Source organism: Heterodontus francisci, chromosome 23 (assembly GCF_036365525.1).
Source record: "Heterodontus francisci isolate sHetFra1 chromosome 23, sHetFra1.hap1, whole genome shotgun sequence".
NCBI lineage: Eukaryota > Metazoa > Chordata > Chondrichthyes > Heterodontiformes > Heterodontidae > Heterodontus > Heterodontus francisci.
This window is the reverse complement of record NC_090393.1, coordinates 82,761,490-82,833,578: the sequence shown is the minus strand read 5'-3', so window position 1 is coordinate 82,833,578 and position 72,089 is coordinate 82,761,490.

The following is a 72,089-nucleotide window of genomic DNA, read 5'->3' as shown; positions in this document are numbered from 1 at the left end:
GAAAATTTCTATCACTCTCTATCACTGTCTGACACTCTCTGACACTCTCTATCACTCTCTATCACTCTCTGACACTCTCTGACACTCTCTGACACTCTCTGACACTCTCTGACAATCTCTATCACTCTCGATCACTCTCTGACACTGTCTGACACTCTCTGACACTCTCTATCACTCTCTATCACTCTCTGACACTCTCAGACACTCTCTGACACTCTCTGACACACTCTGAAACTCTCTGACAGTCTCTGACACTCTCTGACACTCTCTCACACTCTCAGACACTCTCTGACACTCTCTGACACTGTCTGACACTCTCTGACACTCTCTGACACTCTCTATCACTCTCTACCACTCTCTGACACTCTCAGACATAATCTGACACTCACTGAAACTCTCTATCACTCTCAGACACTCTCTGACACTCTCAGACACTCTCTGCCACTCTCTGACACTCTCAGACACTCTCAGACACTCTCTGACATTCTCTATCACTCTCTGACACTCTCTATCACTCTCTGACATTCTCAGACACACTCTGACACTCTCTGACACACTCTGACAATCTCTGTCACACTCTATCACTCTCAGACACTCTCTGACACTCACTATCACTCTCAGACACTCACTATCACTCTCTGACACTCTCTGACACTCTCTGACAATCTCTATCACTCTCTATCACTCTCTGACACTGTCTGACACTCTCTGACACTCTCTATCACTCTCTGACACTCTCTGACACTCTCTGACACTCTCTGACAATCTCTATCACTCTCGATCACTCTCTGACACTGTCTGACACTCTCTGACACTCTCTATCACTCTCTATCACTCTCTATCACTCTCTGACACTCTCAGACACTCTCTGACACTCTCTGACAATTTCTATCACTCTCTATCACTCTCTGACACTGTCTGACACTCTCTGACACTCTCTATCACTCTCTATCACTCTCTGACACTCTCTGACACTCTCTGACACTCTCTGACAATCTCTATCACTCTCGATCACTCTCTGACACTGTCTGACACTCTCTGACACTCTTTATCACTCTCTATCACTCTCTGACACTCTCAGACACTCTCTGACACTCTCTGACACACTCTGAAACTCTTTGACAGTCTCTGACACTCTCTGACACTCTCTGACACTCTCAGACACTCTCTGACACTCTCTGACACTGTCTGACACTCTCTGACACTCTCTGACACTCTCTATCACTCTCTATCACTCTCTGACACTCTCAGACATAATCTGACACTCACTGAAACTCTCTATCACTCTCAGACACTCTCTGACACTCTCAGACACTCTCTGCCACTCTCTGACACTCTCAGACACTCTCAGACACTCTCTGACACTCTCTGACACTCTCTGACACTGTCTGACACTCTCTGACACTCTCTATCACTCTCTGACACTCTCTGACACTCTCTGACACTCTCTATCACTCTCTATCACTCTCTGACACTCTCTGACACTCTCAGACACTCACTATCACTCTCTGACACTGTCTGACACTCTCTGACACTCGCTATCACTCTCTGACACTCTGTGACACTCTATCACTCTCTATCACTCTCTGACACTCTCAGACACTCACTGACACTCTCAGACACTTTTTGACACTCTCTATCACTCTCTGACACTCTCTATCACTCTCTATCACTCTCCATCACTCTCTGACACTCTCAGACACTCTCTGACACTCTCTGACAATCTCTATCACTCTCTATCACTCTCTGACACTGTCTGACACTCTCTGACAATCTCTATCACTCTCTATCACTCTCTGACACTCTCAGACACTCTCAGACACTCTCTGACACTCTCTGACACTGTCTGACACTCTCTGACACTCTCTGACACTCTCTGACACTCACTGACACACTCTGACAATCTCTGTCACTCTCTATCACTCTCAGACACTCTCTGACACTCACAATCACTCTCTGACACTCACTATCACTCTCTGACACTCACTATCACTCTCTGACACTCTCTGACACTCTCTGACACTCTCTAGCACTCTCTGACACTCTCAGACACTCCCTGACACTCTCTGAAACTCTCTATCACTCTCTGACACTCTCTGACATTCTCTATCACTCTCTGACACTCTCTATCACTCTCTGACACTCTCAGACACACTCTGACACTCTCTGACACACTCTGACAATCTCTGTCACTCTCTATCACTCTCAGACACTCTCTGACACTCACTATCACTCTCAGACACTCACTATCACTCTCTGACACTCTCTGACACTCTCTGACAATCTCTATCACTCTCTATCACTCTCTGACACTGTCTGACACTCTCTGACACTCTCTATCACTCTCTATCACTCTCTGACACTCTCTGACACTCTCTGACAATCTCTATCACTCTCGATCACTCTCTGACACTGTCTGACACTCTCTGACACTCTCTATCACTCTCTATCACTCTCTGACACTCTCAGACTCTCTCTGACACTCTCTGACACACTCTGAAACTCTCTGACAGTCTTTGACACTCTCTGACACTCTCTGACACTCTCAGACACTCTCTGACACTCTCTGACACTGTCTGACACTCTCTGACACTCTCTGACAATCTCTATCACTCTCGATCACTCTCTGACACTGTCTGACACTCTCTGACACTCTTTATCACTCTCTATCACTCTCTGACACTCTCAGACACTCTCTGACACTCTCTGACACACTCTGAAACTCTCTGACAGTCTCTGACACTCTCTGACACTCTCTGACACTCTCAGACACTCTCTGACACTCTCTGACACTGTCTGACACTCTCTGACACTCTCTGACACTCTCTATCACTCTCTATCTCTCTCTGACACTCTCAGACATAATCTGACACTCACTGAAACTCTCTATCACTCTCAGACACTCTCTGACACTCTCAGACACTCTCTGCCACTCTCTGACACTCTCAGACACTCTCAGACACTCTCTGACACTCTCTGACACTCTCTGACACTGTCTGACACTCTCTGACACTCTCTATCACTCTCTGACACTCTCTGACACTCTCTGACACTCTCTAACACTCTCTATCACTCTCTGACACTCTCTGACACTCTCAGACACTCACTATCACTCTCTGACACTGTCTGACACTCTCTGACACTCGCTATCACTCTCTGACACTCTGTGACACTCTATCACTCTCTATCACTCTCTGACACTCTCAGACACTCACTGACACTCTCAGACACTTTCTGACACTCTCTATCACTCTCTGACACTCTCTATCACTCTCCATCACTCTCTGACACTCTCAGACACTCTCTGACACTCTCTGACAATCTCTATCACTCTCTATCACTCTCTGACACTGTCTGACACTCTCTGACACTCTCTATCACTCTCTATCACTCTCTGACACTGTCTGACACTCTCTGACACTCGCTATCACTCTCTGACACTCTGTGACACTCTATCACTCTCTATCACTCTCTGACACTCTCAGACACTCACTGACACTCTCAGACACTTTCTGACACTCTCTATCACTCTCTGACACTCTCTATCACTCTCCATCACTCTCTGACACTCTCAGACACTCTCTGACACTCTCTGACAATCTCTATCACTCTCTATCACTCTCTGACACTGTCTGACACTCTCTGACACTCTCTATCACTCTCTATCACTCTCTGACACTCTCAGACACTCTCTGACACTCTCTGACAATCTCTATCACTCTCTATCACTCTCTGACACTGTCTGACACTCTCTGACACTCTCTATCACTCTCTATCACTCTCTGACACTCTCAGACACTCTCAGACACTCTCTGACACTCTCTGACACTGTCTGACACTCTCTGACACTCTCTGACACTCTCTGACACTCTCTGACACTCACTGACACACTCTGACAATCTCTGTCACTCTCTATCACTCTCAGACACTCTCTGACACTCACAATCACTCTCTGACACTCACTATCACTCTCTGACACTCACTATCACTCTCTGACACTCTCTGACACTCTCTGACACTCTCTAGCACTCTCTGACACTCTCAGACACTCCCTGACACTCTCTGAAACTCTCTATCACTCTCTGACACTCTCTGACATTCTCTATCACTCTCTGACACTCTCTATCACTCTCTGACACTCTCAGACACACTCTGACACTCTCTGACACACTCTGACAATCTCTGTCACTCTCTATCACTCTCAGACACTCTCTGACACTCACTATCACTCTCAGACACTCACTATCACTCTCTGACACTCTCTGACACTCTCTGACAATCTCTATCACTCTCTATCACTCTCTGACACTGTCTGACACTCTCTGACACTCTCTATCACTCTCTATCACTCTCTGACACTCTCTGACACTCTCTGACACTCTCTGACAATCTCTATCACTCTCGATCACTCTCTGACACTGTCTGACACTCTCTGACACTCTCTATCACTCTCTATCACTCTCTATCACTCTCTGACACTCTCAGACACTCTCTGACACTCTCTGACAATCTCTATCACACTCTATCACTCTCTGACACTGTCTGACACTCTCTGACACTCTCTATCACTCTCTATCACTCTCTGACACTCTCTGACACTCTCTGACAATCTCTATCACTCTCGATCACTCTCTGACACTGTCTGACACTCTCTGACACTCTCTATCACTCTCTATCACTCTCTGACACTCTCAGACACTCTCTGACACTCTCTGACACACTCTGAAACTCTCTGACAGTCTTTGACACTCTCTGACACTCTCTGACACTCTCAGACACTCTCTGACACTCTCTGACACTGTCTGACACTCTCTGACACTCTCTGACACTCTCTATCACTCTCTATCACTCTCTGACACTCTCAGACATAATCTGACAATCACTGAAACTCTCTATCACTCTCAGACACTCTCTGACACTCTCAGACACTCTCTGACACTCTCTGACACTCTCTGACACTCTCAGACACTCTCAGACACTCTCTGACACTGTCTGACACTCTCTGACACTCTCTGACACTCTCTGACACTGTCTGACACTCTCTGACACTCTCTGACACTCTCTAGCACTCTCTGACACTCTCAGACACTCCCTGACACTCTCTGAAACTCTCTATCACTCTCTATCACTCTCTGACACTCTCTGACACTATCTATCACTCTCTGACACTCTCGATCACTCTCTGACACTCTCAGACACTCTCTGACACTCTCTGACACTCTCAGACACTCACTATCACTATCTGACACTCTCTGACACTCTGACACTCTCTGACACTCTCTGACACTCTCTATCACTCTCTATCACTCTCTGACACTCTCAGATACACTCTGACACTCTCTGACACACTCTGACAATCTCTGTCACTCTCTATCACTCTCTGACACTCTCTATCACTCTATAACTCTCTATCACTCTCTGACACTCTCTGACACTCTATCACTCTCTATCACTCTCTGACACTCTCTGACACTCTCAGACACTCTGTGACACTCTCAGACACTCTCTGACACTCTCTGAAACTCTCTATCACTCTCTATCACTCTCTGACACTCTCTGACACTCACAATCACTCTCAGACACTCACTATCACTCTCTGACACTCACTATCACTCTCTGACACTCTCTGACACTCTCTAGCACTCTCTGACACTCTCAGACACTCCCTGACACTCTCTGAAACTCTCTATCACTCTCTATCACTCTCTGACACTCTCTGACATTCTCTATCACTCTCTGACACTCTCTATCACTCTCTTACACTCTCAGACACACTCTGACACTCGCTGACACACTCTGACAATCTCTGTCACTCTCTATCACTCTCAGACACTCTCTGACACTCACTATCACTCTCAGACACTCACTATCACTCTCTGACACTGTCTGACACTCTCTGACAATCTCTATCACTCTCTATCACTCTCTGACACTGTCTGACACTGTCTGACACTCTCTATCACTCTCTATCACTCTCTGACACTCTCTGACACTCTCTGACACTCTCTGACAATCTCTATCACTCTCGATCACTCTCTGACACTGTCTGACACTCTCTGACACTCTCTATCACTCTCTATCACTCTCTATCACTCTCTGACACTCTCAGACACTCTCTGACAGTCTCTGACAATCTCTATCACTCTCTATCACTCTCTGACACTGTCTGACACTCTCTATCACTCTCTATCACTCTCTGACACTCTCTGACACTCTCTGACACTCTCTGACAATCTCTATCACTCTCGATCACTCTCTGACACTGTCTGACACTCTCTGACACTCTCTATCACTCTCTATCACTCTCTGACACTCTCAGACACTCTCTGACACTCTCTGACACACTCTGAAACTCTCTGACAGTCTTTGACACTCTCTGACACTCTCTGACACTCTCAGACACTCTCTGACACTCTCTGACACTGTCTGACACTCTCTGACACTCTCTGACACTCTCTATCACTCTCTATCACTCTCTGACACTCTCAGACATAATCTGACACTCACTGAAACTCTCTATCACTCTCAGACACTCTCTGACACTCTCAGACACTCTCTGACACTCTCTGACAATCTCTGACACTCTCAGACACTCTCTGACACTCTCTGACACTGTCTGACACTCTCTGACACTCTCTGACACTCTCTGACACTGTCTGACACTCTCTGACACTCTCTGACACTCTCTAGCACTCTCTGACACTCTCAGACACTCCCTGACACTCTCTGAAACTCTCTATCACTCTCTATCACTCTCTGACACTCTCTGACACTCTCTATCACTCTCTGACACTCTCGATCACTCTCTGACACTCTCAGACACTCTCTGACACTCTCAGACACTCACTATCACTATCTGACACTCTCTGACACTCACTATCACTATCTGACACTCTCTGACACTCTGACACTCTCTGACACTCTCTATCACTCTCTATCACTCTCTGACACTCTCAGATACACTCTGACACTCTCTGACACACTCTGACAATCTCTGTCACTCTCTATCACTCTCTGACACTCTCTATCACTCTATAACTCTCTATCACTCTCTGACACTCTCTGACACTCTATCACCCTCTATCACTCTGACACTCTCTGACACTCTCAGACACTCTGTGACACTCTCAGACACTCTCTGACACTCTCTGAAACTCTCTATCACTCTCTATCACTCTCTGACACTCTCTGACACTCTCTATCACTCTCAGACACTCACTATCACTCTCTGACACTGTCTGACATTCTCTGACACTCTCTAGCACTCTCTGACACTCTCAGACACTCCCTGACACTCTCTGAAACTCTCTATCACTCTCTATCACTCTCTGACACTCTCTGACACTCTCTATCACTCTCTGACACTCTCTATCACTCTCTGACACTCTCTGACACTCTCTGACACTCTCTATCACTCTCTGACACTCTCTGACACTCTCAGACACACTCTGACACTCTCTGACACACTCTGACAATCTCTGTCACTCTCTATCTCTCTCAGACACTCTCTGACACTCACAATCACTCTCAGACACTCTCTATCACTCTCAGACACTCACTATCACTCTCTGACACTCACTATCACTCTCTGACACTCTCTGACACTCTCAGACACACCCTGACACTCTCTGAAACTCTCTATCACTCTCTATCACTCTCTGACACTCTCTGACATTCTCTATCACTCTCTGACACTCTCTATCACTCTCTGACATTCTCAGACACACTCTGACACTCTCTGACACACTCTGACAATCAATGTCACTCTCTATCACTCTCAGACTCTCTCTGACACTCACTATCACTCTCTGACACTCTCTGACAATCTCTATCACTCTCTATCACTCTCTGACACTGTCTGACACTCTCTGACACTCTCTATCACTCTCTATCACTCTCTGACACTCTCTGACACTCTCTGACAATCTCTATCACTCTCGATCACTCTCTGACACTGTCTGACACTCTCTGACACTCTCTATCACTCTCTATCACTCTCTATCACTCTCTGACACTCTCAGACACTCTCTGACACTCTCTGACAATTTCTATCACTCTCTATCACTGTCTGACACTCTCTGACACTCTCTATCACTCTCTATCACTCTCTGACACTCTCTGACACTCTCTGACAATCTCTATCACTCTCGATCACTCTCTGACACTGTCTGACACTCTCTGACACTCTCTATCACTCTCTATCACTCTCTGACACTCTCAGACACTCTCTGACACTCTCTGACACACTCTGAAACTCTCTGACAGTCTCTGACACTCTCTGACACTCTCTCACACTCTCAGACACTCTCTGACACTCTCTGACACTGTCTGACACTCTCTGACACTCTCTGACACTCTCTATCACTCTCTATCACTCTCTGACACTCTCAGACATAATCTGACACTCACTGAAACTCTCTATCACTCTCAGACACTCTCTGACACTCTCAGACACTCTCTGCCACTCTCTGACACTCTCAGACACTCTCAGACACTCTCTGACATTCTCTATCACTCTCTGACACTCTCTATCACTCTCTGACATTCTCAGACACACTCTAACACTCTCTGACACACTCTGACAATCTCTGTCACTCTCTATCACTCTCAGACACTCTCTGACACTCACTATCACTCTCAGACACTCACTATCACTCTCTGACACTCTCTGACAATCTCTATCACTCTCTATCACTCTCTGACACTGTCTGACACTCTCTGACACTCTCTATCACTCTCTATCACTCTCTGACACTCTCTGACACTCTCTGACACTCTCTGACAATCTCTATCACTCTCGATCACTCTCTGACACTGTCTGACACACTCTGACACTCTCTATCACTCTCTATCACTCTCTATCACTCTCTGACACTCTCAGACACTCTCTGACACTCTCTGACAATTTCTATCACTCTCTATCACTCTCTGACACTGTCTGACTCTCTCTGACACTCTCTATCACTCTCTATCACTCTCTGACACTCTCTGACACTCTCTGACACTCTCTGACAATCTCTATCACTCTCAATCACTCTCTGACACTGTCCGACACTCTCTGACACTCTTTATCACTCTCTATCACTCTCTGACACTCTCAGACACTCTCTGACACTCTCTGACACACTCTGAAACTCTCTGACAGTCTCTGACACTCTCTGACACTCTCTGACACTCTCAGACACTCTCTGACACTCTCTGACACTGTCTGACACTCTCTGACACTCTCTGACACTCTCTATCACTCTCTATCACTCTCTGACACTCTCAGACATAATCTGACACTCACTGAAACTCTCTATCACTCTCAGACACTCTCTGACACTCTCAGACACTCTCTGCCACTCTCTGACACTCTCAGACACTCTCAGACACTCTCTGACACTCTCTGACACTCTCTGACACTGTCTGACACTCTCTGACACTCTCTATCACTCTCTGACACTCTCTGACACTCTCTGACACTCTCTATCACTCTCTATCACTCTCTGACACTCTCTGACACTCTCAGACACTCACTATCACTCTCTGACACTGTCTGACACTCTCTGACACTCGCTATCACTCTCTGACACTCTGTGACACTCTATCACTCTCTATCACTCTCTGACACTCTCAGACACTCACTGACACTCTCAGACACTTTCTGACACTCTCTATCACTCTCTGACACTCTCTATCACTCTCTATCACTCTCCATCACTCTCTGACACTCTCAGACACTCTCTGACACTCTCTGACAATCTCTATCACTCTCTATCACTCTCTGACACTGTCTGACACTCTCTGACACTCTCTATCACTCTCTATCACTCTCTGACACTCTCAGACACTCTCAGACACTCTCTGACACTCTCTGACACTGTCTGACACTCTCTGACACTCTCTGACACTCTCTGACACTCTCTGACACTCACTGACACACTCTGACAATCTCTGTCACTCTCTATCACTCTCAGACACTCTCTGACACTCACAATCACTCTCTGACACTCACTATCACTCTCTGACACTCACTATCACACTCTGACACTCTCTGACACTCTCTGACACTCTCTAGCACTCTCTGACACTCTCAGACACTCCCTGACACTCTCTGAAACTCTCTATCACTCTCTGACACTCTCTGACATTCTCTATCACTCTCTGACACTCTCTATCACTCTCTGACACTCTCAGACACACTCTGACACTCTCTGACACACTCTGACAATCTCTGTCACTCTCTATCACTCTCAGACACTCTCTGACACTCACTATCACTCTCAGACACTCACTATCACTCTCTGACACTCTCTGACACTCTCTGACAATCTCTATCACTCTCTATCACTCTCTGACACTGTCTGACACTCTCTGACACTCTCTATCACTCTCTATCACTCTCTGACACTCTCTGACACTCTCTGACACTCTCTGACAATCTCTATCACTCTCGATCACTCTCTGACACTGTCTGACACTCTCTGACACTCTCTATCACTCTCTATCACTCTCTGACACTCTCAGACACTCTCTGACACTCTCTGACAATCTCTATCACACTCTATCACTCTCTGACACTGTCTGACACTCTCTGACACTCTCTATCACTCTCTATCACTCTCTGACACTCTCTGACACTCTCTGACAATCTCTATCACTCTCGATCACTCTCTGACACTGTCTGACACTCTCTGACACTCTCTATCACTCTCTATCACTCTCTGACACTCTCAGACACTCTCTGACACTCTCTGACACACTCTGAAACTCTCTGACAGTCTTTGACACTCTCTGACACTCTCTGACACTCTCAGACACTCTCGGACACTCTCTGACACTGTCTGACACTCTCTGACACTCTCTGACACTCTCTATCACTCTCTATCACTCTCTGACACTCTCTGACACTCTCTGACAATCTCTATCACTCTCGATCACTCTCTGACACTGTCTGAAACTCTCTGACACTCTTTATCACTCTCTATCACTCTCTGACACTCTCAGACACTCTCTGACTCTCTCTGACACACTCTGAAACTCTCTGACACTCTCTGACACTCTCTGACACTCTCTATCACTCTCTATCACTCTCTGACACTCTCTGACACTCTCTGAAACTCTCTATCACTCTCTATCACTCTCTGACGCTATCTGACACTCTCAGACACTCTCTGACACTCTCTGACACTCTCTGACACTCTCTGACACTCTCTGACACTCTATCACTCTCTATCACTCTCTGACACTCTCAGACACTCTCTGACACTCTCTATCACTCTCTGACACTCTCTATCACTCTCTATCACTCTCTGACACTCTCTGACACTCGCTATCACTCTCTATCACTCTCTGACACTCTCTGACACTCTCTGAGACTCTCTATCACTCTCTATCACTCTCTGACACTCTCTGACACTCTCTGAAACTCTCTATCACTCTCTATCACTCTCTGACGCTATCTGACACTCTCAGACACTCACTGTCACTCTCTGACACTGTCTGACACTCTCTGACACTCTCTATCACTCTCTGACACTGTCTGACACTCTCTGACACTCTCTATCACTCTCTATCTCTCTCTATCACTCTCTGACACACTCAGACACTCTCTGACACTCTCAGACACTCTCTGACACTCTCTATCACTCTCTGACACTCTCTGACACTCTCAGAAACTCTGTGACACTCTCTATCACTCTCTATCTCTCTCTGACACTCTCTGACACTCTCTGAAACTCTCTATCGCTCTCTATCACTCTCTGACACTATCTGACACTCTCAGACACTCACTATCACTCTCTGACACTGTGTGACACTCTCTGACACGCTCTATCACTCTCTGACACTCTCTGACACTCTTTGACACTCTCTATCACTCTCTATCACTCTCTGACACTCTCAGACACTCTCTGACACTCTCTGACACTCTCTATCACTCTCTGACACTGTCTGACACTCTCTGACACTCTCTATCACTCTCTATCACTCTCTGACATTCTCAGACACTCTCAGACACTCTCTGACACTCTCAGACACTCAATATCACTCTCTGACACTGTGTGACACTCTCTGACACGCTCTATCACTCTCTGACACTCTCTGACACTCTTTGACACTCTCTATCACTCTCTATTACTCTCTATCACTCTCTGACACTCTCAGACACTCTCTGACACTCACTGACACTCTCTATCACTCTCTGACACTGTCTGACACTCTCTGACACTCTCTGCAGGAGAAGGTAGCGACTCTTCGGTGGGTGAGTGAAGGCATCAGGAGCTGTGTTTTAAAAGTAAGTACTTACTGTTTTACTTACTGTTTTCCTTGTCTTTGGCGCCGGAGGAACCGGAAGCTGGTCGGCAGCGAGGATTCCTGGGTAGGTATTTTCCTTAAAGGTGCGGAGCTCCGTGGACTCGGCCTCATTTCCCGGCGGAGCAGCAGGAGAAGGTAGCGACTTTTCGGTGGGTGAGTGAAGGCATCAGGAGCTGTGTTTTAAAAGTAAGTACTTACTGTTTTACTTACTGTTTTCCTTGTCTTTGGCGCCGGAGGAACCGGAAGCTGGTCGGCAGCGAGGATTCCTGGGTAGGTATTTTCCTTAAAGGTGCGGAGCTCCGTGGACTCGGCCTCATTTCCCGGCGGAGCAGCAGGAGAAGGTAGCGACTTTTCGGTGGGTGAGTGAAGGCATCAGGAGCTGTGTTTTAAAAGTAAGTACTTACTGTTTTACTTACTGTTTTCCTTGTCTTTGGCGCCGGAGGAACCGGAAGCTGGTCGGCAGCGAGGATTCCTGGGTAGGTATTTTCCTTAAAGGTGCGGAGCTGAGTAAACCCGAGCCACTACACATGTAGTGTCTCCCACCCATCCTCCTCCTCTAACCTAATAATAAGACCCTTTTTACCCTCCTCCTCTAACCAAAAAGGACTGAGCAGGTAAGCTATTTACTGTTTTTGTTAATATCTAGAGTTGTACTTAACTAAGGGGTAATTGAATAAAAGAAATGGCAGCCAGTGTAGTGTATTGCTCCTCCTGCAGAATGTTCGAGGTGGGGGAAACCTCCGGTGGCCCTGCCGACTTCACCTGCTGGAAGTGCATCCGTCTCCAGCTCCTATCAGACCGTGTTAGGGAATTGGAGCTGGAGCTGGATGAACTGAGGATCATTCGGGAAGCTGAGGGGTTGATAGATAGAAGCTACACGGAGGTCGTTACTCCACAAATCAAAGGCAGCTGGGTAACAGTTAGAGGTGGGAAGAGGTCAGTGCAGGGATCTCCTGTGGTCGTTCCCCTCAACAACAAGTATACAGTTTTAGATACTGTTGGGGGGGACGGCCTATCGGGGGCAGGCTGCAGTGACCGGGCCTCTGGCACGGGGTCCTGCACTGTGGCTCAGAAGGGAAGGAGAGAGAATGGGAGAGCACTAGTCATCGGGGACTCGATGGTGAGGAGTACGGACAGGCGGTTCTGTGGGCGCAGGCGAGACGCACGGATGGTTTGTTGCCTCCCTGGTGCCAGGGTCCGTGATGTTTGTGATCGCGTCTTCAGGATCCTTAAAGGGGAGGGGGAGCAGCCAGAGGTCGTGGTGCACATTGGCACCAACGACGTAGGAAGGAAGGGTGGCACAGATGTTAGAAGTGAGTTTAGGGAGTTAGGCTGGAAGCTGAAAGCTCGGACGGACAGAGTTGTTATCTCTGGTTTGTTGCCGGCGCCACGTGATAGTGAGGCTAGGAATAGGGAGAGAGCACAGCTGAACACGTGGCTGCAGGAATGGTGTAGGAGGGAGGGCTTCCAGTTCTTGGATAATTGGACTGCATTCTGGGGAAGATGGGACCTGTTCAAACAGGACGGGCTGCATCTGAACCAGAGGGGCACCAATATCCTGGGAGGGAGGTTTGCTAGTACTGTTCGGGAGGGTTTAAACTAGTTTGGGAGGGGGATGGGAACCGGACTTGTAATCCAGGGACCAGTGGGTCCACTCAGAAAGACAAAGAGTGTAGTGAGGTATTGGGGAAGGTAGCACTGTCACAGAGGACAGATGGGCACGGAGAAGGGTTAAAGTGCGTATACTTCAACGCAAGAAGCATCAGGAATAAGGTGAGTGAATTGAAGGCGTGGATGGGCACTTGGGACTACGATGTTGTGGCCATCACTGAAACGTGGATAGGTGAGGGGGAGGAATGGTTTTTGGAGGTACCTGGTTATAGATGTTTTCATAAGATTAGGAATGGTGGTAAAAGAGGTGGGGGGGTGGCATTGTTAGTTAGAAATAGTGTAACAACTGCTGAAAGAATTTTCGAGGAGGATCTGCCGACTGAGGCACTGTGGGTTGAGGTCAGGAACAGGAAAGGAGCAGTCACCTTGATGGGAGTTTTCTATAGGCCCCCCAATAGCAGCAGGGAGGTGGAAGAGCAGATTGGGAAACAGATTTTGGAAAGGAGCAGAAGTCACAGGGTAGTAATTATGGGGGATTTCAACTTCCCAAATATTGATTGGCAACTCTTTAGATCGAATAGTTTGGATGGGGTAGTGTTTGTGCAGTATGTCCAGGAAGCTTTTCTGACTCAGTATGTAGACTGCCCGACCAGAGGGGAGGCAATATTGGATTTGGTACTAGGTAATGAACCAGGGCAAGTGATAGAGCTGTTGGTGGGCGAGCACTTTGGAGATAGTGATCACAATTCTGTAGCATTCACTGTGGTAATGGAGAGGGATAGGTATGTGCAACAGGGCAAGGTTTACAATTGGGGGAAGGGTAGATATGATGCTGTCAGGCAGGAACTGAGGAGCATAAGTTGGGAGCATATGCTGGCAGGGAAGGGCACGGTCGAAATGTGGAACTTTTTCAAGGAGCAGATAGTAGGGGCCATTGATAAGCATGTCCCTGTCAGACAGGGAAGGGATGGTCATGTGAGGGAACCGTGGTTGACAAGAGAGGTTGAGAGTCTTGTTAGGAAGAAGAAGGATGCGTATATAAAGTTGAGGAAAAAGGGCACAGGCATAGCTCTGGAGGGATACAAGATGGCCAGGAAGGATCTGAAGAAAGGGATTAGGAGAGCTAAGAGAGGGCATGAAAAATGCTTGGCGGGTAGGATAAAAGAAAACCCCAAGGCCTTTTACGCGTATGTCAGAAATATGAGGATGACTAAGGGGACCGTAGGTCCGGTCAAGGACAATAGCGGGAGACTGTGTGTTGAGCCGGAAGAGATAAGTGAGGTTTTGAATGAGTACTTCTCTTCGGTATTTACGAATGAGAAGGGGTGTATTACTGAAGAGGACGGTGGGAAGCAGACTGGTAAGCTCGAGGAAGTGCTCGTTAGGAGGGAAGATGTGTTGGGGTTTTTGAATAACTTGAAGATAGACAAGTCTCCCGGGCCTGACGGGGTATATCCAAGGATGTTATGGGAAGCAAGGGATGAAATTGCAGAGCCGCTGGCAATGATCTTTTCATCTTCTCTGCTGACGGGGGTGGTACCAGGTGATTGGAGGGTGGCAAATGTTGTGCCCCTGTTCAAGAAAGGGAATAGGAACAACCCTGGGAATTACAGGCCAGTTAGTCTTACTTCGGTGGTAGGCAAGTTGATGGAAAAGGTGCTGAGGGATAGGATTTCTGAGCATCTGGAAAGACACTGCTTGATTCGGGACAGTCAGCACGGTTTTGTGAGGGGTAGGTCTTGCCTCACAAGCCTGATTGAATTCTTTGAGCAGGTGACCAAGCAAGTGGATGAGGGTAAACCAGTGGATGTGGTGTACATGGATTTTAGTAAGGCATTTGATAAGGTCCCCCATGGTAGACTTATGGAGAAAGTCAGGAGGCATGGGATAGTGGGGAATGTGGCCAGTTGGATTAAGAATTGGCTAACTGATAGAAGGCAGAGAGTGGTCTTAGATGGTAAATACTCAGCCTGGAGCCCAGTTACCAGTGGCGTGCCGCAGGGATCAGTTCTGGGTCCTCTCCTGTTTGTGATTTTTATTAACGACTTGGATGAGGAAGTCGAAGGGTGGGTCAGTAAATTTGCAGATGATACAAAGGTTGGTGGAGTTGTGGATACCGAGGAGGGCTATTGTCGTCTGCAAAGGGACTTGGATAGGTTGCAGTGCTGGGCTGAAAAGTGGCAGATGGAGTTTAACCCTGAAAAGTGTGAGGTCGTCCATTTTGGAAGGACAAACATGAATGCAAAATACTGGGTTAACGGTAGGGTTCTTGGGCATGTGGAGGAGCAGAGAGACCTTGGGGTCTATGTGCATAGATCATTGAAAGTTGCAACTCAAGTGGATAGGGCTGTGAAGAAGGCATATGGGGTGTTAGCGTTCATTAGCAGAGGGATTGAATTTAAGAGCCGTGAGGTGATGATGCAGCTGTACAGGACCTTGGTAAGGCCTCATTTGGAGTACTGTGTGCAGTTCTGGTCGCCTCATTTTAGGAAGGATGTGGAAGCCTTGGAGAGGGTGCAGAGGAGATTTACCAGGATGTTGCCTGGAATGGAGAATAAGTCTTACGAGGAAAGGCTGAACATTCTAGGCCTCTTCTCATTAGAAAGGAGAAGGATGAGGGGTGACATGATAGAGGTTTATAAGATGATCAGGGGAATAGATAGGGTAGACAGTCAGAAACTTTTTCCCCGGGTGGAGCAAAGCGTTACAAGGGGTCATAAATTTAAGGTGAAGGGTGGGAGATATAAGGGGGATGTCAGGGGAAGGTTCTTTACCCAGAGAGTGGTCGAGGCATGGAATGCCTTGCCCGGGGAAGTTGTTGAGTCAGAAACTTTAGGGACTTTCAAAAGGCTTTTGGATAGGTATATGGATAAAGGAGAATGATGGGGTATAGATTAAATTGTCCTTGACAGAGGACAAAGGATCGGCACAACATTGTGGGCCGAAGGGCCTGTTCTGTGCTGTATGTTCTATGTTCTATGTTCTATCACACTCTATCACTCTCTGACACTCTCTGACACTCTCAGACACTCTCTGACACTCTCTATCACTCTCTGACACTCTCAGACACTTTCTGACACTCTCTATCACTCTCTGACACTCTCTGACACTCTCTGACACTCTCTGACACTCTCTATCACTCTCTGACACTCTATCACTCTCTATCACTCTCTGACACTCTCAGACACTCTCTGACACTCTCTATCACTCTCTGACACTCTCTATCAATCTCTGACAGTCTCTATCACTCTCTGACACTGTCAGACACCCTCTGACACTCTCTATCACTCTCTATCACTCTCTGACACTGTCTGACACTCTCTGACACTCTCTGACATTATCAGACACTCTCTGACACTCTGTATCACTCTCTGACACTCTCTATCACTCTCTGACACTGTCTGACACTCTCTGACACTCTCTATCACTCACTATCACTCTCTAACACTCTCAGACCCTCTCTGACACTCTCAGACACTCTCTGACACTCTCTATCACTCTCTGACACTCTCTATCACTCTCTGACACTTTCTTACACTCTCTGACACTCTCTATCACTCTCTATCACTCTCTGACACTCTCTGACACTCTCAGACACTCTCTGACACTCTCTATCACTCTCTGACACTCTCAGACACTCTCTGACACTCTCTGAAACTTTCTATCACTCTCTATCACTCTCTATCACTCTCTGACACACTCTGACACTCTCTATCACTCTCTATCACTCTCTGACACACTCTAAAACTCTCTGACACTCTCTGACACTCTCTATCACTCTCTGACACTCTCTATCACTCTCTATCACTCTCTGACACTCTCTGACACTCTCTGAAACTCGCTATCACTCTCTATCACTCTCTGACACTCTCTGACACTCTCTGACACTCTCTATCACTCTCTATCACTCTCTGACACTCTCTGACACTCTCTGACACTCTCTGAAACTCTCTATCACTCTCTATCACTCTCTGACACTATCTGACACTCTCAGACACTCACTATCACTCTCTGACACTGTCTGACACTCTCTGGCTCTCTCTATCACTCTCTATCACTCTCTGACACACTCTAAAACTCTCTGACACTCTCTGACACTCTCTATCACTCTCTGACACTCTCTATCACTCTCTATCACTCTCTGACACTCTCTGACACTCTCTGAAACTCGCTATCACTCTCTATCACTCTCTGACACTCTCTGACACTCTCTGACACTCTCTATCACTCTCTATCGCTCTCTATCACTCTCTGACACACTCAGACACTCTCTGACACTCTCAGACACTCTCTGACACTCTCTATCACTCTCTGACACTCTCTGACACTCTGTGACACTCTCTATCACTCTGTGACACTCTCAGACACTCTCTGACACTCTCTATCACTCTCTATCACTCTCTGACACTCTCTGACAATCTCAGACACTCACTATCACTTTCTGACACTCTCTGACACTCTCTATCACTCTCAGACACTCTCTGACACTCTCTATCACTCTCTGACACTGTCTGACACTCTCTGACACTCTCTATCACTCTCTGACACTCTCTGACACTCTCTGACACTCTCATACACTCTCTGACACTCTCTATCACTCTCTGACACTGTCTGACACTCTCTATCACTCTCAGACACTCTCTGACACTCTCTATCACTCTCTGACACTGTCTGACACTCTCTGACACTCTCTATCACTCTCTGACACTCTCTGACACTCTCTGACACTCTCTGACACTCTCATACACTCTCTGACACTCTCTATCACTCTCTGACACTGTCTGACACTGTCTATCACTCTCTGACACTCTCTGACACTCTCTGACTCTCTCTATCACTCTCTATCACTTTCTGACACTCTCTGACACTCTCTGACACTCTCAGACACTCTCTGACACTCTCTGAAACTCTCTATCACTCTCTATCACTCTCTGACACTCTCTATCACTCTCTGACACTCTCTATCACTCTCTATCACTCTCTGACACTCTCTGACACTCTCTGAAACTCGCTATCACACTCTATCACTCTCTGACACTCTCAGACACTCTCTATCACTCTCTGACACTGTCTGACACTCTCTGACACTCTCTATCACTCTCTATCACTCTCTGACACTCTCAGACACTCTCTGACACTCTCTGACACTCTCAGACATTCTCTGACACTCTCTATCACTCTCTGACACTCTCAGACAGTCTCTGACACTCTCTGAAACTCTCTATCACTCTCTATCAATATCTGACACTCTCTGACACACTCTGACACTCTCTGACACTCTCTATCACTCTCTATCACTCTCTGACACTATCTGACACTCTCAGACACTCACTATCACTCTCTGACACTGTCTGACATTCTCTGACACTCTCTATCACTCTCTGACACTGTCTGACACTCTCTGACACTCTCTATCACTCTCTATCACTCTCTATCACTCTCTGACACACTCAGACACTCTCTGACACTCTCAGATACTCTCTGACACTCTCTATCACTCTCTGACACTCTCAGACACTCTCTATCACTCTCTGACACTGTCTGACACTCTCTGACACTCTCTATCACTCTCTATCACTCTCTGACACTGTCTGACACTCTCTGACACTCTCTATCACTCTCTGACACTCTCTGACACTCTCTATCTCTCTCAGACACTCTCAGACACTCTCTGACACTCTCTGACACTCTCTGACACTCTCTATCACTCTCTGACACTGTCTGACACTCTCTGACACTCGCTATCACTCTCTGACACTCTGTGACACTCTATCACTCTCTCTCACTCTCGGACACTCTCAGACACTCACTGACACTCTCAGACACTCTCTGACACTCTCTATCACTCTCTGACACTCTCTATCACTCTCTGACACTGTCTCACACTCTCTGACACTCTCTATCACTCTCTATCACTCTCTGACACTGTCTGTCACTCTCTGACACTCTCTATCACTCTCTGACACTCTCTGACACTCTCTATCACTCTCAGACACTCTCAGACACTCTCTGACACTCTCTGACACTCTCTGACACTCTCTATCACTCTCTGACACTGTCTGACACTCTCTGACACTCGCTATCACTCTCTGACACTCTGTGACACTCTATCACTCTCTCTCACTCTCTGACACTCTCAGACACTCACTGACACTCTCAGACACTCTCTGACACTCTCTATCACTCTCTGACACTCTCTATCACTCTCTGACAGTGTCTGACACTCTCTGACACTCTCTGACACTCTCTATCACTCTCTATCACTCTGACACTGTCTGACACTCTCTGACACTCTCTATCACTCTCTGACAGTGTCTGACACTCTCTGACACTCTCTGACACTCTCTATCACTCTCTATCACTCTGACACTGTCTGACACTCTCTGACACTCTCTATCACTCTCTGACACTCTCTGACACTCTCTATCACTCTCTGACACTGTCTGACACTCGCTATCACTCTGTGACACTCTGTGACACTCTATCACTCTCTATCACTCTCTGACACTCTCAGACACTCACTGACACTCTCAGACACTCTCTGACACTCTCTATCACTCTCTGACACTCTCTATCACTCTCTGACACTGTCTGACTCTCTGACACTCTATCACTCTCTATCACTCTCTGACACTCTCAGACACTCTCTGACACACTTTATCACTCTCTGACACTCTCTATCACTCTCTGACACAGTCTGACACTCTCCGACACTCTCTATCACTCTCTATCACTCTCTGACACTGTCTGACACTCTCTATCACTCTCTATCACTCTCTGACACTCTCAGACACTCTCAGACACTCTCAGACACTCTCTGACACTCTGTATCACTCTCTGACACTCACTATCACTCTCTGACACTGTCTGACACTCTCTGACACTCTCTATCACTCTCTATCACTCTCTAACAATCTCAGACCCTCTCTGACACTCTCAGACACTCTCTGACACTCTCTATCACTCTCTGACACTCTCTGACAATCTCTGAAACTCTCTATCACTCTCTATCACTCTCTGACACTATCTGACACTCTCAGACACTCACTATCACTCTCTGACACAGTCTGACACTCTCTGACACTCTCTATCACTCTCTGACACTGTCTGACACTCTCTGAAACTCTCTATCACTCTCTATCACTCTCTGACACTCTCTATCACTCTCTGACACTCTCTGACACTCTCAGACACTCACTATCAATCTCTGACACTCTCAGACACTCACTATCAATCTCTGAGACTCTCAGACACTCACTATCACTCTCTGACACTGTCTGACATTCTCTGAAACTCTCTATCACTCTCTGACACTGTCTGACACTCTCTGAAACACTCTATCACTCTCTATCACTCTCTGACACTCCCTATCACTCTCTGACACTCTCTATCACTCTCTATCACTCTCTGACACTGTCTGACACTCTCTGACACTCTCTATCACTCTCTGACAATCTCTGACACTCTCTATCACTCTCAGACACTGTCTGACACTCTCTGACACTCGCTATCACTCTCTGACACTCTGTGACACTCTATCACTCTCTATCACTCTCTGACACTCTCAGACACTCACTGACACTCTCAGACACTTTCTGACACTCTCTATCACTCTCTGACACTCTCTATCACTCTCTGACACTGTCTGACACCCTCTGACACTCTCTATCACTCTCTATCACTCTCTGACACTGTCTGACACTCTCTGACACTCTCTATCACTCTCTGACACTCTCTGACACTCTCTATCACTCTCTGACACTGTCTGACACTCTCTGACACTCGCTGTCACTCTCTGACACTCTCTGACACTCTATCACTCTCTATCACTCTCTGACACTCTCAGACACTCACTGACACTCTCAGACACTCTCTGACACTCTCTATCACTCTCTGACACTGTCTGACACTCTCTGACACTCGGTATCACTCTCTGACACTCTCTATCACTCTCTATCACTCTCTGACACTGTTTGTCACTCTCTGACACTCTCTATCACTCTCTGACACTCTCTGACACTCTCTATCACTCTCAGACACTCTCAGACACTCTCTGACACTCTCTGACACTCTCTGACACTCTCTGACACTCTCTGACACTCTCTGACACTCTCTATCACTCTCTGACACTCTCAGACACTCACTGACACTCTCAGACACTCTCTGACACTCTCTATCACTCTCTGACACTCTCTATCACTCTCTGACAGTGTCTGACACTCTCTGACACTCTCTGACACTCTCTATCACTCTCTATCACTCTCTGACACTGTCTGACACTCTCTGACACTCTCTATCACTCTCTGACACTCTCTGACACTCTCTATCACTCTCTGACACTGTCTGACACTCTCTGACACTCGCTATCACTCTCTATCACTCTCTGACACTCTCTGACACTCTCTATCACTCTCTGACACTGTCTGACACTCTCTGACACTCGCTATCACTCTCTGACACTCTGTGACACTCTATCACTCTCTCTCACTCTCTGACACTCTCAGACACTCACTGACACTCTCAGACACTCTCTGACACTCTCTATTACTCTCTGACACTCTCTATCACTCTCTGACAGTGTCTGACACTCTCTGACACTCTCTGACACTCTCTATCACTCTCTATCACTCTCTGACACTGTCTGACACTCTCTGACACTCTCTATCAGTCTCTGACACTCTCTGACACTCTCTATCACTCTCTGACACTGTCTGACACTCTCTGACACTCGCTATCACTCTGTGACACTCTGTGACACTCTATCACTCTCTATCACTCTCTGACACTCTCAGACACTCACTGACACTCTCAGACACTCTCTGACACTCTCTATCACTCTCTGACACTCTCTATCACTCTCTGACACTGTCTGACTCTCTGACACTCTATCACTCTCTATCACTCTCTGACACTCTCAGACACTCTCTGACACACTTTATCACTCTCTGACACTCTCTATCACTCTCTGACACAGTCTGACACTCTCTGACACTCTCTATCACTCTCTATCACTCTCTGACACTGTCTGACAATCTGTGACACTCTCTATCACTCTCTGACGCTCTCTGACACTCTCTATCACTCTCTATCACTCTCTGACACTCTCTGAAACTCTCTATCACTCTCTATCAACCTCTGACACTATCTGACACTCTCAGACACTCACTATCACTCTCTGACACTGTGTGACACTCTCTGACACGCTCTATCACTCTCTGACACTGTCTGACACTCTTTGACACTCTCTATCACTCTCTATCACTCTCTGACACTCTCAGACACTCTCTGACACTCTCAGACACTCTCTGACACTCTCTATCACTCTCTATCACTCTCTGACACTCTTTGACAATCTCAGACACTCTCTGACACTCTCGGACACTCTCTGACACTCTCTATCACTCTCTATCACTCTCTGACACTCTCTGACAATCTCAGACACTCACTATCACTTTCTGAAACTCTCTGACACTCTCTATCACTCTCTGACACTCTCAGACACACTCTGACACTCTCTATCACTCTCTATCACTCTCTGACACTCTCTGACACTCTCTGACACTCACTATCACTTTCTGAAACTCTCTGACACTCTCAGACACTCTCTGACACTCTCTGAAACACTCTATCACTCTCTATCACTCTCTGACACTCACTATCACTCTCTGACACTCTCTGACACTCTCTATCACTCTCAGACACTCTCTGAAACTCTCTATCACTCTCTGACACTGTCTGACACTCTCTGACACTCTCTATCACTCTCTGACACTCTCTGACACTCTCTGACACTCTCTGACACGCTCAGACACTCTCTGACACTCACTATCACTCTCTGACACAGTCTGACACTCTCTGACACTCTCTATCACTCTCTATCACTCTCTGACACTGTCTGACACTCTGTGACACTCTCTATCACTCTCTGACACTCTCTGACACTCTCTATCACTCTCTATCACTCTCGGACACTCTCAGACACTCTCAGACACTCTCAGACACTCTCAGACACTCTCTGACACTCTGTATCACTCTCTGACACTCTCTATCACTCTCTGACACTGTCTGACACTCTCTGACACTCTCTATCACTCTCTATCACTCTCTAACAATCTCAGACCCTCTCTGACACTCTCAGACACTCTCTGACACTCTGTATCACTCTCTGACACTCTCTATCACTCTCTATCACTCTCTGACACTCTCAGACCCTCTCTGACACTCTCTATCACTCTCTGACACTCTCTATCACTCTCTGACATTCTCTGAATCTCTCTATCACTCTCTATCACTCTCTGACAATCTCTGACACACTCTGACACTCTCTGACACTCTCTATCACTCTCTATCACTCTCTGACACTCTCTGACAGTCTCTGACACTCTCTGACACTCTCTATCACTCTCTGACACTCTCTATCACTCTCTATCACTCTCTGACACTCTCTGAAACTCGCTATCACTCTCTATCACTCTCTGACACTCTCTGACACTCTCTGACACTCTCTGACACTCTCTGACACTCTCTATCTCTCTCTGACACTCTCTGACACTCACTGAAACTCTCTATCACTCTCTATCACTCTCTATCACTCACTGACACTATCTGACACTCTCAGACATTCACTATCACTCTCTGACACTGTCTGACACTCTCTGACACTCTCTATCACTCTCTGACACTGTCTGACACTCTCTGACACTCTCTATCACTCTCTATCTCTCTCTATCACTCTCTGACACTCTCAGACACTCTCTGACACTCTCAGACACTCTCTGACACTCTCTATCACTCTCTGACACTCTCAGACACTCTGTGACACTCTCTATCACTCTCTATCTCTCTCTGACACTCTCTGACACTCTCTGAAACTCTCTATCACTCTCTATCAACCTCTGACACTATCTGACACTCTCAGACACTCACTATCACTCTCTGACACTGTGTGACACTCTCTGACACGCTCTATCACTCTCTGACACTGTCTGACACTCTCTGACACGCTCTATCACACTCTGACACTCTCTGACAATCTCAGACACTCACTATCACTTTCTGAAACTCTCTGACACTCTCTATCACTCTCTGACACTCTCAGACACTCTCTGACACTCTCTATCACTCTCTATCACTCTCTGACACTCTCTGACAATCTCAGACACTCACTATCACTTTCTGAAACTCTCTGACACTCTCAGACACTCTCTGACACTCTCTGAAATTCTCTATCACTCTCTATCACTCTCTGACACTCACTATCACTCTCTGACACTCTCTGACACTCTCTATCACTCTCAGACACTCTCTGAAACTCTCTATCACTCTCTGACACTGTCTGACACTCTCTGACACTCTCTATCACTCTCTGACACTCTCTGACACTCTCTGACACTCTCAGACACTCTCTGACACTCTCTATCCCTCTCTGACAATGTCTGACACTGTCTATCACTCTCTGACACTCTCTGACACTCTCTGACCCTCTCTATCACTCTCTATCACTTTCTGACACTCTCTGACACTCTCTGACACTCTCAGACACTCTCTGAAACTCTCTGAAACTCTCTATCACTCTCTATCACTCTCTGACACTCACTATCACTCTCTGACACTCTCTGACACTCTCTATCACTCTCAGACACTCTCTGACACTCTCTGACACTCTCTATCACTCTCTGACACTGTCTGACACTCTCTGACACTCTCTATCACTCTCTATCGCTCTCTGACACTCTCAGACACTCTCAGACACTCTCAGACACTCTCTGACACTCTCTGACACTCTCTATCACTCTCTGACACTCTCTGACACTCTCTGAAACTCTCTATCACTCTCTGACACTCACTATCACTCTCTGACACTCTCTATCACTCTCTATCACTCTCTGACACTCTCAGACACTCTCAGACACTCTCTGACACTCTCTATCATTCTCTGTCACTGTCTGACACTCTCTGACACTCTCTATCACTCTCTATCACTCTCTGACACTCTCTATCACTCTCAGACACTCTCTATCACTCTCTGACACTCTCTGACACTCTCAGACACTCTCTGACACTCTCTGAAACTCTCTATCACTCTCTATCACTCTCTGACACTCTCTGACACTCTCTGACACTCTCTGACACTCTCTATCACTCTCTGACAAAGTCTGACACTCTCTGACAATCTCTATCACTCTCTGACACTCTCAGACACTCTCTGACACTCTCAGACACTCTCTGACACTCTCTATCACTCCCTGACACTCTCAGACACTTTCTGACACTCTCTATCACTCTCTGACACTCTCAGACACTCTCTGACACTCTCTATCACTCTCTGACACTCTCTGACACTCTCTGACACTCTCTATCACTCTCTGACACTCTATCACTCTCTATCACTCTCTGACACTCTCAGACACTCTCTGACACTCTCTATCACTCTCTGACACTCTCTATCACTCTCTGACACTGTCAGACACTCTCTGACACTCTCTATCACTCTCTATCACTCTCTGACACTGTCTGACACTCTCTGACACTCTCTATCACTCTCTGACACTCTCTGACACTCTCAGACAATCTCTGACACTCTCAGACACTCTCTGACACTCTCTATCACTCTCTGACACTCTCTATCACTCTCTGACACTGTCTGACACTCTCTGACACTCTCTATCACTCTCTATCTCTCTCTAACACTCTCAGACCCTCTCTGACACTCTCAGACACTCTCTGACACTCTGTATCACTCTCTGACACTCTCCATCACTCTCTGACACTGTCTGACACTCTCTGACACTCTCTATCACTCTCTATCACTCTCTGACACTCTCTGACACTCTCAGACACTCTCTGACACTCTCTATCACTCTCTGACACTCTCAGACACTCTCTGACACTCTCTGAAACTCTCTATCACTCTCTGTCACTCTCTATCACTCTCTGACACACTCTGACACTCTCTATCACTCTCTATCACTCTCTGACACACTCTGACACTCTCTGACACTCTCTGACACCCTCTATCACTCTCTGACACTCTCTATCACTCTCTATCACTCTCTATCACTCTCTGACACTCTCTGACACTCTCTGACACTCTCTATCACTCTCTATCACTCTCTGACACTCTCTGACACTCTCTGAAACTCTCTATCACTCTCTATCACTCTCTGACACTATCTGACACTCTCAGACACTCACTATCACTCTCTGACACTGTCTGACACTCTCAGACACTCACTATCACTCTCTGACACTGTCTGACACTCTCTGACACTCTCTATCACTCTCTGACACTGTCTGACACTCTCTGACACTCTCTATCACTCTCTATCTCTCTCTATCACTCTCTGACACACTCAGACACTCTCTGACACTCTCAGACACTCTCTGACACTCTCTATCACTCTCTGACACTCTCTGACACTCTCAGACACTCTGTGACACTCTCTATCACTCTCTATCTCTCTCTGACACTCTCTGACAATCTCTGAAACTCTCTATCGCTCTCTATCACTCTCTGACACTATCTGACACTCTCAGACACTCACTATCACTCTCTGACACTGTGTGACACTCTCTGACACGCTCTATCACTCTCTGACACTCTCTGACACTCTTTGACACTCTCTATCACTCTCTATCACTCTCTGACACTCTCAGACACTCTCTGACACTCTCTGACACTCTCAGACACTCACTATCACTCTCTGACACTGTGTGACACTCTCTGACACGCTCTATCACTCTCTGACACTCTCTGACACTCTTTGACACTCTCTATCACTCTCTATCACTCTCTGACACTCTCAGACACTCTCTGACACTCTCTGACACTCTCAGACACTCTCTGACACTCTCTATCACTCTGTGACACTCTCAGACACTCTCTGACACTCTCTATCACTCTCTATCACTCTCTGACACTCTCTGACAATCTCAGACACTCACTATCACTTTCTGACACTCTCTGACACTCTCAGACACTCTCTGACACTCTCTGAAACTCTCTATCACACTCTATCACTCTCTGACACTCACTATCACTCTCTGACACTCTCTGACACTCTCTATCACTCTCAGACACTCTCTGACACTCTGTATCACTCTCTGACACTCTCTATCACTCTCTGACACTGTCTGAGACTCTCTGAAACTCTCTATCACTCTCTATCACTCTCTGAGACACTCTGACACTCTCTATCACTCTCTATCACTCTCTGACACTCTCAGACACTCTCAGACACTCTCTATCACTCTCTGAAACTCTCTATCACTCTCTATCACTCTCTGACACTCTCTGACACTCTCTGACACTCTCTATCACTCTCTGACAAAGTCTGACACTCTCTGACAATCTCTATCACACTCTATCACTCTCTGACACTCTCAGACACTCTCTGACACTCTCAGACACTCTCTGACACTCTCTATCACTCTCTATCACTCTCTGACACTGTCTGACACTCTCTGACACTCTCTATCACTCTCTGACACTCTCTGACACTCTCAGACACTCTCTGACACTCTCAGACACTCTCTGACACTCTCTATCACTCTCTGACACTCTCTATCACTCTCTGACACTGTCTGACACTCTCTATCACTCTCAGACACTCTCAGACACTCTCTGACACTCTCTGACACTCTCTGACACTCTCTATCACTCTCTGACACTCTCAGACACTCACTGACACTCTCAGACACTCTCTGACACTCTCTATCACTCTCTGACACTCTCTATCACTCTCTGACAGTGTCTGACACTCTCTGACACTCTCTGACACTCTCTATCACTCTCTGACACTGTCTGACACTCTCTGACACTCTCTATCACTCTCTGACACTCTCTGACACTCTCTATCACTCTCTGACACTGTCTGACACTCTCTGACACTCGCTATCACTCTCTATCACTCTCTGACACTCTCTGACACTCTCTATCACTCTCTGACACTGTCTGACACTCTCTGACACTCGCTATCACTCTCTGACACTCTGTGACACTCTATCACTCTCTCTCACTCTCTGACACTCTCAGACACTCACTGACACTCTCAGACACTCTCTGACACTCTCTATCACTCTCTGACACTCTCTATCACTCTCTGACAGTGTCTGACACTCTCTGACACTCTCTGACACTCTCTATCACTCTCTGACACTGTGTGACACTCTCTGACACTCTCTATCACTCTCTGACACTCTCTGACACTCTCTATCACTCTCTGACACTGTCTGACACTCTCTGACATTCGCTATCACTCTGTGACACTCTGTGACACTCTATCACCCTCTATCACTCTCTGACACTCTCAGACACTCACTGACACTCTCAGACACTCTCTGACACTCTCTATCACTCTCTGACACTCTCTATCACTCTCTGACACTGTCTGACTCTCTGACACTCTATCACTCTCTATCACTCTCTGACACTCTCAGACACTCTCTGACACACTTTATCACTCTCTGACACTCTCTATCACTCTCTGACACAGTCTGACACTCTCTGACACTCTCTATCACTCTCTATCACTCTCTGACACTGTCTGACACTCTGTGACACTCTCTATCACTCTCTGACGCTCTCTGACACTCTCTATCACTCTCTATCACTCTCTGACACTCTCAGACACTCTCAGACACTCTCAGACACTCTCTGACACTCTGTATCACTCTCTGACACTCTCTATCACTCTCTGACACTGTCTGACACTCTCTGACACTCTCTATCACTCTCTATCACTCTCTAACAATCTCAGACCCTCTCTGACACTCTCTGACACTCTCTGACACTCTGTATCACTCTCTGACACTCTCTATCACTCTCTGACACTGTCTGACACTCTCTGACACTCTCTATCACTCTCTATCACTCTCTGACACTCTCTGACACTCTCTGACACTCTCTATCACTCTCTGACACTCTCTGACACTCTCTGACACTCTCTGACACTCTCTGAAACTCTCTATCACTCTCTGACACTCTCTGACACACTCTGACACTCTCTGACACTCTCTATCACTCTCTATCTCTCTCTGACACTCTCTGACACTCTCTGACACTCTCTATCACTCTCTATCACTCTCTGACACTCTCTATCACTCTCTATCACTCTCTGACACTCTCTGACACTCTCTGAAACTCGCTATCACTCTCTATCACTCTCTGACACTCTCTGACACTCTCTGACACTCTCTGACACTCTCTATCACTCTCTATCACTCTCTGACACTCTCTGACACTCTCTGAAACTCTCTATCACTCTCTATCACTCTCTATCACTCACTGACACTATCTGACACTCTCAGACATTCACTATCACTCTCTGACACTGTCTGACACTCTCTGACACTCTCTATCACTCTCTGACACTGTCTGACACTCTCTGACACTCTCTATCACTCTCTATCTCTCTCTATCACTCTCTGACACTCTCAGACACTCTCTGACACTCTCAGACACTCTCTGACACTCTCTATCACTCTCTGACAATCTCAGACACTCTGTGACACTCTCTATCACTCTCTATCTCTCTTTGACACTCTCTGAAACTCTCTATCACTCTCTATCAACCTCTGACACTATCTGACACTCTCAGACACTCACTATCACTCTCTGACACTGTGTGACACTCTCTGACACGCTCTATCACTCTCTGACACTGTCTGACACTCTTTGACACTCTCTATCACTCTCTATCACTCTCTATCACTCTCTGACACTCTCAGACACTCTCTGACACTCTCAGACACTCTCTGACACTCTCTATCACTCTCTATCACTCTCTGACACTCTTTGACAATCTCAGACACTCTCTGACACTCTCGGACACTCTCTGACACTCTCTATCACTCTCTATCACTCTCTGACACTCTCTGACAATCTCAGACACTCACTATCACTTTCTGAAACTCTCTGACACTCTCTATCACTCTCTGACACTCTCAGACACACTCTGACACTCTCTATCACTCTCTATCACTCTCTGACACTCTCTGACACTCTCTGACACTCACTATCACTTTCTGAAACTCTCTGACACTGTCAGACACTCTCTGACACTCTCTGAAACACTCTATCACTCTCTATCACTCTCTGACACTCACTATCACTCTCTGACACTCTCTGACACTCTCTATCACTCTCAGACACTCTCTGAAACTCTCTATCACTCTCTGACACTGTCTGACACTCTCTGACACTCTCTATCACTCTCTGACACTCTCTGACACTCTCTGACACTCTCTGACACTCTCTGACACGCTCAGACACTCTCTGACACTCACTATCACTCTCTGACACAGTCTGACACTCTCTGACACTCTCTATCACTCTCTATCACTCTCTGACTCTGTCTGACACTCTGTGACACTCTCTATCACTCTCTGACACTCTCTGACACTCTCTATCACTCTCTATCACTCTCGGACACTCTCAGACACTCTCAGACACTCTCAGACACTCACAGACACTCTCTGACACTCTGTATCACTCTCTGACACTCTCTATCACTCTCTGACACTGTCTGACACTCTCTGACACTCTCTATCACTCTCTATCACTCTCTAACAATCTCAGACCCTCTCTGACACTCTCAGACACTCTCTGACACTCTGTATCACTCTCTGACACTCTCTATCACTCTCTATCACTCTCTGACACTCTCTGACACTCTCAGACCCTCTCTGACACTCTCTATCACTCTCTGACACTCTCAGACACTCTCCGACATTCTCTGAATCTCTCTATCACTCTCTATCACTCTCTGACACTCTCTGACACACTCTGACACTCTCTGACACTCTCTATCACTCTCTATCACTCTCTGACACTCTCTGACAGTCTCTGACACTCTCTGACACTCTCTATCACTCTCTGACACTCTCTATCACTCTCTATCACTCTCTGACACTCTCTGAAACTCGCTATCACTCTCTATCGCTCTCTGACACTCTCTGACACTCTCTGACACTCTCTGACACTCTCTGACACTCTCTATCACTCTCTGACACTCTCTGACACTCTCTGAAACTCTCTATCACTCTCTATCACTCTCTATCACTCACTGACACTATCTGACACACTCAGACATTCACTATCACTCTCTGACACTGTCTGACACTCTCTGACACTCTCTATCACTCTCTGACACTGTCTGACACTCTCTGACACTCTCTATCACTCTCTATCTCTCTCTATCACTCTCTGACACTCTCAGACACTCTCTGACACTCTCAGACACTCTCTGACACTCTCTATCACTCTCTGACACTCTCAGACACTCTGTGACACTCTCTATCACTCTCTATCTCTCTCTGACACTCTCTGAAACTCTCTATCACTCTCTATCAACCTCTGACACTATCTGACACTCTCAGACACTCACTATCACTCTCTGACACTGTGTGACACTCTCTGACACGCTCTATCACTCTCTGACACTGTCTGACACTCTTTGACACTCTCTATCACTCTCTATCACTCTCTATCACTCTCTGACACTCTCTGACAATCTCAGACACTCACTATCACTTTCTGAAACTCTCTGACACTCTCTATCACTCTCTGACACTCTCAGACACTCTCTGACACACTCTATCACTCTCTATCACTCTCTGACACTCTCTGACAATCTCAGACACTCACTATCACTTTCTGAAACTCTCTGACACTCTCAGACACTCTCTGACACTCTCTGAAATTCTCTATCACTCTCTATCACTCTCTGACACTCACTATCACTCTCTGACACTCTCTGACACTCTCTATCACTCTCAGACACTCTCTGAAACTCTCTATCACTCTCTGACACTGTCTGACACGCTCTGACACTCTCTATCACTCTCTGACACTCTCTGACACTCTCTGACACTCTCAGACACTCTCTGACACTCTCTATCCCTCTCTGACAATGTCTGACACTGTCTATCACTCTCTGACACTCTCTGACACTCTCTGACTCTCTCTATCACTCTCTATCACTTTCTGACACTCTCTGACACTCTCTGACACTCTCAGACACTCTCTGACACTCTCTGAAACTCTCTATCACTCTCTATCACTCTCTGACACTCACTATCACTCTCTGACACTCTCTGACACTCTCTATCACTCTCAGACACTCTCTGACACTCTCTGACACTCTCTATCACTCTCTGACACTGTCTGACACTCTCTGACACTCTCTATCACTCTCTATCGCTCTCTGACACTCTCAGACACTCTCAGACACTCTCAGACACTCTCAGACACTCTCTGACACTCTCTGACACTCTCTATCACTCTCTGACACTCTCTGACACTCTCTGAAACTCTCTATCACTCTCTATCACTCTCTGACACTCACTATCACTCTCTGACACTCTCTATCACTCTCTATCACTCTCTGACACTCTCAGACACTCTCAGACACTCTCTGACACTCTCTATCATTCTCTGACACTGTCTGACACTCTCTGACACTCTCTATCACTCTCTATCACTCTCTGACACTCTCTATCACTCTCAGACACTCTCTATCACTCTCTGACACTCTCTGACACTCTCAGAAACTCTCTGACACTCTCTGAAACTCTCTATCACTCTCTATCACTCTCTGACACTCTCTGACACTCTCTGACACTCTCTGACACTCTCTATCACTCTCTGACAAAGTCTGACACTCTCTGACAATCTCTATCACTCTCTATCACTCTCTGACACTCTCAGACACTCTCTGACACTCTCTATCACTCCCTGACACTCTGAGACACTTTCTGACACTCTCTATCACTCTCTGACACTCTCAGACACTCTCTGACACTCTCTATCACTCTCTGACACTCTCTGACACTCTCTGACACTCTCTATCACTCTCTGACACTCTATCACTCTCTATCACTCTCTGACACTCTCAGACACTCTCTGACACTCTCTATCACTCTCTGACACTCTCTATCACTCTCTGACACTGTCAGACACTCTCTGACACTCTCTATCACTCTCTATCACTCTCTGACACTGTCTGACACTCTCTGACACTCTCTATCACTCTCTGACACTCTCTGACACTCTCAGACACTCTCTGACACTCTCAGACACTCTCTGACACTCTCTATCACTCTCTGACACTCTCTATCACTCTCTGACACTGTCTGACACTCTCTGACACTCTCTATCACTCTCTATCACTCTCTAACACTCTCAGACCCTCTCTGACACTCTCAGACACTCTCTGACACTCTGTATCACTCTCTGACACTCTCCATCACTCTCTGACACTGTCTGACACTCTCTGACACTCTCTATCACTCTCTATCACTCTCTGACACTCTCTGACACTCTCAGACACTCTCTGACACTCTCTATCACTCTCTGACACTCTCAGACACTCTCTGACACTCTCTGAAACTCTCTATCACTCTCTGTCACTCTCTATCACTCTCTGACACACTCTGACACTCTCTATCACTCTCTATCACTCTCTGACACACTCTGACACTCTCTGACACTCTCTGACACCCTCTATCACTCTCTGACACTCTCTATCACTCTCTATCACTCTCTATCACTCTCTGACACTCTCTGACACTCTCTGACACTCTCTATCACTCTCTATCACTCTCTGACACTCTCTGACACTCTCTGAAACTCTCTATCACTCTCTATCACTCTCTGACACTATCTGACACTCTCAGACACTCACTATCACTCTCTGACACTGTCTGACACTCTCAGACACTCACTATCACTCTCTGACACTGTCTGACACTCTCTGACAATCTCTATCACTCTCTGACACTGTCTGACACTCTCTGACACTCTCTATCACTCTCTATCTCTCTCTATCACTCTCTGACACTCTCTGACACTCTCTGACACTCTCTATCACTCTCTGACACACTCTGACACTCTCTATCACTCTCTATCACTCTCTGACACACTCTGACACTCTCTGACACTCTCTGACACCCTCTATCACTCTCTGACACTCTCTATCACTCTCTATCACTCTCTATCACTCTCTGACACTCTCTGACACTCTCTGACACTCTCTATCACTCTCTATCACTCTCTGACACTCTCTGACACTCTCTGAAACTCTCTATCACTCTCAATCACTCTCTGACACTATCTGACACTATCTGACACTCACTATCACTCTCTGACACTGTCTGACACTCTCAGACACTCACTATCACTCTCTGACACTGTCTGACACTCTCTGACAATCTCTATCACTCTCTGACACTGTCTGACACTCTCTGACACTCTCTATCACTCTCTATCTCTCTCTATCACTCTCTGACACTCTCTGACACTCTCTGACACTCTCTATCACTCTCTGACACACTCTGACACTCTCTATCACTCTCTATCACTCTCTGACACACTCTGACACTCTCTGACACTCTCTGACACCCTCTATCACTCTCTGACACTCTCTATCACTCTCTATCACTCTCTATCACTCTCTGACACTCTCTGACACTCTCTGACACTCTCTATCACTCTCTATCACTCTCTGACACTCTCTGACACTCTCTGAAACTCTCTATCACTCTCAATCACTCTCTGACACTATCTGACACTCTCAGACACTCACTATCACTCTCTGACACTGTCTGACACTCTCAGACACTCACTATCACTCTCTGACACTGTCTGACACTCTCTGACAATCTCTATCACTCTCTGACACTCTCTGACACTCTCTGACACTCTCTATCACTCTCTATCACTCTCTATCACTCTCTGACACTCTCTGACACTCTCTGACACTCTCTATCACTCTCTATCACTCTCTGACACTCTCTGACACTCTCTGAAACTCTCTATCACTCTCTATCACTCTCTGACACTATCTGACACTCTCTGACACTCTCTATCACTCTCTGACACTCTATCACTCTCTATCACTCTCTGACACTCTCAGACACTCTCTGACACTCTCTATCACTCTCTGACACTCTCTATCACTCTCTGACAATGTCAGACACTCTCTGACACTCTCTATCACTCTCTATCACTCTCTGACACTGTCTGACACTCTCTGACACTCTCTATCACTCTCTGACACTCTCTGACACTCTCAGACACTCTCTGACACTCTCAGACACTCTCTGACACTCTCTATCACTCTCTGACACTCTCTATCACTCTCTGACACTGTCTGACACTCTCTGACACTCTTTATCACTCTCTATCACTCTCTAACACTCTCAGACCCTCTCTGACACTCTCAGACACTCTCTGACACTCTGTCTCACTCTCTGACACTCTCCATCACTCTCTGACACTGTCTGACACTCTCTGACACTCTCTATCACTCTCTGACACTCTCTGACACTCTCAGACACTCTCTGACACTCTCTATCACTCTCTGACACTCTCAGACACTCTCTGACACTCTCTGAAACTCTCTATCACTCTCTGTCACTCTCTATCACTCTCTGACACACTCTGACACTCTCTATCACTCTCTATCACTCTCTGACACACTCTGACACTCTCTGACACTCTCTGACACCCTCTATCACTCTCTGACACTCTCTATCACTCTCTATCACTCTCTATCACTCTCTGACACTCTCTGACACTCTCTATCACTCTCTATCACTCTCTGACACTCTCTGACACTCTCTGAAACTCTCTATCACTCTCTATCACTCTCTGACACTATCTGACACTCTCAGACACTCACTATCACTCTCTGACACTGTCTGACACATTCAGACACTCACTATCACTCTCTGACACTGTCTGACACTCTCTGACAATCTCTATCACTCTCTGACACTGTCTGACACTCTCTGACACTCTCTATCACTCTCTATCTCTCTCTATCACTCTCTGACACACTCAGACACTCTCTGACACTCTCAGACACTCTCTGACACTCTCTATCACTCTCTGACACTCTCAGACACTCTGTGACACTCTCTATCACTCTCTATCTCTCTCTGACACTCTCTGACAATCTCTGAAACTCTCTATCGCTCTCTATCACTCTCTGACACTATCTGACACTCTCAGACACTCACTATCACTCTCTGACACTGTGTGACACTCTCTGACACGCTCTATCACTCTCTGACACTCTCTGACACTCTTTGACACTCTCTATCACTCTCTATCACTCTCTGACACTCTCTGACACTCTCTATCACTCTCAGACACTCTCTGACACTCTGTATCACTCTCTGACACTCTCTATCACTCTCTGACACTGTGTGACACTCTCTGACACGCTCTATCACTCTCTGACACTCTCTGACACTCTTTGACACTCTCTATCACTCTCTATCACTCTCTGACACTCTCTGACACTCTCTATCACTCTCAGACACTCTCTGACACTCTGTATCACTCTCTGACACTCTCTATCACTCTCTGACACTGTCTGAGACTCTCTGAAACTCTCTATCACTCTCTATCACTCTCTGAGACATTCTGACACTCTCTATCACTCTCTATCACTCTCTGACACTCTCAGACACTCTCAGACACTCTATCACTCTCTGACACTCTCTGACTCTCTCAGACACTCTCTGACACTCTCTGAAACTCTCTATCACTCTCTATCACTCTCTGACACTCTCTGACACTCTCTGACACTCTCTATCACTCTCTGACAAAGTCTGACACTCTCTGACAATCTCTATCACACTCTATCACTCTCTGACACTCTCAGACACTCTCTGACACTCTCAGACACTCTCTGACACTCTCTATCACTCTCTGACACTCTCAGACACTTTCTGACACTCTCTATCACTCTCTGACACTCTCAGACACTCTCTGACACTCTCTATCACTCTCTATCACTCTCTGACACTCTCTGACACTCTCTATCACTCTCTGACACTCTATCACTCTCTATCACTCTCTGACACTCTCAGACACTCTCTGACACTCTCTATCACTCTCTGACACTCTCTATCACTCTCTGACACTGTCAGACACTCTCTGACACTCTCTATCACTCTCTATCACACTCTGACACTGTCTAACACTCTCTGACACTCTCTATCACTCTCTGACACTCTCTGACACTCTCAGACACTCTCTGACACTCTCAGACACTCTCTGACACTCTGTATCACTCTCTGACACTCTCTATCACTCTCTGACACTGTCTGACACTCTCTGACACTCTCTATCACTCTCTATCACTCTCTGACACTCTCTGACACTCTCAGACACTCTCTGACACTCTCTATCACTCTCTGACACTCTCAGACACTCTCTGACACTCTCTGAAACTCTCTATCACTCTCTGTCACTCTCTATCACTCTCTGACACACTCTGACACTCTCTATCACTCTCTATCACTCTCTGACACACTCTGACACTCTCTGACACTCTCTGACACTCTCTATCACTCTCTGACACTCTCTATCACTCTCTATCACTCTCTGATACTCTCTGACACTCTCTGACACTCGCTATCACTCTCTATCACTCTCTGACACTCTCTGACACTCTCTGACACTCTCTATCACTCTCTATCACTCTCTGACACTCTCTGACACTCTCTGACACTCTCTGAAACTCTCTATCACTCTCTATCACTTTCTGACACTATCTGACACTCTCAGACACTCACTATCACTCTCTGACACTGTCTGACACTCTCAGACACTCTCTATCACTCTCAGACACTCTCTGACACTCTCAGACACTCTCTGACACTCTCTATCACTCTCTGACACTGTCTGACACTCTCTGACACTCTCTATCACTCTCCATCACTCTCTGACACTCTCTGACACTCTCTATCACTCTCTATCACTCTCTGACACTCTCTGACACTCTCTGAAACTCTCTGAAACTCTCTATCACTCTCTATCACTCTCTATCACTCTCTGAGACACTCTGACACTCTCTATCACTCTCTATCACTCTCTGACACACTCTGACACTCTCTGACACTCTCTGACACTCTCTATCACTCTCTGACACTCTCTATCACTCTCTATCACTCTCTGACACTCTCTGACACTCTCTGAAACTCGCTATCACTCTCTGTCACTCTCTGACACTCTCTGACACTCTCTGACACTCTCTATCACTCTCTATCACTCTCTGACACTCTCTGACACTCTCAGACACTCTGTGACACTCTCTATCACTCTCTATCTCTCTCTGACACTCTCTGAAACTCTCTATCGCTCTCTATCACTCTCTGACACTATCTGACACTCTCAGACACTCACTATCACTCTGACACTGTGTGACACTCTCTGACACGCTCTATCACTCTCTGACACTCTCTGACACTCTTTGACACTCTCTATCACTCTCTGACACTCTCTGTCACTCTCTGACACTCTCAGACACTCTCTGACACTCTCTGACACTCTCAGACACTCGCTATCACTCTCTATCACTCTCTGACACTCTCTGACACTCTCTATCACTCTCTGACACTGTCTGACACTCTCTGACACTCGCTATCACTCTCTGACACTCTCTATCACTCTCTGACACTGTCTGACACTCTCTGACACTCTCTATCACTCTCTATCTCTCTCTATCACTCTCTGACACACTCAGACACTCTCTGACACTCTCAGACACTCTCTGACACTCTCTATCACTCGCTGACACTCTCTGACACTCTCAGACACTCTGTGACACTCTCTATCACTCTCTATCTCTCTCTGACACTCTCTGAAACTCTCTATCGCTCTCTATCACTCTCTGACACTATCTGACACTCTCAGACACTCACTATCACTCTCTGACACTGTGTGACACTCTCTGACACGCTCTATCACTCTCTGACACTCTCTGACACTCTTTGACACTCTCTATCACTCTCTATCACTCTCTATCACTCTCTGACACTCTCAGACTCTCTCTGACACTCTCTGACACTCTTAGACACTCGCTATCACTCTCTATCACTCTCTGACACTCTCTGACACTCTCTATCTCTCTCTGACACTGTCTGACACTCTCTGACACTCGCTATCACTCTCTGACACTCTGTGACACTCTATCACTCTCTCTCACTCTCTGACACTCTCAGACACTCACTGACAATCTCAGACACTCTCTGACACTCTCTATCACTCTCTGACACTCTCTATCACTCTCTGACAGTGTCTGACACTCTCTGACACTCTCTGACACTCTCTATCACTCTCTATCACTCTCTGACACTGTCTGACACTCTCTGACACTCTCTATCACTCTCTGACACTCTCTGACACTCTCTATCACTCTCTGACACTGTCTGACAATCTCTGACACTCGCTATCACTCTGTGACACTCTGTGACACTCTATCACTCTCTATCACTCTCTGACACTCTCAGACACTCACTGACACTCTCAGACACTCTCTGACACTCTCTATCACTCTCTGACACTCTCTATCACTCTCTGACACTGTCTGACTCTCTGACACTCTATCACTCTCTATCACTCTCTGACACTCTCAGACACTCTCTGACACACTTTATCACTCTCTGACACTCTCTATCACTCTCTGACACAGTCTGACACTCTCTGACACTCTCTATCACTCTCTATCACTCTCTGAAACTGTCTGACACTCTGTGACACTCTCTATCACTCTCTGACACTCTCTGACACTCTCTATCACTCTCTATCACTCTCTGACACTCTCAGACACTCTCAGACACTCTCAGACACTCTCAGACACTCTCTGACACTCTGTATCACTCTCTGACACTCTCTATCACTCTCTGACACTGTCTGACACTCTCTGACACTCTCTATCACTCTCTATCACTCTCTAACAATCTCAGACCCTCTCTGACACTCTCAGACACTCTCTGACACTCTGTATCACTCTCTGACACTCTCTATCACTCTCTGACACTGTCTGACACTCTCTGACACTCTCTATCACTCTCTATCACTCTCTGACACTCTCTGACACTCTCAGACCCTCTCTGACACTCTCTATCACTCTCTGACACTCTCAGACACTCTCTGACACTCTCTGAAACTCTCTATCACTCTCTGACACTCTCTGACACACTCTGACACTCTCTGACACTCTCTATCACTCTCTATCTCTCTCTGACACTCTCTGACACTCTCTGACACTCTCTATCACTCTCTATCACTCTCTGACACTCTCTATCACTCTCTATCACTCTCTGACACTCTCTATCACTCTCTGACACTCTCTATCACTCTCTGACACTCTCTGACACTCTCTGAAACTCTCTATCACTCTCTATCACTCTCTATCACTCACTGACACTATCTGACACTCTCAGACATTCACTATCACTCTCTGACACTGTCTGACACTCTCTGACACTCTCTATCACTCTCTGACACTGTCTGACACTCTCTGACACTCTCTATCACTCTCTATCTCTCTCTATCACTCTCTGACACTCTCAGACACTCTCTGACACTCTCAGACACTCTCTGACACTCTCTATCACTCTCTGACTCTCTCAGACACTCTGTGACACTCTCTATCACTCTCTATCTCTCTCTGACACTCTCTGAAACTCTCTATCACTCTCTATCAACCTCTGACACTATCTGACACTCTCAGACACTCACTATCACTCTCTGACACTGTGTGACACTCTCTGACACGCTCTATCACTCTCTGACACTGTCTGACACTCTTTGACACTCTCTATCACTCTCTATCACTCTCTATCACTCTCTGACACTCTCAGACACTCTCTGACACTCTCAGACACTCTCTGACACTCTCTATCACTCTCTATCACTCTCTGACACTCTCTGACAATCTCAGACACTCTCTGACACTCTCAGACACTCTCTGACACTCTCTATCACTCTCTATCACTCTCTGATACTCTCTGACAATCTCAGACACTCACTATCACTTTCTGAAACTCTCTGACACTCTCTATCACTCTCTGACACTCTCAGACACTCTCTGACACTCTCTATCACTCTCTATCACTCTCTGACACTCTCTGACACTCTCTGACACTCACTATCACTTTCTGAAACTCTCTGACACTCTCAGACACTCTCTGACACTCTCTGAAACACTCTATCACTCTCTATCACTCTCTGACACTCACTATCACTCTCTGACACTCTCTGACACTCTCTATCACTCTCAGACACTCTCTGAAACTCTCTATCACTCTCTGACACTGTCTGACACTCTCTGACACTCTCTATCACTCTCTGACACTCTCTGACACTCTCTGACACTCTCTGACACTCTCTGACACGCTCAGACACTCTCTGACACTCACTATCACTCTCTGACACAGTCTGACACTCTCTGACACTCTCTATCACTCTCTATCACTCTCTGACACTGTCTGACACTCTGTGACACTCTCTATCACTCTCTGACCCTCTCTGACACTCTCTACCACTCTCTATCACTCTCGGACACTCTCAGACACTCTCAGACACTCTCAGACACTCACAGACACTCTCTGACACTCTGTATCACTCTCTGACACTCTCTATCACTCTCTGACACGGTCTGACACTCTCTGACACTCTCTATCACTCTCTAACAATCTCAGACCCTCTCTGACACTCTCAGAGACTCTCTGACACTCTGTATCACTCTCTGACACTCTCTTTCACTCTCTATCACTCTCTGACACTCTCTGACACTCTCTGACACTCTCAGACCCTCTCTGACACTCTCTATCACTCTCTGACACTCTCAGACACTCTCTGACATTCTCTGAATCTCTCTATCACTCTCTATCACTCTCTGACACTCTCTGACACACTCTGACACTCTCTGACACTCTCTATCACTCTCTATCACTCTCTGACACTCTCTGACAGTCTCTGACACTCTCTGACACTCTCTATCACTCTCTGACACTCTCTATCACTCTCTATCACTCTCTGACACTCTCTGAAACTCGCTATCACTCTCTGACACTCTCTGACACTCTCTGACACTCTCTGACACTCTCTATCACTCTCTATCACTCTCTGACACTCTCTGACACTCTCTGAAACTCTCTATCACTCTCTATCACTCTCTATCACTCACTGACACTATCTGACACTCTCAGACATTCACTATCATTCTCTGACACTGTCTGACACTCTCTGACACTCTCTATCACTCTCTGACACTGTCTGACACTCTCTGACACTCTCTATCACTCTCTATCTCTCTCTATCACTCTCTGACACTCTCAGACACTCTCTGACACTCTCAGACACTCTCTGACACTCTCTATCACTCTCTGACACTCTCAGACACTCTGTGACACTCTCTATCACTCTCTATCTCTCTCTGACACTCTCTGACACTCTCTGAAACTCTCTATCACTCTCTATCAACCTCTGACACTATCTGACACTCTCAGACACTCACTATCACTCTCTGACACTGTGTGACACTCTCTGACACGCTCTATCACTCTCTGACACTGTCTGACACTCTTTGACACTCTCTATCACTCTCTATCACTCTCTATCACTCTCTGACACTCTCTGACAATCTCAGACACTCACTATCACTTTCTGAAACTCTCTGACACTCTCTATCACTCTCTGACACTCTCAGACACTCTCTGACACTCTCTATCACTCTCTATCACTCTCTGACACTCTCTGACAATCTCAGACACTCACTATCACTTTCTGAAACTCTCTGACACTCTCAGACACTCTCTGACACTCTCTGAAATTCTCTATCACTCTCTATCACTCTCTGACACTCACTATCACTCTCTGACACTCTCTGACACTCTCTGTCACTCTCAGACACTCTCTGAAACTCTCTATCACTCTCTGACACTGTCTGACACTCTCTGACACTCTCTATCACTCTCTGACACTCTCTGACACTCTCTGACACTCTCAGACACTCTCTGACACTCTCTATCACTCTCTGACAATGTCTGACACTGTCTATCACTCTCTGACACTCTCTGACACTCTCTGACACTCTCTATCACTCTCTATCACTTTCTGACACTCTCTGACACTCTCTGACACTCTCAGACACTCTCTGACACTCTCTGAAACTCTCTATCACTCTCTATCACTCTCTGACACTCACTATCACTCTCTGACACTCTCTGACACTCTCTATCACTCTCAGACACTCTCTGACACTCTCTGACACTCTCTATCACTCTCTGACACTGTCTGACACTCTCTGACACTCTCTATCACTCTCTATCGCTCTCTGACACTCTCAGACACTCTCAGACACTCTCAGACACTCTCTGACACTCTCTGACACTCTCTATCACTCTCTGACACTCTCTGACACTCTCTGAAACTCTCTATCACTCTCTATCACTCTCTGACACTCACTATCACTCTCTGACACTCTCTATCACTCTCTATCACTCTCTGACACTCTCAGACACTCTCAGACACTCTCTGACACTCTCTATCATTCTCTGACACTGTCTGACACTCTCTGACACTCTCTATCACTCTCTATCACTCTCTGACACTCTCTATCACTCTCAGACACTCTCTATCACTCTCTGACACTCTCTGACACTCTCAGACACTCTCTGACACTCTCTGAAACTCTCTATCACTCTCTATCACTCTCTGACACTCTCTGACACTCTCTGACACTCTCTATCACTCTCTGACAAAGTCTGACACTCTCTGACAATCTCTATCACTCTCTATCACTCTCTGACACTCTCAGACACTCTCTGACACTCTCAGACACTCTCTGACACTCTCTATCACTCGCTGACACTCTCAGACACTTTCTGACACTCTCTATCACTCTCTGACACTCTCAGACACTCTCTGACACTCTCTATCACTCTCTGACACTCTCTGACACTCTCTGACACTCTCTATCACTCTCTGACACTCTATCACTCTCTATCACTCTCTGATACTCTCAGACACTCTCTGACACTCTCTATAACTCTCTGACACTCTCTATCACTCTCTGATACTGTCAGACACTCTCTGACACTCTCTATCACTCTCTATCACTCTCTGACACTGTCTGACACTCTCTGACACTCTCTATCACTCTCTGACACTCTCTGACACTCTCAGACACTCTCTGACACTCTCAGACACTCTCTGACACTCTGTATCACTCTCTGACACTCTCTATCACTCTCTGACACTGTCTGACACTCTCTGACACTCTCTATCACTCACTATCACTCTCTGACACTGTCTGACACTCTCAGACACTCACTATCACTCTCTGACACTGTCTGACTCTCTCTGACACTCTCTATCACTCTCTGACACTGTCTGACACTCTCTGACACTCTCTATCACTCTCTATCTCTCTCTATCACTCTCTGACACACTCAGACACTCTCTGACACTCTCAGACACTCTCTGACACTCTCTATCACTCTCTGACACTCTCTGACACTCTCAGACACTCTGTGACACTCTCTATCACTCTCTATCTCTCTCTGACACTCTCTGACAATCTCTGAAACTCTCTATCGCTCTCTATCACTCTCTGACACTATCTGACACTCTCAGACACTCACTATCACTCTCTGACACTGTGTGACACTCTCTGACACGCTCTATCACTCTCTGACACTCTCTGACACTCTTTGACACTCTCTATCACTCTCTATCACTCTCTGACACTCTCAGACACTCTCTGACACTCTCTGACACTCTCAGACACTCTCTGACACTCTCTATCACTCTGTGACACTCTCAGACACTCTCTGACACTCTCTATCACTCTCTATCACTCTCTGACACTCTCTGACAATCTCAGACACTCACTATCACTTTCTGACACTCTCTGACACTCTCAGACACTCTCTGACACTCTCTGAAATTCTCTATCACACTCTATCACTCTCTGACACTCACTATCACTCTCTGACACTCTCTGACACTCTCTATCACTCTCAGACACTCTCTGACACTCTGTATCACTCTCTGACACTCTCTATCACTCGCTGACACTGTCTGAGACTCTCTGACACTCTCTATCACTCTCTATCACTCTCTGACACTCTCTGACACTCTCTGACACTCTCAGACACTCCCTGACACTCTCTATCACTCTCTGACACTCTCAGACACTCTCTGACACTCTCTGAAACTCTCTATCACTCTCTATCACTCTCTGAGACACTCTGACACTCTCTATCACTCTCTATCACTCTCTGACACTCTCAGACACTCTCAGACACTCTCTATCACTCTCTGACACTCTCTGACACTCTCTGACACTCTCTGACACTCTCTGAAACTCTCTATCACTCTCTATCACTCTCTATCACTCTCTGACACTCTCTGACACTCTCTGACACTCTCTATCACTCTCTGACAAAGTCTGACACTCTCTGACAATCTCTATCACTCTCTATCACTCTCTGACACTCTCAGACACTCTCTGACACTCTCAGACACTCTCTGACACTCTCTATCACTCTCTGACACTCTCAGACACTTTCTGACACTCTCTATCACTCTCTGACACTCTCAGACACTCTCTGACACTCTCTATCACTCTCTAACACTCTCTGACACTCTCTGACACTCTCTGACACTCTCTATCACTCTCTGACACTCTATCACTCTCTATCACTCTCTGACACTCTCAGACACTCTCTGACACTCTCTATCACTCTCTGACACTCTCTATCACTCTCTGACACTGTCAGACACTCTCTGACACTCTCTATCACTCTCTATCACTCTCTGACACTGTCTGACACTCTCTGACACTCTCTATCACTCTCTGACACTCTCTGACACTCTCAGACACTCTCTGACACTCTCAGACACTCTCTGACACTCTGTATCACTCTCTGACACTCTCTATCACTCTCTGACACTGTCTGACACTCTCTGACACTCTCTATCACTCTCTATCACTCTCTAACACTCTCAGACCCTCTCTGACACTTTCAGACCCTCTCTGACACTCTGTATCACTCTCTGACACTCTCTATCACTCTCTGACACTGTCTGACACTCTCTGACACTCTCTATCACTCTCTATCACTCTCTGACACTCTCTGACACTCTCAGACACTCTCTGACACTCTCTATCACTCTCTGACACTCTCAGACACTCTCTGACACTCTCTGAAACTCTCTATCACTCTCTGTCACTCTCTATCACTCTCTGACACACTCTGACACTCTCTATCACTCTCTATCACTCTCTGACACACTCTGACACTCTCTGACACTCTGTGACACTCTCTATCACTCTCTATCTCTCTCTGACACTCTCTGACAATCTCTGAAACTCTCTATCGCTCTCTATCACTCTCTGACACTATCTGACACTCTCAGACACTCACTATCACTCTCTGACACTGTGTGACACTCTCTGACACGCTCTATCACTCTCTGACACTCTCTGACACTCTTTGACACTCTCTATCACTCTCTATCACTCTCTGACACTCTCAGACACTCTCTGACACTCTCTGACACTCTCAGACACTCTCTGACACTCTCTATCACTCTGTGACACTCTCAGACACTCTCTGACACTCTCTATCACTCTCTATCACTCTCTGACACTCTCTGACAATCTCAGACACTCACTATCACTTTCTGACACTCTCTGACACTCTCAGACACTCTCTGACACTCTCTGAAACTCTCTATCACACTCTATCACTCTCTGACACTCTGTATCACTCTTTGACACTCTCTATCACTCGCTGACACTGTCTGAGACTCTCTGACACTCTCTATCACTCTCTATCACTCTCTGACACTCTCTGACACTCTCTGACACTCTCAGACACTCCCTGACACTCTCTATCACTCTCTGACACTCTCAGACACTCTCTGACACTCTCTGAAACTCTCTATCACTCTCTATCACTCTCTGAGACACTCTGACACTCTCTATCACTCTCTATCACTCTCTGACACTCTCAGACACTCTCAGACACTCTCTATCACTCTCTGACACTCTCTGACACTCTCAGACACTCTCTGACACTCTCTATCACTCTCTATCACTCTCTATCACTCTCTGACACTCTCTGACACTCTCTGACACTCTCTATCACTCTCTGACAAAGTCTGACACTCTCTGACAATCTCTATCACTCTCTATCACTCTCTGACACTCTCAGACACTCTCTGACACTCTCAGACACTCTCTGACACTCTCTATCACTCTCTGACACTCTCAGACACTTTCTGACACTCTCTATCACTCTCTGACACTCTCAGACACTCTCTGACACTCTCTATCACTCTCTAACACTCTCTGACACTCTCTGACACTCTCTATCACTCTCTGACACTCTATCACTCTCTATCACTCTCTGACACTCTCAGACACTCTCTGACACTCTCTATCACTCTCTGACACTCTCTATCACTCTCTGACACTGTCAGACACTCTCTGACACTCTCTATCACTCTCTATCACTCTCTGACACTGTCTGACACTCTCTGACACTCTCTATCACTCTCTGACACTCTCTGACACTCTCAGACACTCTCTGACACTCTCAGACACTCTCTGACACTCTGTATCACTCTCTGACACTCTCTATCACTCTCTGACACTGTCTGACACTCTCTGACACTCTCTATCACTCTCTATCACTCTCTAACACTCTCAGACCCTCTCTGACACTTTCAGACCCTCTCTGACACTCTGTATCACTCTCTGACACTCTCTATCACTCTCTGACACTGTCTGACACTCTCTGACACTCTCTATCACTCTCTATCACTCTCTGACACTCTCTGACACTCTCAGACACTCTCTGACACTCTCTATCACTCTCTGACACTCTCAGACACTCTCTGACACTCTCTGAAACTCTCTATCACTCTCTGTCACTCTCTATCACTCTCTGACACACTCTGACACTCTCTATCAATCTCTATCACTCTCTGACACTCTCTGACACTCTCTGACACTCTCTGACACTCTCTATCACTCTCTGACACTCTCTATCACTCTCTATCACTCTCTGACACTCTCTGACACTCTCTGACACTCGCTATCACTCTCTATCACTCTCTGACACTCTCTGACACTCTCTGACACTCTCTATCACTCTCTATCACTCTCTGACACTCTCTGACACTCTCTGAAACTCTCTATCACTCTCTATCACTCTCTGACACTATCTGACACTCTCAGACACTCACTATCACTCTCTGACACTGTCTGACACTCTCAGACACTCACTATCACTCTCTGACACTGTCTGACACTCTCTGACACTCTCTATCACTCTCTGACACTGTCTGACACTCTCTGACACTCTCTATCACTCTCTATCTCTCTCTATCACTCTCTGACACACTCAGACACTCTCTGACACTCTCAGACACTCTCTGACACTCTCTATCACTCTCTGACACTCTCTGACACTCTCAGACACTCTGTGACACTCTCTATCACTCTCTATCTCTCTCTGACACTCTCTGACACTCTCTGAAACTCTCTATCGCTCTCTATCACTCTCTGACACTATCTGACACTCTCAGACACTCACTATCACTCTCTGACACTGTGTGACACTCTCTGACACGCTCTATCACTCTCTGACACTCTCTGACACTCTTTGACACTCTCTATCACTCTCTATCACTCTCTATCACTCTCTGACACTCTCAGACACTCTCTGACACTCTCTGACACTCTCAGACACTCTCTGACACTCTCTATCACTCTGTGACACTCTCAGACACTCTCTGACACTCTCTATCACTCTCTATCACTCTCTGACACTCTGTGACAATCTCAGACATTCACTATCACTTTCTGACACTCTCTGACACTCTCAGACACTCTCTGACACTCTCTGAAACTCTCTATCACTCTCTATCACTCTCTGACACTCACTATCACTCTCTGACACTCTCTGACACTCTCTATCACTCTCAGACACTCTCTGACACTCTCAGACACTCTCTGACACTCTCTATCACTCTCTGACACTGTCTGACACTCTCTGACACTCTCTATCACTCTCTATCACTCTCTGACACTCTCTGACACTCTCAGACACTCTCTATCACTCTCTGACACTCTCTGACACTCTCTGAAACTCTCTATCACTCTCTATCACTCTCTATCACTCTCTGAGACACTCTGACACTCTCTATCACTCTCTATCACTCTCTGACACACTCTGACACTCTCTGACACTCTCTGACACTCTCTATCACTCTCTGACACTCTCTATCACTCTCTATCACTCTCTGACACTCTCTGACACTCTCTGAAACTCGCTATCACTCTCTATCACTCTCTGACACTCTCTGACACTCTCTGACACTCTCTATCACTCTCTATCACTCTCTGACACTCTCTGACACTCTCTGAAACTCTCTATCACTCTCTATCACTCTCTGACACTATCTGACGCTCTCAGACACTCACTATCACTCTCTGACACTGTCTGACACTCTCTGACACTCTCTATCACTCTCTATCTCTCTCTATCACTCTCTGACACACTCAGACACTCTCTGACACTCTCAGACACTCTCTGACACTCTCTATCACTCTCTGACACTCTCTGACACTCTCAGACACTCTGTGACACTCTCTATCACTCTCTATCTCTCTCTGACACTCTCTGAAACTCTCTATCGCTCTCTATCACTCTCTGACACTATCTGACACTCTCAGACACTCACTATCACTCTCTGACACTGTGTGACACTCTCTGACACGCTCTATCACTCTCTGACACTCTCTGACACTCTTTGACACTCTCTATCACTCTCTATCACTCTCTGACACTCTCAGACACTCTCTGACACTCTCTGACACTCTCAGACACTCTCTGACACTCTCTATCACTCTGTGACACTCTCAGACACTCTCTGACACTCTCTATCACTCTCTATCACTCTCTGACACTCTCTGACAATCTCAGACACTCACTATCACTTTCTGACACTCTCTGACACTCTCAGACACTCTCTGACACTCTCTGAAACTCTCTATCACTCTCTATCACTCTCTGACACTCACTATCACTCTCTGACACTCTCTGACACTCTCTATCACTCTCAGACACTCTCTGACACTCTCTGACACTCTCTATCACTCTCTGACACTCTCTATCACTCTCTGACACTGTCTGACACTCTCTGACACTCTCTATCACTCTCTATCACTCTCTGACACTCTCTATCACTCTCTGACACTCTCTGACACTCTCAGACACTCACTATCAATCTCTGACACTCTCAGACACTCACTATCAATCTCTGACACTCTCAGACACTCACTATCACTCTCTGACACTGTCTGACATTCTCTGAAACTCTCTATCACTCTCTGACACTGTCTGACACTCTCTGAAACTCTCTATCACTCTCTATCACTCTCTGACACTCTCTATCACTCTCTGACACTCTCAGACACTCTCTGACACTCTCTGACACTGTCTGACACTCTCTGACACTCTCTATCACTCTCTGACACCGACTGACACTCTCTGAAACTATCTATCACTCTCTATCACTCTCTGACACTCTCTATCACTCTCTATCACTCTCTATCACTTTCTGACACTCTCTGACACTGTCTGACACTCTCTGACACTCTCTATCACTCTCTATCACTCTCTGACACTCTCAGACACTCTCTGACACTCTCTGACACTCTCTGACACTCTCTATCACTCTCTGACACTCTCTGACACTCTCTGACACTCTCTATCACTCTCTATCACTTTCTGACACTCTCTGACACTCTCTGACACTGTCAGACATTCTCTGACACTCTCTGAAACTCTCTATCACTCTCTATCACTCTCTGACTCTCACTATCACTCTCCGACACTGTCTGACACTCTCTTACACTCTCTATCACTCTCTGACACTCTCTATCACTCTCTGACACTCTCAGACACTCACTATCAATCTCTGACACTCTCAGACACTCACTATCACTCTCTGACACTGTCTGACATTCTCTGACACTCTCTATCACTCTCTGACACTGTCTGACACTCTCTGACACTGTCTGACACTCTCTATCACTCTCTGACACTCTCTATCACTCTCTGACACTCTCTGACACTCTCTGACACTGTCTGACACTCTCTGACACTCTCTAACGCTCTCTGACACTGTCTGACACTCTCTGAAACTCTCTATCACTCTCTATCACTCTCTATCACTCTCTGACACTCTCTATCACTCTCTGACACTCTCAGACACTCTCTATCACTCTCTATCACTCTCTGACACTCTCTGACGCTCTCTATCACTCTCTATCACTTTCTGACACTCTCTGACACTCTCTGACACTCTCAGACACTCTCTGACACTCTCTGAAACTCTCTATCACTCTCTATCACTCTCTGACACTCACTATCACTCTCTGACACTCTCTGACACTCTCTATCACTCTCAGACACTCTCTGACACCCTCTGACACTCTCTATCACTCTCTATCACTCTCTATCACTTTCTGACACTCTCTGACACTGTCTGACACTCTCTGACACTCTATATCACTCTCTATCACTCTCTGACACTCTCAGACACTCTCTGACACTCTCTGACACTCTCTGACACTCTCTATCACTCTCTGACACTCTCTGACACTCTCTGACACTCTCTATCACTCTCTATCACTTTCTGACACTCTCTGACACTCTCTGACACTCTCTATCACTCTCTGACTCTCACTATCACTCTCCGACACTGTCTGACACTCTCTTACACTCTCTTACACTCTCTATCACTCTCTGACACTGTCTGACATTCTCTGAAACTCTCTATCACTCTCTATCACTCTCTGACACTCTCTATCACTCTCTGACACTCTCAGACACTCTCTGACACTCTCTATCACTCTCTATCACTCTCTGACACTCTCTGACACTCTCAGACACTCACTATCAATCTCTGACACTCTCTGACACTCTCTATCACTCTCTGACACTCTCTGACACTCTCTGACACTCTCTATCACTCTCTATCACTTTCTGACACTCTCTGACACTCTCTGACACTCTCTGACACACTCAGGCACTCTCTGACACTCTCAGACACTCTCTGACACTCTCTATCACTCTCTGACACTCTCTATCACTCTCTATCACTCTCTGACACTCTCTGACACTCTCTGAAACTCTCTATCACTCTCTATCACTCTCTGACACTATCTGACACTCTCAGACACTCACTATCACTCTCGGACACTGTGTGACACTCTCTGACACGCTCTATCACTCTCTGACACTCTCTGACACACTCTGACACTCTCTGACACTCTCTATCACTCTCTGACACTATCCGACACTCTCAGACACTCACTATCACTCTCTGACACTGTCTGACACTCTCTGACACTCTCTATCACTCTCTGACACTGTCTGACACTCTATGACACTCTCTATCACTCTCTATCACTCTCTATCACTCTCTGACACTCTCTGACACTCTGTGACACTCTCTATCACTCTCTGACACTCTCCATCACTCTCTGACATTCTCTGACACTCTCTGACACTCTCTATCACTCTCTATCACTCTCTGACACTCTCAGACACTCTCTGACACTCTCTGACACTCTCAGACACTCTCTGACACTCTCTATCACTCTGTGACACTCTCAGACACTCTCTGACACTCTCTATCACTCTCTATCACTCTCTGACACTCTCTGACAATCTCAGACACTCACTATCACTTTCTGACACTCTCTGACACTCTCAGACACTCTCTGACACTCTCTGAAACTCTCTATCACTCTCTATCACTCTCTGACACTCACTATCACTCTCTGACACTCTCTGACACTCTCTATCACTCTCAGACACTCTCTGACACTCTCTGACACTCTCTATCACTCTCTGACACTCTCTATCACTCTCTGACACTGTCTGACACTCTCTGACACTCTCTATCACTCTCTATCACTCTCTGACACTCTCTATCACTCTCTGACACTCTCTGACACTCTCAGACACTCACTATCAATCTCTGACACTCTCAGACACTCACTATCAATCTCTGACACTCTCAGACACTCACTATCACTCTCTGACACTGTCTGACATTCTCTGAAACTCTCTATCACTCTCTGACACTGTCTGACACTCTCTGAAACTCTCTATCACTCTCTATCACTCTCTGACACTCTCTATCACTCTCTGACACTCTCAGACACTCTCTGACACTCTCTGACACTGTCTGACACTCTCTGACACTCTCTATCACTCTCTGACACCGACTGACACTCTCTGAAACTATCTATCACTCTCTATCACTCTCTGACACTCTCTATCACTCTCTATCACTCTCTATCACTTTCTGACACTCTCTGACACTGTCTGACACTCTCTGACACTCTCTATCACTCTCTATCACTCTCTGACACTCTCAGACACTCTCTGACACTCTCTGACACTCTCTGACACTCTCTATCACTCTCTGACACTCTCTGACACTCTCTGACACTCTCTATCACTCTCTATCACTTTCTGACACTCTCTGACACTCTCTGACACTGTCAGACATTCTCTGACACTCTCTGAAACTCTCTATCACTCTCTATCACTCTCTGACTCTCACTATCACTCTCCGACACTGTCTGACACTCTCTTACACTCTCTATCACTCTCTGACACTCTCTATCACTCTCTGACACTCTCAGACACTCACTATCAATCTCTGACACTCTCAGACACTCACTATCACTCTCTGACACTGTCTGACATTCTCTGACACTCTCTATCACTCTCTGACACTGTCTGACACTCTCTGACACTGTCTGACACTCTCTATCACTCTCTGACACTCTCTATCACTCTCTGACACTCTCTGACACTCTCTGACACTGTCTGACACTCTCTGACACTCTCTAACGCTCTCTGACACTGTCTGACACTCTCTGAAACTCTCTATCACTCTCTATCACTCTCTATCACTCTCTGACACTCTCTATCACTCTCTGACACTCTCAGACACTCTCTATCACTCTCTATCACTCTCTGACACTCTCTGACGCTCTCTATCACTCTCTATCACTTTCTGACACTCTCTGACACTCTCTGACACTCTCAGACACTCTCTGACACTCTCTGAAACTCTCTATCACTCTCTATCACTCTCTGACACTCACTATCACTCTCTGACACTCTCTGACACTCTCTATCACTCTCAGACACTCTCTGACACCCTCTGACACTCTCTATCACTCTCTATCACTCTCTATCACTTTCTGACACTCTCTGACACTGTCTGACACTCTCTGACACTCTATATCACTCTCTATCACTCTCTGACACTCTCAGACACTCTCTGACACTCTCTGACACTCTCTGACACTCTCTATCACTCTCTGACACTCTCTGACACTCTCTGACACTCTCTATCACTCTCTATCACTTTCTGACACTCTCTGACACTCTCTGACACTCTCTATCACTCTCTGACTCTCACTATCACTCTCCGACACTGTCTGACACTCTCTTACACTCTCTTACACTCTCTATCACTCTCTGACACTGTCTGACATTCTCTGAAACTCTCTATCACTCTCTATCACTCTCTGACACTCTCTATCACTCTCTGACACTCTCAGACACTCTCTGACACTCTCTATCACTCTCTATCACTCTCTGACACTCTCTGACACTCTCAGACACTCACTATCAATCTCTGACACTCTCTGACACTCTCTATCACTCTCTGACACTCTCTGACACTCTCTGACACTCTCTATCACTCTCTATCACTTTCTGACACTCTCTGACACTCTCTGACACTCTCTGACACACTCAGGCACTCTCTGACACTCTCAGACACTCTCTGACACTCTCTATCACTCTCTGACACTCTCTATCACTCTCTATCACTCTCTGACACTCTCTGACACTCTCTGAAACTCTCTATCACTCTCTATCACTCTCTGACACTATCTGACACTCTCAGACACTCACTATCACTCTCGGACACTGTGTGACACTCTCTGACACGCTCTATCACTCTCTGACACTCTCTGACACACTCTGACACTCTCTGACACTCTCTATCACTCTCTGACACTATCCGACACTCTCAGACACTCACTATCACTCTCTGACACTGTCTGACACTCTCTGACACTCTCTATCACTCTCTGACACTGTCTGACACTCTATGACACTCTCTATCACTCTCTATCACTCTCTATCACTCTCTGACACTCTCTGACACTCTGTGACACTCTCTATCACTCTCTGACACTCTCCATCACTCTCTGACATTCTCTGACACTCTCTGACTGTCTCTGAAACTCTCTATCACTCTCTGACACTCTCTATCACTCTCTGACACTCTCTGACACTCTCAGACACTCACTATCAATCTCTGACACTCTCAGACACTCACTATCAATCTCTGACACTCTCAGACACTCACTATCACTCTCTGACACTGTCTGACATTCTCTGACACTCTCTATCACTCTCTGACACTGTCTGACACTCTCTGAAACTCTCTATCACTCTCTATCACTCTCTGACACTCTCTATCACTCTCTGACACTCTCTATCACTCTCTGACACTCTCAGACACTCTCTGACACTCTCTGACACTGTCTGACACTCTCTGACACTCTCTATCACTCTCTGACACTGTCTGACACTCTCTGAAACTCTCTATCGCTCTCTATCACTCTCTGACACTCTCTATCACTCTCTGACACTCTCAGACACTCTCTATCACTCTCTATCACTCTCTGACACTCTCTGACACTCTCTATCACTCTCTATCACTTTCTGACACTCTCTGACACTCTCTGACACTCTCAGACACTCTCTGACACTCTCTGACACTCTCTATCACTCTCTATCACTCTCTATCACTTTCTGACACTCTCTGACACTGTCTGACACTCTCTGACACTCTCTATCACTCTCTATCACTCTCTGACACTCTAGGACACTCTCTGACACTCTCTGACACTCTCTGACACTCTCTATCACTCTCTGACACTCTCTGACACTCTCTGACACTCTCTATCACTCTCTATCACTTTCTGACACTCTCTGACACTCTCTGACACTCTCTGACACTCTCAGACACTCTCTGACACTCTCTGAAACTCTCTATCACTCTCTATCACTCTCTGACTCTCACTATCACTCTCTGACACTGTCTGACACTCTCTGACACTCTCTATCACTCTCTGACACTGTCTGACACTCTCTGAAACTCTCTATCACTCTCTATCACTCTCTGACACTCTCTATCACTCTCTGACACTCTCTGACACTCTCAGACACTCACTATCAATCTCTGACACTCTCAGACACTCACTATCAATCTCTGACACTCTCAGACACTCACTATCACTCTCTGACACTGTCTGACATTCTCTGACACTCTCTATCACTCTCTGACACTGTCTGACACTCTCTGAAACTCTCTATCACTCTCTATCACTCTCTGACACTCTCTATCACTCTCTGACACTCTCAGACACTCTCTGACACTCTCTGACACTGTCTGACACTCTCTGACACTCTCTATCACTCTCTGACACTGTCTGACACTCTCTGAAACTCTCTATCGCTCTCTATCACTCTCTGACACTCTCTATCACTCTCTGACACTCTCAGACACTCTCTATCACTCTCTGACACTCTCTGACACTCTCTGACACTCTCTATCACTCTCTATCACTTTCTGACACTCTCTGACACTCTCTGACACTCTCAGACACTCTCTGACACTCTCTGAAACTCTCTATCACTCTCTATCACTCTCTGACACTCACTATCACTCTCTGACACTCTCTGACACTCTCTATCACTCTCAGACACTCTCTGACACTCTCTGACACTCTCTATCACTCTCTATCACTCTCTATCACTTTCTGACACTCTCTGACACTGTCTGACACTCTCTGACACTCTCTATCACTCTCTATCACTCTCTGACACTCTCAGACACTCTCTGACACTCTCTGACACTCTCTGACACTCTCTATCACTCTCTGACACTCTCTGACACTCTCTGACACTCTCTATCACTCTCTATCACTTTCTGACACTCTCTGACACTCTCTGACACTCTCTGACACTCTCTGACACTCTCTATCACTCTCTATCACTTTCTGACACTCTCTGACACTCTCTGACACTCTCAGACACTCTCTGACACTCTCTGAAACTCTCTATCACTCTCTATCACTCTCTGACTCTCACTATCACTCTCTGACACTGTCTGACACTCTCTATCAATCTCTGACACTCTCTGACACTCTCTGACACTCTCTATCACTCTCTATCACTTTCTGACACTCTCTGACACTCTCTGACACTCTCTATCACTCTCTGACACTCTCTGACACTCTCTGACAATCTCTGACACTCTCTGACACTCTCAGACACTCTCTGACACTCTCTATCACTCTCTGACACTGTCTGACACTCTCTATCACTCTCTGACACTCTCTGACACTCTCTATCACTCTCTATCACTTTCTGACACTCTCTGACACTCTCTGACACTCTCAGACACTCTCTGACACTCTCTGAAACTCTCTATCACTCTCTATCACTCTCTGACACTCACTGTGGTGTATATGGATTTCAGTAAGGCGTTTGATAAGGTTCCCCACGGTAGGCTATTGCAGAAAATACGCAAGTATGGGGTTGAAGGTGATTTAGAGCTTTGGATCAGAAATTGGCTAGCTGAAAGAAGACAGAGGGTGGTGGTTGATGGCAAATGTTCATCCTGGAGTTTAGTTACTAGTGGTGTACCGCAAGGTTCTGTTTTGGGGCCACTGCTGTTTGTCATTTTTATAAACGACCTGGATGAGGGTGTAGAAGGGTGGGTTAGTAAATTTGCGGATGACACGAAGGTCGGTGGAGTTGTGGATAGTGTCGAAGGGTGTTGTAGGGTACAGAGGGACATAGATAGGCTGCAGAGCTGGGCTGAGAGATGGCAAATGGAGTTTAATGCGGAGAAGTGTGAGGTGATTCACTTTGGAAGGAGTAACAGCAATGCAGAGTACTGGGCTAATGGGAAGATTCTTGGTAGTGTAGATGAGCAGAGAGATCTTGGTATCCAGGTACATAAATCCCTGAAAGTTGCTACCCAGGTTAATAGGGCTGTTAAGAAGGCATATGGTGTGTTAGCCTTTATTAGTAGGGGGATCGAGGTTCAGAGCCACGGGGTCATGATGCAGCTGTACAAAACTCTGGTGAGGCCGCACCTGGAGTATTGCGTGCAGTTCTGGTCACCGCATTATAGGAAGGATGTCGAAGCTTTGGAAAGGGTGCAGAGGAGATTTACTAGGATGTTGCCTGGTATGGAAGGAAGGTCTTACGAGGAAAGGCTGAGGGACTTGGGGTTGTTTTCGTTAGAGAGAAGGAGGAGGAGAGGTGACTTAATAGAGACATATAAGATAATCAGAGGGTTAGATAGGGTGGATAGTGAGAGTCTTTTTCCTCGGATGAGGATGGCAAACACGAGGGGACATAGCTTTAAGTTGAGGGGTGAAAGATATAGGACAGATGTCAGAGGTAGTTTCTTTACGCAGAGAGTAGTAGGGGCGTGGAACGCCCTGCCTGCAACAGTAGTAGACTCGCCAACTTTAAGGGCATTTAAGTGGTCATTGGATAGACATATGGATGTAAATGGAATAGTGTAGGTCAGATGATCGGCGCAACATCGAGGGCCGAAGGGCCTGTACTGCGCTGTAATATTCTAATTCTAATTCTAATTCTAATTCTATCACTCTGTGACACTCTCTGACACTCTCTATCACTCTCAGACACTCTCAGACACTCTCTGACACTCTCTGACACTCTCTATCACTCTCTGACACTGTCTGACACTCTCTGATACTCTCTATCACTCTCTATCACTCTCTATCACTCTCTGACACTCTCAGACACTCTCTGACACTCTCAGACACTCTCTGACACTCTCTATCACTCTCTGACACTCTCAGACAGTCTCTGACACTCTCTGAAACCCTCTATCAGTCTCTATCACTCTCTGACACTCTCTGACACTCTCTATCACTCTCTGACACTATCTGACACTCTCAGACACTCACTATCACTCTCTGACACTGTCTGACACTCTCTGACACTCTCTATCACTCTCTGACACTGTCTGACACTCTCTGACACTCTCTAACACTCTCTATCACTCTCTATCACTCTCTGACACTCTCAGACACTCTGTGACACTCTCTATCACTCTCTGACACTCTCTATCACTCTCTGACATTCTCTGACACTCTCTGACAGTCTCTGAAACTCTCTATCACTCTCTATCACTCTCTGACACTATCTGTCACTCTCAGACACTCACTATCACTCTCTGACACAGTCTGACACTCTCTGACACTCTCTATCACTCTCTGACACTGTCTGACACTCTCTGAAACTCTCTATCACTCTCTATCACTCTCTGACACTCTCTATCACTCTCTGACACTCTCTGACACTCTCAGACACTCACTATCAATCTCTGACACTCTCAGACACTCACTATCAATCTCTGACACTCTCAGACACTCACTATCACTCTCTGACACTCTCTGACACTCTCCATCACTCTCTATCACTTTCTGACACTCTCTGACACTCTCTGACACTCTCAGACACTCTCTGACACTCTCTGAAACACTCTATCACTCTCTATCACTCTCTGACACTCACTATCACTCTCTGACACTCTCAGACACTCACTATCAATCTCTGACACTCTCAGACACTCACTATCACTCTCTGACACTCTCTGACACTCTCTATCACTCTCTATCACTTTCTGACACTCTCTGACACTCTCTGACACTCTCAGACACTCTCTGACACTCTCTGAAACACTCTATCACTCTCTATCACTCTCTGACACTCACTATCACTCTCTGACACTCTCTGACACCCTCTGACACTCTCTATCACTCTCAGACACTCTCTGACACTCTCTGACACTCTCTATCACTCTCTATCACTTTCTGACACTCTCTGACACTGTCTGACACTCTCTGACACTGTCTATCACTCTCTATCACTCTCTGACACTCTCTGACACTCTCTGACAATCTCTGACACTCTCTGACACTCTCTATCACTCTCTGACACTCTCTGACACTCTCTATCACTCGCTATCACTTTCTGACACTCTCTGACACTCTCTGACACTCTCAGACACTCTCTGACACTCTCTGAAACTCTCTATCACTCTCTATCACTCTCTGACTCTCACTATCACTCTCTGACACTGTCTGACACTCTCTGACACTCTCTATCACTCTCTGACACTGTCTGACACTCTCTGAAACTCTCTATCACTCTCTATCACTCTCTGACACTCTCTATCACTCTCTGACACTCTCAGACACTCTCTGACACTCTCTATCACTCTCTATCACTCTCTGACACTCTCTGACACTCTCAGACACTCACTATCAATCTCTGACACTCTCTGACACTCTCTATCACTCTCTGACACTCTCTGACACTCTCTGACACTCTCTATCACTCTCTATCACTTTCTGACACTCTCTGACACTCTCTGACACTCTCTGACACACTCAGACACTCTCTGACACTCTCAGACACTCTCTGACACTCTCTATCACTCTCTGACACTCTCTATCACTCTCTATCACTCTCTGACACACTCTGACACTCTCTGAAACTCTCTATCACTCTCTATCACTCTCTGACACTATCTGACACTCTCAGACACTCACTATCACTCTCGGACACTGTGTGACACTCTCTGACACGCTCTATCACTCTCTGACGCTGTCTGACACTCTCTGACACTCTCTATCACTCTCTATCACTCTCTATCACTCTCTGACACTCTCAGACACTCTGACACTCTCAGACACACTCTGACACTCTCTGACACTCTCTGACACTCTCAGACACTCACTATCACTCTCTGACACTGTCTGGCACTCTCTATCAATCTCTGACACTCTCTGACACTCTCTATCACTCTCTATCACTTTCTGACACTCTCTGACACTCTCTGACACTCTCTATCACTCTCTGACACTCTCTGACAATCTCTGACACTCTCTGACAATCTCTGACACTCTCTGACACTCTCTATCACTCTCTGACACTGTCTGACACTCTCTATCACTCTCTATCACTCTCTGACACTCTCAGACACTCTCTGACACTCTCAGACACTCTCTGACACTCTCTATCACTCTCTGACACTCTCAGACAGTCTCTGACACTCTCTGAAACTCTCTATCAGTCTCTATCACTCTCTGACACTCTCTGACACTCTCTATCACTCTCTGACACTATCTGACACTCTCAGACACTCACTATCACTCTCTGACACTGTCTGACACTCTCTGACACTCTCTATCACTCTCTGACACTGTCTGACACTCTCTGACACTCTCTAACACTCTCTATCACTCTCTATCACTCTCTGACACTCTCAGACACTCTGTGACACTCTCTATCACTCTCTGACACTCTCTATCACTCTCTGACATTCTCTGACACTCTCTGACAGTCTCTGAAACTCTCTATCACTCTCTATCACTCTCTGACACTATCTGTCACTCTCAGACACTCACTATCACTCTCTGACACAGTCTGACACTCTCTGACACTCTCTATCACTCTCTGACACTGTCTGACACTCTCTGAAACTCTCTATCACTCTCTATCACTCTCTGACACTCTCTATCACTCTCTGACACTCTCTGACACTCTCAGACACTCACTATCAATCTCTGACACTCTCAGACACTCACTATCAATCTCTGACACTCTCAGACACTCACTATCACTCTCTGACACTCTCTGACACTCTCCATCACTCTCTATCACTTTCTGACACTCTCTGACACTCTCTGACACTCTCAGACACTCTCTGACACTCTCTGAAACACTCTATCACTCTCTATCACTCTCTGACACTCACTATCACTCTCTGACACTCTCAGACACTCACTATCAATCTCTGACACTCTCAGACACTCACTATCACTCTCTGACACTCTCTGACACTCTCTATCACTCTCTATCACTTTCTGACACTCTCTGACACTCTCTGACACTCTCAGACACTCTCTGACACTCTCTGAAACACTCTATCACTCTCTATCACTCTCTGACACTCACTATCACTCTCTGACACTCTCTGACACCCTCTGACACTCTCTAACACTCTCAGACACTCTCTGACACTCTCTGACACTCTCTATCACTCTCTATCACTTTCTGACACTCTCTGACACTGTCTGACACTCTCTGACACTCTCTATCACTCTCTATCACTCTCTGACACTCTCTGACACTCTCTGACAATCTCTGACACTCTCTGACACTCTCTATCACTCTCTGACACTCTCTGACACTCTCTATCACTCGCTATCACTTTCTGACACTCTCTGACACTCTCTGACACTCTCAGACACTCACTATCACTCTCTGACACTCTCTGACACTCTCTATCACTCTCTATCACTTTCTGACACTCTCTGACACTCTCTGACACTCTCAGACACTCTCTGACACTCTCTGAAACACTCTATCACTCTCTATCACTCTCTGACACTCACTATCACTCTCTGACACTCTCTGACACCCTCTGACACTCTCTAACACTCTCAGACACTCTCTGACACTCTCTGACACTCTCTATCACTCTCTATCACTTTCTGACACTCTCTGACACTGTCTGACACTCTCTGACACTCTCTATCACTCTCTATCACTCTCTGACACTCTCTGACACTCTCTGACAATCTCTGACACTCTCTGACACTCTCTATCACTCTCTGACACTCTCTGACACTCTCTATCACTCGCTATCACTTTCTGACACTCTCTGACACTCTCTGACACTCTCAGACACTCTCTGACACTCTCTGAAACTCTCTATCACTCTCTATCACTCTCTGACTCTCACTATCACTCTCTGACACTGTCTGACACTCTCTGACACTCTCTATCACTCTCTGACACTGTCTGACACTCTCTGAAACTCTCTATCACTCTCTATCACTCTCTGACACTCTCTATCACTCTCTGACACTCTCAGACACTCTCTGACACTCTCTATCACTCTCTATCACTCTCTGACACTCTCTGACACTCTCAGACACTCACTATCAATCTCTGACACTCTCTGACACTCTCTATCACTCTCTGACACTCTCTGACACTCTCTGACACTCTCTATCACTCTCTATCACTTTCTGACACTCTCTGACACTCTCTGGCACTCTCTGACACACTCAGACACTCTCTGACACTCTCAGACACTCTCTGACACTCTCTATCACTCTCTGACACTCTCTATCACTCTCTATCACTCTCTGACACACTCTGACACTCTCTGAAACTCTCTATCACTCTCTATCACTCTCTGACACTATCTGACACTCTCAGACACTCACTATCACTCTCGGACACTGTGTGACACTCTCTGACACGCTCTATCACTCTCTGACGCTGTCTGACACTCTCTGACACTCTCTATCACTCTCTATCACTCTCTATCACTCTCTGACACTCTCAGACACTCTGACACTCTCAGACACACTCTGACACTCTCTGACACTCTCTGACACTCTCAGACACTCACTATCACTCTCTGACACTGTCTGGCACTCTCTATCAATCTCTGACACTCTCTGACACTCTCTATCACTCTCTATCACTTTCTGACACTCTCTGACACTCTCTGACACTCTCTATCACTCTCTGACACTCTCTGACACTCTCTGACAATCTCTGACACTCTCTGACAATCTCTGACACTCTCTGACACTCTCTGAAACTCTCTATCACTCTCTATCACTCTCTGACACTCACTATCACTCTCTGACACTGTCTGGCACTCTCTATCAATCTCTGACACTCTCTGACACTCTCTATCACTCTCTATCACTTTCTGACACTCTCTGACACTCTCTGACACTCTCTATCACTCTCTGACACTCTCTGACACTCTCTGACAATCTCTGACACTCTCTGACAATCTCTGACACTCTCTGACACTCTCTATCACTCTCTGACACTGTCTGACACTCTCTATCACTCTCTGACAATCTCTGACACTCTCTATCACTCTCTATCACTTTCTGACACTCTCTGACACTCTCTGACACTCTCTGACATTCTCAGACACTCTCTGACACTCTCTGAAACTCTCTATCACTCTCTATCACTCTCTGACACTCACTATCACTCTCTGACACTCTCTGACACTCTCTATCACTTTCAGACTCTCTCTGACACTCTCTGACACTCTCTATCACTCTCTGACACTGTCTGACACTCTCTGATACTCTCTATCACTCTCTATCACTCTCTGACACTCTCAGACACTCTCTGACACTCTCTGACACTCTCTGACACTCTCTGACACTCTCTATCACTCTCTGACACTCTCAGACAGTCTCTGACAATCTCTGAAACTCTCTATCACTCTCTATCACTCTCTGACACTCTCTGACACACTCTGACACTCTCTGACACTCTCTATCACTCTCTGACACTATCTGACACTCTCAGACACTCACTATCACTCTCTGACACTGTCTGACACTCTCTGACACTCTCTATCACTCTCTATCACTCTCTATCACTCTCTGACACTCTCAGACACTCTGACACTCTCAGACACACTCTGACACTCTCTGACACTCTCTGACACTCTCAGACACTCACTATCACTCTCTGACACTGTCTGGCACTCTCTATCAATCTCTGACACTCTCTGACACTCTCTATCACTCTCTATCACTTTCTGACACTCTCTGACACTCTCTGACACTCTCTATCACTCTCTGACACTCTCTGACACTCTCTGACAATCTCTGACACTCTCTGACAATCTCTGACACTCTCTGACACTCTCTATCACTCTCTGACACTGTCTGACACTCTCTATCACTCTCTGACAATCTCTGACACTCTCTATCACTCTCTATCACTTTCTGACACACTCTGACACTCTCTGACACTCTCTGACATTCTCAGACACTCTCTGACACTCCCTGAAACTCTCTATCACTCTCTATCACTCTCTGACACTCACTATCACTCTCTGACACTCTCTGACACTCTCTATCACTTTCAGACACTCTCTGACACTCTCTGACACTCTCTATCACTCTCTGACACTGTCTGACACTCTCTGATACTCTCTATCACTCTCTATCACTCTCTGACACTCTCAGACACTCTCTGACACTCTCTGACACTCTCTGACACTCTCTATCACTCTCTGACACTCTCAGACAGTCTCTGACAATCTCTGAAACTCTCTATCACTCTCTATCACTCTCTGACACTCTCTGACACACTCTGACACTCTCTGACACTCTCTATCACTCTCTGACACTATCTGACACTCTCAGACACTCACTATCACTGTCTGACACTGTCTGACACTCTCTGACACTCTCTGACACTCTCTATCACTCTCTGACACTGTCTGACACTCTCTGACACTCTCTATCACTCTCTATCACTCTCTATCACTCTCTGACACTCTCAGACACTCTCTGAAACTCTCATTCACTCTCTGACACTCTCTATCACTCTCTGACATTCTCTGACACTCTCTGACAGTCTCTGAAACTCTTTATCACTCTCTATCACTCTCTGACACTATCTGACACTCTCAGACACTCACTATCACTCTCTGACACAGTCTGACACTCTCTGACACTCTCTATCACTCTCTGACACTGTCTGACACTCTCTGAAACTCTCTATCACTCTCTATCACTCTCTGACACTCTCTATCACTCTCTGACACTCTCTGACACTCTCAGACACTCACTATCAATCTCTGACACTCTCAGACACTCACTATCAATCTCTGACACTCTCAGACACTCACTATCACTCTCTGACACTGTCTGACATTCTCTGACACTCTCTATCACTCTCTGACACTGTCTGACATTCTCTGACACTCTCTATCACTCTCTGACACTGTCTGACACTCTCTGAAACTCTCTATCACTCTCTATCACTCTCTGACACTCTCTATCACTCTCTGACACTCTCAGACACTCTCTGACACTCTCTGACACTGTCTGACACTCTCTGACACTCTCTATCACTCTCTGACACTCTCTGACACTCTCAGACACTCACTATCACTCTCTGACACTGTCTGACATTCTCTGACACTCTCTATCACTCTCAGACACTCACTATCACTCTCTGACACTGTCTGACATTCTCTGACACTCTCTATCACTCTCTGACACTGTCTGACATTCTCTGACACTCTCTATCACTCTCTGACACTGTCTGACACTCTCTGAAACTCTCTATCACTCTCTATCACTCTCTGACACTCTCTATCACTCTCTGACACTCTCAGACACTCTCTGACACTCTCTACCACTGTCTGACACTCTCTGACACTCTCTATCACTCTCTGACACTCTCTGACACTCTCAGACACTCACTATCACTCTCTGACACTGTCTGACATTCTCTGACACTCTCTATCACTCTCTGACACTGTCTGACACTCTCTGAAACTCTCTATCACTCTCTATCACTCTCTGACACTCTCTATCACTCTCTGACACTCTCTATCACTCTCTATCACTCTCTGACACTGTCTGACACTCTCTGACACTCTCCATCACTCTCTATCACTCTCTGACACTCTCTGACACTCTCAGACACTCACTATCACTCTCTGACACTGTCTGGCACTCTCTATCAATCTCTGACACTCTCTGACACTCTCTATCACTCTCTATCACTTTCTGACACTCTCTGACACTCTCTGACACTCTCTATCACTCTCTGACACTCTCTGACACTCTCTGACAATCTCTGACACTCTCTGACAATCTCTGACACTCTCTGACACTCTCTATCACTCTCTGACACTGTCTGACAATCTCTATCACTCTCTGACACTCTCAGACACTCACTATCACTCTCTGACACTGTCTGACATTCTCTGACACTCTCTATCACTCTCTGACACTGTCTGACACTCTCTGAAACTCTCTATCACTCTCTATCACTCTCTGACACTCTCTATCACTCTCTGACACTCTCTATCACTCTCTATCACTCTCTGACACTGTCTGACACTCTCTGACACTCTCCATCACTCTCTATCACTCTCAGACACTCTCTGACACTCTCTGAAACTCTCTATCACTCTCTATCACTCCCTGACACTCACTATCACTCTCTGACACTCTCTGACACTCTCTATCACTTTCAGACACTCTCTGACACTCTCTGACACTCTCTATCACTCTCTGACACTGTCTGACACTCTCTGATACTCTCTATCGCTCTCTATCACTCTCTGACACTCTCAGACACTCTCTGACACTCTCTGACACTCTCAGACACTCTCTGACACTCTCTATCACTCTCTGACACTCTCAGACAGTCTCTGACAATCTCTGAAACTCTCTATCACTCTCTATCACTCTCTGACACTCTCTGACACACTCTGACACTCTCTGACACTCTCTATCACTCTCTGACACTATCTGACACTCTCAGACACTCACTATCACTCTCTGACACTGTCTGACACTCTCTGACACTCTCTATCACTCTCTGACACTGTCTGACACTCTCTGACACTCTCTATCACTCTCTATCACTCTCTATCACTCTCTGACACTCTCAGACACTCTCTGACACTCTCATTCACTCTCTGACACTCTCTATCACTCTCTGACATTCTCTGACACTCTCTGACAGTCTCTGAAACTCTTTATCACTGTCTATCACTCTCTGACACAGTCTGACACTCTCTGACACTCTCTATCACTCTCTGACACTGTCTGACACTCTCTGAAACTCTCTATCACTCTCTATCACTCTCTGACACTCTCTGACACACTCTATCACTCTCTGACACTCTCTGACACTCTCAGACACTCACTATCAATCTCTGACACTCTCAGACACTCACTATCAATCTCTGACACTCTCAGACACTCACTATCACTCTCTGACACTGTCTGACATTCTCTGACACTCTCTATCACTCTCTGACACTGTCTGACATTCTCTGACACTCTCTATCACTCTCTGACACTGTCTGACACTCTCTGAAACTCTCTATCACTCTCTATCACTCTCTGACACTCTCTATCACTCTCTGACACTCTCAGACACTCTCTGACACTCTCTGACACTGTCTGACACTCTCTGACACTCTCTATCACTCTCTGACACTGTCTGACAATCTCTGAAACTCTCTATCACTCTCTATCACTCTCTGACACTCTCTATCACTCTCTGACACTCTCAGACACTCTCTATCACTCTCTATCACTCTCTGACACTCTCTGACACTCTCTGACACTCTCTACCACTCTCTATCACTTTCTGACACTCTCTGACACTCTCAGACACTCTCTTACACTCTCTGAAACTCTCTATCACTCTCTATCACTCTCTGACACTCACTATCACTCTCTGACACTCTCTGACACTCTCTATCACTCTCAGACACTCTCTGACACTCTCTGACACTCTCTATCACTCTCTATCACTCTCTATCACTTTCTGACACTGTCTGACACTCTCTGACACTCTCTGACACTCTCTATCACTCTCTATCACTCTCTGACACTCTCAGACACTCTCTGACACTCTCTGACACTCTCTATCACTCTCTGACACTCTCTGACACTCTCTGACACTCTCTATCACTCTCTATCACTTTCTGACACTCTCTGACACTCTCAGACACTCTCTGACACTCTCTGAAACTCTCTATCACTCTCTATCACTCTCTGACTCTCACTATCACTCTCTGACACTGTCTGACACTCTCTGACACTCTCTATCACTCTCTGACACTGTCTGACACTCTCTGAAACTCTCTATCACTCTCTATCACTCTCTGACACTCTCTATCACTCTCTGACACTCTCAGACACTCTCTGACACTCTCTATCACTCTCTATCATTCTCTGACACACTCTGACACTCTCAGACACTCACTATCAATCTCTGACACTCTCTGACACTCTCTCTCACTCTCTGACACTCTCTGACACTCTCTGACACTCTCTATCACTCTCTATCACTTTCTGACACTCTCTGACACTCTCTGAAACTCTCTAACACTCTCTGACACTGTCTGACACTCTCTGACACTCTCTGACACTCTCTAGCACTCTCTGACACTCTCAGACACTCTCTGACACTCTCTGAAACTCTCTATCACTCTCTATCACTCTCTGACTCTCACTATCACTCTCTGACACTGTCTGACACTCTCTGACACTCTCTATCACTCTCTGACACTGTCTGACACTCTCTGAAACTCTCTATCACTCTCTATCACTCTCTATCACTCTCTGACACTCTCTATCACTCTCTGACACTCTCAGACACTCTCTGACACTCTCTATCACTCTCTATCACTCTCTGACACTCTCTGACAATCTCAAACACTCACTATCAATCTCTGACACTCTCTATCACTCTCTGACATTCTCTGACACTCTCTGACAGTCTCTGAAACTCTTTATCACTCTCTATCACTCTCTGACACTTTCTGACACTCTCAGACACTCACTATCACTCTCTGACACAGTCTGACACTCTCTGACACTCTCTATCACTCTCTATCACTCTCTGACACTCTCTATCACTCTCTGACACTCTCTGACACTCTCAGACACTCACTATCAATCTCTGACACTCTCAGACACTCACTATCAATCTCTGACACTCTCAGACACTCACTATCACTCTCTGACACTGTCTGACATTCTCTGACACTCTCTATCACTCTCTGACACTGTCTGACATTCTCTGACACTCTCTATCACTCTCTGACACTGTCTGACACTCTCTGAATCTCTCTATCACTCTCTATCACTCTCTGACACTCTCTATCACTCTCTGACACTCTCAGACACTCTCTGACACTCTCTGACACTGTCTGACACTCTCTGACACTCTCTATCACTCTCTGACACTGTCTGACACTCTCTGAAACTCTCTATCACTCTCTATCACTCTCTGACACTCTCTATCACTCTCTGACACTCTCAGACACTCTCTATCACTCTCTATCACTCTAAACACTCTCTGACACTCTCTGACACTCTCTACCACTCTCTATCACTTTCTGACACTCTCTGACACTCTCTGACACTCTCAGACACTCTCTGACACTCTCTGAAACTATCTATCACTCTCTATCACTCTCTGACACTCACTATCACTCTCTGACACTCTCTGACACTCTCTATCACTCTCAGACACTCTCTGACACTCTCTGACACTCTCTATCACTCTCTATCACTCTCTATCACTTTCTGACACTCTCTGACACTGTCTGACACTCTCTGACACTCTCTATCACTCTCTATCACTCTCTGACACTCTCAGACACTCTCTGACACTCTCTGACACTCTCTATCACTCTCTGACACTCTCTGACACTCTCTGACACTCTCTATCACTCTCTATCACTTTCTGACACTCTCTGACACTCTCTGACACTCTCAGACACTCTCTGACACTCTCTGAAACTCTCTATCACTCTCTATCACTCTCTGACTCTCACTATCACTCTCTGACACTGTCTGACACTCTCTGACACTCTCTATCACTCTCTGACACTGTCTGACACTCTCTGAAACTCTCTATCACTCTCTGACACTCTCACACACTCTCTGACACTCTCTATCACTCTCTATCACTCTCTGACACACTCTGACACTCTCAGACACTCACTATCAATCTCTGACACTCTCTGACACTCTCTCTCACTCTCTGACACTCTCTGACACTCTCTGACACTCTCTATCACTCTCTATCACTTTCTGACACTCTCTGACACTCTCTGAAACTCTCTAACACTCTCTGACACTGTCTGACACTCTCTGACACTCTCTGACACTCTCTAGCACTCTCTGACACTCTCAGACACTCTCAGACACTCTCTGACACTCTCTGAAACTCTCTATCACTCTCTGACACTGGCTGACACTCTCTGACACTCTCTATCAATCTCTGACACTCTCTGACACTCTCTATCACTCGCTATCACTCTCTGACACTCTCAGACACTCTCTGAAACTCTCTATCACTCTCTATCACTCTCTGACACTCTCAGACACTCTCTGAAACTCTCTATCACTCTCTATCACTCTCTGACACTCTCTGACACTCTCTGACACTCTCTATCACTCGCTATCACTCTCTGACACTCTCTGACACTCTCGGAAACTCTCTATCACTCTCTATCACTCTCTGACACTCTCAGACACTCTCTGACACTCTCTGAAACTCTCTATAACTCTCTATCACTCTCTGAC